This window comes from Hyperolius riggenbachi, chromosome 5 (assembly GCF_040937935.1).
Source record: "Hyperolius riggenbachi isolate aHypRig1 chromosome 5, aHypRig1.pri, whole genome shotgun sequence".
Lineage (NCBI taxonomy): Eukaryota > Metazoa > Chordata > Amphibia > Anura > Hyperoliidae > Hyperolius > Hyperolius riggenbachi.
Window position 1 is genome coordinate 254152854 of NC_090650.1, and position 72089 is coordinate 254224942.

General features: G+C 44.0%; 1 protein-coding gene across 1 annotated transcript; it reads right to left on the minus strand.

Annotated features, from left to right (window-relative positions):
• Positions 1 to 44917: 44917 nt before the first annotated feature.
• On the minus strand, positions 44918 to 47455 carry FOXC1 (forkhead box C1). The gene has a single exon (XM_068234600.1). The coding sequence runs from the start codon at positions 46924 to 46926 to the stop codon at positions 45418 to 45420; it is 1509 nt and encodes a 502-aa protein (XP_068090701.1). The 5' UTR covers positions 46927 to 47455; the 3' UTR covers positions 44918 to 45417.
• Between the last annotated feature and the right edge of the window lie 24634 nt (positions 47456 to 72089).

The following is a 72089-nucleotide window of genomic DNA, read 5'->3' on the forward strand; positions in this document are numbered from 1 at the left end:
CACAAATGACCCCATTTTAGAAAGAAGACACCCCAAGGTATTCCGTTAGGAGTATGGTGAGTTCATAGAAGATTTTATTTTTTGTCAAAAGTTAGCGGAAATTGATTTTAATTGTGTTTTTTCACAAAGTGTCATTTTCCGCTAACTTGTGACAAAAAATAAAATCTTCTATGAACTCGCCATACTACTAACGGAATACCTTGGGGTGTCTTCTTTCTAAAATGGGGTCATTTGTGGGGTTCCTATACTGCCCTGGCATTTTAGGGGCCCTAAACCGTGAGGAGTAGTCTTGAAACGAAATTTCTCAAAATGACCTGTGAAATCCTAAAGGTACTCATTGGACTTTGGGCCCTTTAGCGCAGTTAGGGTGCAAAAAAGTGCCACACATGTGGTATCGCCGTACTCAGGAGAAGTAGTATAATGTGTTTTGTGGTGTATTTTTACACATACCCATGCTGAGTGGGAGAAATATCTCTGTAAATGGACAATTGTGTGTAAAAAAAATTAACAAATTGTCATTTACAGAGATATTTCTCCCACCCAGCATGGGTATGTGTAAAAATACACCCCAAAACACATTATACTACTTCTCCTGAGTACGTCAATACCACATGTGTGGCACTTTTTTGCAGCCTAACTGCGCTAAGGGGTCCAAAGTCCAATGAGCACCTTTAGGCTTTACAGGGGTGCTTACAATTTAGCACCCCCCAAAATGTCAGGACAGTAAACACACCCCACAAATGATCCCATTTTGGAAAGTAGACCCTTCAAGGTATTCAGAGAGGGGCATGGTGAGTCCGTGGCAGATTTCATTTTTTTTTGTCGCAAGTTAGAAGAAATGGAAACTTTTTTTTTTTTTTTTTTTTTCCTCACAAAGTGTCATTTTCCGCTTACTTGTGACAAAAAATAATATCTTCTATGAACTCACTATGCCTCTCAGTGAATACTTTGGGATGTCTTCTTTCCAAAATGGGGTCATTTGGGGGGTATTTATACTATCCTGGAATTCTAGCCCCTCATGAAACATGACAGGGGGTCAGAAAAGTCAGAGATGCTTGAAAATGGGAAAATTCACTTTTGGCACCATAGTTTGTAAACGCTATAACTTTTACCCAAACCAATAAATATACACTGAATGTTTTTTTTTTTATCAAAAACATGTTTGTCCACATTTTTCGCGCTGCATGTATACAGAAATTTTACTTTATTTGAAAACTGTCAGCACAGAAAGTTAAAAAAATCATTTTTTTGCCAAAATTCATGTCTTTTTTGATGAATATAATAAAAAGTAAAAATCGCAGGAGCAATCAAATAGCATCAAAAGAAAGCTTTATTAGTGACAAGAAAAGGAGCCAAAATTCATTTAGGTGGTAGGTTGTATGAGCGAGCAATAAACCGTGAAAGCTGCAGTGGTCTGAATGGAAAAAAAGTGGCCGGTCCTTAAGGGGGGTAAAGCCCTAGGTCCTCAAGTGGTTAATGCTGAGCATACACGGCGCGATTATTCCTCATCAATGTAGCCGCTGATGGCTCGATTGATAATTTCCGACAGGTCCGATGACCCCGCTAGATCCCCGCCTGCTCGATCACCGCGGGCGGACAATAGCGGGGAATCGAGCAGAAGATAAGGAGCGCCCGCCGGGACCGGTCCGGCGGCTAATCAAGCCGCCGGGTCGACCAATGTATTCCCAGCATAACAGACAAGTTTGGTAGATAGTCGAACAGATAGTTGGTAGGTGTGTATGAACCCTATGAAGGAAAGTGCACTATCTAGTGATTTCTTAAGATGTCTGAGACAGTTCTGCATGGATTTTTAAAAACCTACCAATATTTTGTCTCAGACACTCTTGAGAAATGTCCCCCAGTGAGACTTAGGAGCCCATGACTCTGTTCCTGTTAGGGATGGCCAATGAGATGCAAATAATTCAGTTGATAATTCAGAGTTGATACAGAAATATGCAACTTGTGTATTCAAATCTATGTATCTTGGAAATGGGCCAATTGAATCCTGCTAGGGTAGAATGCAATGCCTCCATTTTCAAGCTGTAAAATGTGCATAATTCTGCATCTAAGGGCTGGTGCACACCAGAAGAGCTTTTCTGAGCGCATTGTGATTGTAAAAGCTCCTGCTAATGTTGTCCTATGTGTCCTCACTGGAGTGATGTGATGTTGTAAAAATCATCCTTAACATTGCATTAACAAGAGCTTTTAAAATATCCAGCTTTCAAAAGGGTCCTTGTTTAGCCAATTGTCCTTTTTTTTTTTTTTTTTTTTTTGGGGGGGGGGGGGGGGGGGGGGGGAGACTGCTCTTGCTAGCTGCTAGCAACTTGTCATTCACCCATGCTAGGAGCACACTGGACAGAACTTCTACAGTTGTTAAAAAAAAGAAAAAAATAACGAATTTGCCCATAATGAAAGTCTATGCGCTGCCTAAAACAACGCATATCTGCATTTTTACAATGTGTGGTGTTCAAAATGCACAACTTGCTGCATATTTCTCACACATGTAAAACATACATTTCAATGGAGGCGCAGAAGATGCTTTTTTATATTTAATAAGATACTGTATTTTACTCCATTGAAAAAGCAAAACTATTGAAAAAATGCAAATGCACAAAAACACACCCAAAAATAGTGTGCTCCTAGGCTTGGGGACTCTTAGGCCCTGCGTTAGAGGGCCCCCCCACAGACCCCGTGCGCAGCCTGGCCAATCAGTGCCAGGCAACGCTGAGGGGTGGATCAGGACTCCCTCTGACGTCGATGACGTCAGTAACGTCATCCCGATCGTCGCCATGGCGACGGGGGAAGCCAAACAGGAAAATCCTGTTCTGAACGGGATTTCCTGTTTGCTCTGATCGCCGGAGGCAATCCGGGGTGGGGGGATGGGGCTATCATGTAGCTAGCGCTAGGCTAGCTACATGATTTTTTAAAAAAAATTTAAAAAATTTAAAGTGCTGCGCTGCCCCTGGCGGTTTTAATAGATCGCCAGGGAGGTTAATCTGCAACCATGCTCTAGTAGACTGGTAGGTATGCTTGGGATCATTGTCCTGCTGAAAGGTCCGTCGTCTCCCAAGCCTCAGGTTTGTGATGGATTGCATCACATTTTCATCCAATATCTCCTGGTACTGAAGAGAATTCATGGTACCTTGCACACGCTGAAGCTTCCCTGTACCTGCAGAAGCAAAACAGCCCCAAAGCATGATTGACCCCCCGCCATGCTTCGCAGTAGGCAAGGTGTTCTTTTCTTCATAGGCCTTGTTCTTCCTACTCCAAACATAGCGTTGATCCATGGGCCCAAACAATTCTAATTTTATTTCATCAGTCCACAGAACACTTTCCCAAAACGTATGTGGTTGTGTTCTTTTTAAAAAAATTACATTTAAAAAAACATCATTGCCTTAGGGACTGAACTTTTTTTTTAAGATTTGTCAAAAGGGTATAGAACTGTCATTTTTTAATTTGTGGCCTTATAAATAGTGATTGACACAAAACTGAAAAAATGCACCTTTATTTCCAAATAAAATATTGGCGCCATACGTTGTACTAGGGAAAAATTGGAAACGTTGCAATAACCGGGACAAATGGGCAAATAAAATATGTGGGTTTTATCCACAGTAGAACGTTTTATTTTAACACTATATTATTATTCCAATTAAGATGTGTTTAGAATAAACTAATTCTTAGCTTAATGTACTTTGCAAAGAAAGCCTAATTGGTGGTGAAAAAAACAAGATATAGATCATGTCATTGTGATTAAAGGCTTTGTCATCAAAAACAATGTCCTCACATGGGCACCAGCTGGAGTTTAACTGCCATATTTAATAGCAAGCTTCGCATTCAAGAGACAACATAGTGCAGTAAATGTATCAGCAATACATCACCATTCCAACGGATCGTACCACCCACAGAGACCTGTCGGGTCGACAATTGTTTCGCTAAAGTAGCTTCCTCGTGGACCGCTGCTCTCCGCGGCGGGGATAAGGCTCAAACGCCGCAGACAAAGTGGGCGCTTCAAATACGCAATACTGCGCACGCCCACTTCCTCACCTCAGGCCAATGGTAAGCCCAAGTCCTCCAGAGCGGGCGCGCGTCATCGCTGAGCGCAGCCTCACGCTGGTGGCAATCATGGTCACGTCACCACGCTCCGCGGCGCTCTTCAAGCGTCGCAGTCATGGTAACGTTACTAGTTTACTAGTTGCGCTGCGTCCACCCGGAAGCAAGTCAGAGACTGCCCCCGTCGGACGCAGTCATTGTGTACCATGCACTGGGCTCAACACTGCCAAGGGAGTGTGCGTGAGTATCCAGGCCACATTGAGCAGGATGGTCAGGGGGAACCTTGAATGAACGACATTAATGCATCACTTAGAGGGAAAGTTCCCATAACCAAGGTAAGGAAAGTTACGCATATTTATTAGGGTTAATTGTATTTCTAAAGGACTAGAGAGAGAGAGATACACCAGAGAGTGGCACCCCATTGACAGGTGAAGGCAAGGAGAGAGCAAGCTACACAACTAAACACTCAATATTTTTGCAAGAAAACGCTAAATTCATTTCTATCATTGAACCCCAATGGGCCCATTGCTTCAGTCCTCGAGATCCAAGTCGATTCCTTCTGAGAAAGCAGTTTCTCTCTATCTCCCCCTCTTCTCGGGGTTACTACAGAGAACAGTCCCACCATCCTCAGATATGCGGGGTCACTTTGATGCACCTCTTTGAAATGTTCCACAAGTCTTGGAACTCCACCTTTGCCCTTTCTAATAAACCTAATGTGTTCTACCAACCGTTCCCTCATTGGGCGGGTAGTTTTACCTATATAGAAAAATAAACAGGGACATAGGAGGGCGTATACCACAAACTCGGTTCTACAGGTTATAAAATCCTTAATTTGAAAATTTATGTGACCCAATCTCACATTCTTTGTTTTATCAATGTGTTCACAAGTGGGACAATGTCCACATGGAAAACAACCCTGCATCTTTTTTGTGTCTAACCAGGTTTTTGGCTGTGGTTTTACAAACTCACTTCTGGTTACAAAGGACCCCAAAGTAGGGCCCCTCCTGTAGGCTAACATTGGAGGATTGTGGATTCTAGAACCGAATCCACTATCCTGCTGCAATATGTACCAATTTTTTTATGATTTCCTTCACCCTATCAGCCATGGGTGTGAAATCAAATGTCATCACAAACCTATCCTCTGGCTCTGCTATTTTTTCTTTTAAAAGACTATCTCTATCCAATCCTCTAGCCCTGTCTAGAGCTGACTCCAATTCTAGTGTATTGTAACCTCTCTCAACAAATCTGTTGGTCATCTCCACTGCCTGAGACTCGAAATCCCTATCCCTAGAGTTGTTCCTTCTCAATCTGAGATATTGGCTATACGGGATCGCCGCTTTAACATGGGAGGGATGGTAACTCTGGTGATGTAGAACCGAGTTTGTGGCTGTCGCCTTCCTATGTCCCCGAGAGATTAACTCACCCTCGTGTACCTCCAAGGTGAGGTCAAGAAAGTTGACCCTATCTTCACCCCACTCACCTGTAAATAACATATTTCTGTCATTTTTGTCCAAATATTCCATAAAGGAATTAAAACGGTCCCTGGTGGAACCCCAAATGACCAGCACATCGTCAACATACCTGGACCATGCTCTCAGATCACATCTATAGGGATTGCTGTCCCCATAGATGTATTTTTCCTCCCACTTAGCCAAAAAAATGTTGGCAAATGTGGGGGCCACCGCTGTCCCCATTGCCGTCCCCGATATTTGTCTGTACCAGACATCTCCAAATTTAAACGCATTGTGCCCCAGAACAAACTTAAGGCATTCCGCCAAAAATGCACTTTCCGATTGATCCACCAACTTGGTGGCCAATAACATCTCTTGGACCAACCGGACTCCCATTTCTTGTGGTATCCTGTTATACAGGTTAACCACATCAATGGTTGCAAGGCTGTCCCCTTTGCTCCATTTAACTTGTTCGACCATTCTGAGGACATGCGTTGTGTCCTTTAGATACGATGGAACAAAGGACAGCAGCGGTCTAAGGGCATGGTCCAGGTATTTTGAGAGGGGCTCAGTTACAGAGCCCCTCCCGGAGACAATTGGCCGGCCCGGGGGATCCACCAGGGACTTGTGGACCTTAGGAAGGAAGTAAATTACAGGCCTCCTAGGATATTCAGGGAACAAATCGTCCCCCAGTTTCTTATCCAGGAAGCCTGACATCACTCCTCCTCTTAACAAATTCCTTAATTTTTTCTGAAAGGTGGAGGTAGGGTCTGCAGATAGTTTGACATAGGTGGTGGAATCCTCTAACTGTCTCATGGCTTCCCTAATATAGTGTTGAGTTGACAGTACCACTATATTCCCTCCCTTGTCGGCCTTTTTTACTGTAAGGTCTGGACGGGATTTTAACCATTTTATGGCTTTCCATTCACTCGGTGAGAGGTTTCTCTCTACCTGGGGATAGATTAAAGCCCTAGATTCTTTAAGGACTTGTTTCTGGAATATATCTAAAGCAGAGCCTGACAAGGGAGGAAATGGGTTAACTGATCTACATGCTTTAAATTTGGCCCGTTTAAAATTGGCATCAGTGGAGTCATCCACAGGATTATCATTTTCAGCTAGCAGGGATTGTAAATCACTTATAGCAATACTATCTTGAAAGGAAAGACTTGGTAAAAAACCCAACGGTCCTATCATGGATTGAGTTGGTTCCATGGGATTCCCTCCAAACATTCTGTACAGGTTGATCTTCCTGACGTTTTTGTAGAGGTCTATTTCAAACTTTGTAAAATCAAAGGCTGTGGTAGTGGCAAAGTTCAGTCCTTTTTGTAAGACCTTTATACATGGGTCTGACAACTTTACTCCCGATAGATTCAACACCTGTAGTTGGTTTAACTCTGGGGTTTGCTCTAAGCAAATCCCTCCTGAGGCATTCCCTTCCAGGACACTTTCTTTGCACATGACTCCTCGTTTTCTTCTCCTCCCTCTCCTTGTTTTTTTCTTCCCAAAGGGGATACCTTAGGTTTCTTCCCTTTTCTCTCAACCTCGGACTCTGATCCAGGGTCGGAGGTCCAGTAGCCTTTTTTCTTTGGTCTACGTGGCTTTCTCCTTTTATAGGTACCTTTAGGTTTGGGCTCAGAGCGTGCCCAATCAAAAATGTGACCCGTTTTGAAATCTTCCTGGTCTCGAAGATATTTATTGAGTTTTCTCTCCTTGACCTCCCTCTGAATGGGTATCAATCTCCTCTCAATCTTACTCTCTACTTCCTTCACCTTATCCCCTGTAGCTACTGCAGACAACCGATTTTTTAAGTCGTCAATCTCTGTGACGACTTTCTCGTGTTCTTGTTCTGATCTCTCTAATGCCAATTCTGACAATACTTTAGCATGATTCAGATGGGCAATGTTCAATTTTTTCATGAACACGGGGTCGTCGCTGTACTCTGCAGGAGGTTGGTACAATCGGAACCCTCTCGATACGTAACCCTTATCCTTGTATCTTTTCAGGGATGCAACTGTCCAGAACACTCGTACCTCTTTTTCAGAGGCCCTGAACAACTTCTGCTCTATGCGTCTGGTATTCAGGTCTCTGTGGGTGGGGGTGGCTGTACTGTTATCTGAAAAGTACGTGTGATTAAAGGGACTCCGAACACCTCTCATGGGCATGCCTTTAGGCTACTTACACACCAAGACGTTGCGTTTTAGGGGACGTTATGGTCACATAACGTGCCCCTAACGCAACGCATGGTGGTGTTGAAGTTGGACGTCCGATTAAGCTGCGTTATGCAGCTCTCAAAGCAGCCGCTCCAGGTTAGTGATAGGAAGTCCGGATCTTTTTAAGGATTCGGATCATTTGAGTCGGATCATTGAAAAGATCTGGATCTTTGAACCGAATCATTTGAATTATTTTACTAGGGAAGCATGCACTGCACATTCTGTATGTTCCTGTTTCTTCCAGACAGACATCCACTGTGAACCAAATCTTTCATTGTGATGATCCGGATGATTCGACTCACAAATATCCGGATCAAATGAACGATTCGTTCACTACAGCCCTACCAGGAGTCTCTGCAGTGCAGTGAATATTAATTAGCCATGTGGCTGGCCGCGGAGGAGGAGGGGAGACCTCCTCTTCCAACATTACTGAGCATGTGCAAGCAGTCTAACGCTGCTTAGCCCAGTATAACGTACAGCATGCAGCACTTTGTTTAAATGTGCTGCGTTACTATGTAACGCAACGTGGGCACTGTGAACAGCACAATTGATTTTACAGTGCTGTGAGTTAGGCTGCGTTACTGGCTGCTGTAACGTGGGACTTTAACGTCCCACTGTGAAACCAGCCTTAAGGGCCCTTTTCCACTAGCAATCGCTAGCGTTCACTCTGAACGCTAGCGATTGCTGAATCGCAATTACCAGCGATTCCCCGACATTCGCGGCCGCGATTTTGCTATGCTATGCACTGCATAGCAAAATCGCGGCAATTATCGCTCCGCCGCGCGTTCGCGTTCCCCGCAAAAACAAATCGCGGTAGTGGAAATGACCTACCGCGATTCCCATGTTAAAAAGCAAACCGTAGCGATTGTAAAATCGCTAGCGGTTTGCGTTTTTGCGATTCAGCCAGCGCAAACGCGCTGGTGGAAAAGGGCCCTTAAGCAGATTTGAGATGAAAAACTAACGATAACAAGTAACTTGTCTATGTATTTTATCTAAAGTTTAGATAGTTTACACAGTAAATCTAGCTGCATACAGCTTCAATAGTTTATGATGATTTATTCCTGTGATAGAATGAGAGCGGCCATGTTCTGTTTGTCATCATTACACAGGTAATTTGCAACTGCATCTCCACCCCTTAGCCTGTGAAAAATTCACTCCCCCCTCCCCTCTGCCTCTGAAATCTCTGGCTAGTAACCTCCTCCTGCCCAGACTGAGCTCCCATAAGCCCTTGCTACATGGGTCTGAGTGCCTTGGCATTTTGGAGAAGCTGTGGGTGAGGCTTGTTTTGTTTATAGGGAATTAGAGTATTAAAAAAAAAAAAAAAAAAAGGATTTGGCTGGAGGAATGCCCTATAAACAATAGCAAAGGAACACAATTATGCAATGAGTAAAAGTTCATCTCGGATCCACTTTAAGCCAGATGACTTCCAACAAAGTCGTGCTATGACCTCTCTGGAAGAGCCTCTTGCAATGGCCATGCGTGTCACTTCCTCTTCCTGCTTCATTCAGTGATACACTTCTCTAAGGGGTCGTTCACACTACAAGAGCTTTTTAAACGCTAGAGATTTTAAAAGCTCTTGCTAATTCAATGCTATGGGGGATTTTTACAAAATCACATCGCTCTAGTGTGAACACTCTCATAGGATAACATTAGCAAGAGTTTTTAAAATCACAAACGCTCAGAAAAGCTCTTAGTGTGAACAAACCCCTCAGTGGTCAAGTGGTTAAAATCGTATAGCTAAAAAAATGTGCGAAAACCCATGTGTTTTTGCATTAAAATAAGCATACATACACATTCAAATTAATTTACGTGTTTTCCCGCAAAGGAATCGCAACGCATTAGAGGAAACGTAGCCTCACACGTATATAGTTAACTGGTTCGCATTCACAATTTTTAAAGCAGACCCAAACTCTTCCACAGCACACAATGAAAGTTCTTTATTCAACATATAGTTGCTGAAGAAATTAAAGGGACTCCGAGCACCTCTCATGGGTATGCCTTAAGAGACTCCGACCAGTACTGTGAAGTACTTAAAAATGCATACTGTAGCTTATGCTCTCCTCTTTACTTTGATGCGTTCTACACCAAATAGTTTTCGTTCAATTTAAAAATCACGGCTGCCATCTTGTCTGTTATAAATTCCGGGTCACCCATGTCTTCTCTGTTAGAGAAGTGCATCACTGAATGAAGAAAGAGGAAGTGACATGCATGGCCATTGCAAGAGGCTCCTCCAGAGGGGTCATAGCACAACTTTGTTAGAAGTCTGGCTTAAAGGGACTCCGAGCACCTCTCATGGGCAGGCCTTTAAGACAGACGACTTCCAACAAAGTCGTGCTGCTATGACCCCTCTGGAGGAGCCTCTTGCAATGGCCATGTATGTCACTTCCTCTTCCTGCTTCATTCAGTGATGCACTTCTCTAACAGAGAAGGCAGGGGTGACCCGGACGTTATAATGTAGCCGAGATGGTATAGAACGGCGATTCGGGCATCAAATGAAAGAGGAGAGCACAAACTACAGAAAGGTGTATGCATCTTTAAATACTTTGCAGTACTGGTCGGAGTCTTAAAGGCATGCTCATGAGAGGTGCTTGGAGTCCCTTAAACATCTTTTCTGTTTATTTATACAGATTAGTCTAATTGGTTCTTATCAGCAACTGTGAAAAGACTGCAGAGAGAGCTCTCCATATAGTAAACACTGAGGCTTGTATTATTATTTAGTATTTATATAGTGCCATCATCTTCTGCAGCGCTGTGTAGTGTATATCTTGTCACTTAACTGTCCCTCAGAAGGGCTCACAATCTAATCCCTACCATAGTCTAATGTCCATTTATGTCCATCGTATCGTGTAGTGTATATATCAGTCTAGGGCCAATTTAGGGGGAAGCCAATTCACTTATCTGTATGGGAGGAAACCCATGCAGACACAGGGAGAACATACAAACGCCTTGCACATGTTGACCTGGCTGTGATTTCGAACAGCAGTGACCAGTTATCCTTTAACCCTCTGGGCGATACAATTATATCGCCCAGGAGGTGGCGCAGCACTATTTTTTTTTTACATTTTTTATTTTTTAAATCATGTAGCGAGCCCAGGGCAGCGCAGCGGTGTCCCCCCACCCACTCCGATCGCCTTCGGCGATCAGAGTAAGCAGGAAATCCCGTTCAGAACGGGATTTCCTGCTGGGCTTCCCCGGTCGCCATGGCGACGGGGCGGGATGACGTCACCGACGTCGTGACGTCAGAGGGAGTTCCGATCCACCCCTCAGCGCTGCCTGGCTGCGCAAGGGGTCGGGGGGGGGGGGCTGCGGGGATCAGGGGCGAGCGGCGGCGATCGGAAGTTACACGCAGCTAGCAAAGTGCTAGCTGCATGTAACAAAAAAAAAATTATGCAAATCAGCCCACCAGGGCCTGAGAAATCCTCCTGCGCGATATACCCCGAGCTCAGCTCGGGATTATCGCTCAGGAGGTTAAGCCTGGGCAGCATGGTGGAATAGTGAAGTGAGGCATATGGAGGCTGCCATATTTATTTCCTTTTAAACTATACCAGTTGCCTGGATATCCTGTTGATCCTCTGCCTCTAATACTTTTAGCCATAGTCCCTGAACAAGCATATGCAGATCAGGTATTTGTGACATTATTGTCAGATCTAACCAGATTAGCTGAATGCTTGTTTCTTGTGCTGCTATTCAGACATAACTGCATCCAAAGAGATCAGCAGGGCTGCCAGGCCAACTGGTATTGTTTAAAAAGAAATAAATATGGCAGCCTCCATAGTCTTCTCACTTTAGTTGTCCTTTAACTTTTTTCAGTGCCTTCTACAAAAGTGAAAGCAAGTAAACCTTCAAGTTCAGCCTTGAAGATTTTTTTTTTCCATAAAGATCATGCTGTGGCTAATATTTTATTTTTATGTTAACCACTTGAGGACCGTGGGCTTTACTCCCCTTAAAGGGGAACTGAAGAGAGAGGTATATGGAGGCTGTCATGTTTATTTCCTTTTAATCAATACCAGTTGCCTGGCAGCCCTGGTGGTCTATTTCTCTGCAGTAGTATCTGATTAAAACCAGAAACAAGCATGCAGCTAGTCTTGTCAGATCAGACTTATAAGTCTGAACCACTGAAACACCTGATCTGCTGCATGCTTGTTCAGGGGCTATGGCTAATAGTATTAGAGGCAGAGGATCAGCAGGGCTGCCAGGCAACTGGTATTGTCTAAAAGGAAATAAACATGACAGCCTCCATATACCTCTCTCTTCAGTTCCCCTTTAAGGACCGGCCACTTTTTTTCCATTCAGACCACTGCAGCTTTCACGGTTTATTGCTCGGTCATACAACCTACCACCTAAATGAATTTTGGCTCCTTTTCTTGTCACTAATAAAGCTTTTTTTTGGTGCTATTTGATTGCTCCTGTGATTTTTACTTTTTATTATATTCATCAAAAAAGACATGAATTTTGGCAAAAAAATGATTTTTTTAACTTTCATTTTTCAATTAAAGTAAAATTTCTGTATACATGCAGCGCGAAAAATGTGGACAAACATGTTTTTGATTAAAAAAAAACATTCAGTGTATATTTATTGGTTTGGGTAAAAGTTATAGCATTTACAAACTATGGTGCAAAAAGTGAATTTTCCCATTTTCAAGCATCTATGACTTTTCTGACCACCTGACATGTTTCATGAGGGGCTAGAATTCCAGGATAGTATAAATACCCCCCAAATGACCCCATTTTGGAAAGAAGACATCCCAAAGTAATCACTGAGAGGCATAGTGAGTTCATAGAAGATATTAATTTTTGTCACAAGTAAGCGGAAAATGACACTTTGTGACAAAAAAAAAAAAGTTTCCATTTCTTCTAACTTGCGACAGAAAAAAATGAAATCTGCCACGGACTAACCATGCCCCTCTCTGAATACCTTGAAGTGTCTACTTTCCAAAATGGGGTCATTTGTGGGGTGTGTTTACTGTTCTCGCATTTTGGGGGGTGCTAATTTGTAAGCACCCCTGTAAAACCTAAAGGTGCTCATTGGACTTTGGGCCCCTTAGCGCAGTTAGGCTGCAAAAAAGTGCCACACATGTGGTATTGCCGTACTCAGGAGAAGTAGTATAATGTGTTTTGGGGTGTATTTTTACACATACCGATGCTGGGTGGGAGAAATATCTCTGTAAATGACAATTTTTTTATTTTTTTTTACACACAATTGTCCATTTACAGAGATATTTCTCCCACTCAGCATGGGTATGTGTAAAAATACACCCCAAAACACATTATACTACTTCTCCTGAGTACGGCGATGGCACTTTTTTGCACCCTAACTGCGCTAAGGGGCCCAAAGTCCAATGAGTACCTTTAGGATTTCACAGGTCATTTTGAGAAATTTTGTTTCAAGACTACTCCTCACGGTTTAGGGCCCCTAAAATGCCAGGACAGTATAGGAACCCCACAAATGACCCCATTTTAGAAAGAAGACACCCCAAGGTATTCCGTTAGTAGTACGGTGAGTTCATAGAAGATTTTATTTTTTGTCACAAGTTAGCGGAAAATGACACTTTGTGAAAAAAAACAATAAAAATCAATTTCCGCTAAGTGTCATTTTCCGCTAACTTGTGACAAAAAATAAAATCTTCTATGAACTCACCGTACTACTAACAGAATACCTTGGGGTGTCTTCTTTCTAAAATGGAGTCATTTGTGGGGTTCCTATACTGTCCTGGCATTTTAGGGGCCCTAAACCGTGAGGAATAGTCTTGAAACAAAATTTCTCAAAATGACCTGTGAAATCCTAAAGGTACTCATTGGACTTTGGGCCCCTTAGCGCAGTTAGGGTGCAAAAAAGTGCCACACATGTGGTATCGCCGTACTCGAGAGAAGTAGTACAATGTGTTTTGGGATGTATTTTTACACATACCCATGCTGGGTGGGAGAAATAACTCTGTAAATGGACAATTGTGTGTAAAAAAAATCAAAAGATTGTCATTTACAGAGGTATTTCTCCCACCCAGCATGGGTATGTGTAAAAATACACCCCAAAACACATTATACTACTTCTCCCGATTAGGCCAAACCCCATGATTGGCACTTTTTTGCAGCCTAACTGCGCTAAGGGGCCCAAAGTCCAATGAGTACCTTTAGGATTTCACAGGTCATTTTTGTTTCAAGACTACTCCTCACAGTTTAGGGCCCCTAAAATGCCAGGGCAGTATAGGAACCCCACTAATGACCCCATTTTAGAAAGAAGACACCCCAAGGTATTCCGTTAGGAGTATGGTGAGTTCATAGACGTTTTTATTTTTTTGTCACAAGTTAGCTGTAAATTGATTTTAATTGTTTTTTTTTCACGAAGTGTCATTTTCCGCTAACTTGTGACAAAAAATAAAATCTTCTATGAACTCACCATACTCCTAACGGAATATGTTTGGGTGTCTTCTTTCTAGAATGGGGTCATTTGTGGGGTTCCTATACTGCCCTGGCATTTTAGGGGCCCTAAACCGTGAGGAGTAGTCTTGAAACCAAATGTCGCAAAATGACCTGTGAAATCCTAAAGGTACTCATTGGACTTTGGGCCCCTTAGCGTACTTAGGGTGTAAAAAGTGCCACATATGTGGTACCGCCATACTCAGGAGAAGTAGTATAATGTGTTTTGGGGTGTATTTTTACACATACCCATGCTGGGTGGGAGAAATATCTCTGTAAATGACAATTGTTTGATTTTTTTTTTACACACAATTGTCCATTTACAGAGAGATTTCTCCCACCCAGCATGGGTATGTGTAAAAATACACCCCAAAACACATTATACTACTTCTCCTGAGTACGGCGATACCACATGTGTGACACTTTTTTGCAGCCTAGGTGCGCTAAGGGGCCCAACGTCCTAATCACCGGTCATTTTGAGGCATTTGTTTTCTAGACTACTCCTCACGGTTTAGGGCCCCTAAAATGCCAGGGCAGTATAGGAACCCCACAAGTGACCCCATTTTAGAAAGAAGACACCCCAAGGTATTCCGTTAGGTGTATGGCGAGTTCATAGAAGATTTTATTTTTTGTCACAAGTTAGTGAAAAATGACACTTTGTGAAAAAAAAACAAAAATCAATTTCCGCTAACTTTTGACAAAAAATAAAATCTTCTATGAACTCGTCATACACCTAACAGAATACATTGGGATGTCTTTTTTCTAAAATGGGGTCAGTTTGTGGGGTTCCTATACCGCCCTGGCTTTTTACGGGCCCAAAACCGTGAGTAGTCTGGAAACCAAATGTCTCAAAATGACTGTATAAGCATCTGAAAATTTTGATGACAGGTGGTCTATGAGGGGGCGAATTTTGTGGAACCGGTCATAAGCAGGGTGGCCTTTTAGATGACAGGTTGTATTGGGCCTGATCTGAGGGATAGGGGTGCTAGGGGGTGACAGGAGGTGATTGATGGGTGTCTCAGGGGGTGGTTAGAGGGGAAAATAGATGCAATCAATGCACTGGGGAGGTGATCGGAAGGGGGTCTGAGGGGGATCTGAGGGTTTGGCCGAGTGATCAGGAGCCCACACGGGGCAAATTAGGGCCTGATCTGATGGGTAGGTGTGCTAGGGGGTGACAGGAGGTGATTGATGGGTGCAGAGGCGGGACAAGGTCCTCCAGCACCCAAGGCTGAGACACCAAAGTGCACCCCTCCATCCCTCCCACCTCAGCCGTCACACACTCATTGCTATTACACTAAGAGGTGCCACAGGGCCCACAACCTCCCCAACACCTTAATATCTAGTTATCTGGCTTGCAGTCACTGCTATGTATCCCCTTTTCTTATTTCTCTCTGCTTTAAACACAATTAGGAATGACAGCTGAATGAATTGTGCGCCCCCTCCTACACTGCGCCCAGAGGCTGGAGCCTCTCCAGCCTATGCCTCGGCCCGGCCCTGGATGGGTGTCTCAAGGTGTGATTAGAGGGGGGAATAGATGCAAGCAATGCACTGGCGAGGTGATCAGGGCTGGGGTCTGAGGGCGTTCTGAGGGTATGGGCGGGTGATTGAGTGCCCTAGGGGCAGATAGGGGTCTAATCTGATGGGTAGCAGTGACAGGGGGTGATTGATGGGTAATTAGTGGGTGTTTGGAGGAGAGAACAGATGTAAACACTGCACTCGGGAGGTGATCTGATGTCGGATCTGCGGGCGATCTATTGGTGTGGGTGGGTGATCAGATTGCCCGCAAGGGGCAGGTTAGGGGCTGATTGATGGGTGGCAGTGACAGGCGGTGATTGATGGGTGGCAGTGACAGGGGGTGATTGATGGGTGATCAGTGGGTTATTACAGGGAAGGACAGATGTAAATAATGCCCTGGCGAATTGATAGGGGGGGTCTGAGGGCAATCTGAGCGTGTAGGCGGGTGATTGGGTGCCCGCAAGGGTCAGATTAGGGTCTGATCTGATGGGTAACAGTAACAGTGACAGGTGGTGATAGGGGGTGATTGATGGGTAATTAGTGGGTGTTTAGAGCAGACAATAGATGTAAACACTGCGCTTGGGTGGTAATCTGATGTCGGATATGCGGGCGATCTATTGGTGTGGGTGGGTAATCAGATTGCCCGCAAGGGGCAGGTTAGGGGCTGATTGATGGGTGGCAGTGACAGGGGGTGATTGATGGGTGGCAGTGACAGGCGGTGATTGATGGGTGATTGACAGGTGATCAGTGGGTTATTACAGGGAAGCACAGATGTAAATATTGCACTGGCGAATTGATAAGGGGGGGTCTGAGGGCAATCTGAGCGTGTAGGTGGGTGATTGGGTGCCCGCAAGGGGCAGATGGGTAATTAGTGGGTGTTTAGAGTAGACAATAGATGTAAACACTGCGCTTGGGTAGTGATCTGATGTCGGATCTGCGGGCGATCTATCGGTGTGGGTGGGTGATCAAATTGCCCGCAAGGGGCAGGTTAGGGGCTGATTGATGGGTGGCAGTGACAGGGGGTGATTGATGGGTGGAAGTGACAGGGGGTGATTGATGGGTGATTGACAGGTGATCAGTGGGTTATTACAGGGAGGGACAGATGTAAATAATGCCCTGGCGAATTGATAAGGAGGGGTCTGAGGGCAATCTGAGCGTGTAGGCGGGTGATTGGGTGCCCGCAAGGGGCAGATTAGGGTCTGATCTGATGGGTAACAGTGACAGGTGGTGATAGGGGGTGATTGATGGGTAATTAGTGGGTGTTTAGAGGAGAGAATAGATGTAAACACTGCGCTTGGGTGGTGATCTGATGTCGGATCTGCGGGCGATCTATTGGTGTGGGTGGGTGATCAGATTGCCCGCAAGGGGCAGGTTAGGGGCTGATTGATGGGTGGCAGTGACAGAGGGTGATTGATGGGTGATTGACAGGTGATTGAAAGGTGATCAGGGGGGATAGATGCATACAGTACACCGGGGGGGGGGGGGGGGTGTCTGGGGAGAATCTGAGGGGTGGGGGGGGTGATCAGGAGGGGGCAGGGGGGGGGGGTTAAAAAAAATAGCATTGACAGATAGTGACAGGGAGTGATTGATGGGTGATTAGGGGGGTGATTGGGTGCAAACAGGGGTCTGGGGGGTGGGCAGGGGGGGGGTCTGAGGGGTGCTGTGGGCGATCTGGGACACGGGGGGGAGAAATCAGTGTGCTTGGGTGCGACATAGAGTGGCTGCAGCCTGCCCTGGTGGTCCCTCGGACACTGGGACCACCAGGGCAGTAGGCAGCCTGTATAATACACTTTGTAAACATTACAAAGTGTATTATACACTTTGTATGCGGCTATCTTCGGGTTAACATCCCGCCGGCGCTTCCGTATGGCCGGCGGGATGTTGCGGCGGGTAAGCGGAGACAGGCGCCGGCGGAGGATCGCGTCACGGATGACGCGATCACTCCGCCCATGCCCCTACAAGGACCGCCGCCATTTGTCAATACGGCGGTCCTTGCGGGGTCCACTTCCCGGCCGCCAATTGTCAATACGGCGGTCGGGAAGTGGTTAATATTGTATCATTAGTAGGCACCTCAAGACTCAGACAACAATAAATACACATTTTATCAGCATGGTTGGGGATCTCCAGTGGTTGTTAGGTTTACTTCTGCCATCTGTACACCTGTTTCCTGTGGTGTAGCCCCCCAGTCAATTGCATGTTACATTATATTAAAGCAGGGATTTCAAACCAGTCCTTCGGGGGCCGAGGTCCTCGCACATTTTTGACAAAGCTCAAATTAACTGATGGGTCTAATTAAGGAAAGGTGTGGTCCATCAGGTAGAACACATTCCTCTCTTTGTCAGTCCATCCTAAACACTGGCATGGATCTGGCCCTCCAGGCCTGGAGTTCAACACCTGTGTATTAAAGCAAACATTGGGCTGGTGCACACCAAAAGCGGTTCTGAGTGTTTTTAACACGCTTGCAGGGGAAAAAACTCTTGGCTAATGAAAGTGAATGGGAAGGTGCACACCGGAGCGGTTTGTTTTTTCCCTAAACACAAACTCGGGTCCTGCAGCATTTTTGCGGTTTTTTGAGGCGATTCTGCCTCAATGTTAAGTATAGGAAGGTAGAAAACTGCTCTGAAAAATGCTAGATCAGAGCGGTTTTCCAAGCGTTTTTGTTACAGTAGCTGTTCAGTTACAGCTGTACTGTGACAAAAAGATAAAAAACCGCTGGGCATTTTTAGAAAATCGCTCTAAACATGCCTAGAATCGCTCAGAAAAAAACGCTTCAAAAACCACTAGCGTTTGCAGATCCGCTAGCGGTTTTTGGTGTGCACTAGCCCTTTCAGGGATATGTTAAGCATTTTAGGGCCAGACCAAGTTGAATTCAAAATCATAGCTTTCAGTGACATTTGCAGATAAATGTCCATGGGGGGAGGAGAGAGAGAGAGACATTTAGTTTTTACACTGCCCTTTGGACGTTGACATTATTTTGTGGGACATATCAGTGGTAATATTAACAGTTCAGGCGATTGAGAATTAGGATGCTACCATTATAAGCTTTTTAATTTTCTAACAGTTCACCTTCATCCTCCCATGCTGTGTACTAATATCTACTGTAATTCTTTTCACAACTATATTTACTGAAAACTAAGCATAAACAAACTATTAAACTATCGAACGAAAACGGCGCATGCGGCAAATTAAAAAAAAACGTACTGAGCATGTGCAAACATCCGAACGCAGCCAAATAGGAGTATAACACACAGCATGCTGCACTTTCATTGAACGTGCAGCGTTATACTCCAACGCAACATGGGCACTGTGAACAGCCCATTGATTTTTCATTGCTGTGAGTTGGGCTGCGTTACAGGCTGCTCTAACGTGCGCCTGTAACGTCCCACTGTGAAAGCAGCCTAAAAGTAGTTCAGCCAAAACAAAATGACCCAATATTTATTCAGCAACATGTGCACTTTTTCAAAGTTTCAAATATGTATCACAAGATTTTGTATCTTCAAAACACCTGTTATTGCACAGTTCCATCACAATATTTTTTATAAGCATTTAATTGAATATGATTTTAAATTTTAACCACTTAAGGACCGCAGTCTTTTCACCCCTTAAGGACCAGAGCCTTTTTTCCATTCAGACCACTGCAGCTTTAATGGTTTATTGCTCAGTCATACAAGCTACCATCTAAATGAATTTTACCTCCTTTTCTTGTCACTAATACAGCTTTCTTTTGGTGCTATTTGATTGCTGCAGCGATTTTTACTTTTTATTATATTCATCAAAAAAGACATGAATTTTGGCAAAAAAAAGATTTTTTAAACTTTCTGTGCTGACATTTTTCAAATAAAGTAAAATTTCTGTATACATGCAGCGCGAAAAATGTGGACAAACATGTTTTTGATTAAAAAAAACCCATTCAGTGTATATTTATTGGTTTGGGTAAAAGTTATAGCGTTTACAAACTATGGTGCAAAAATTGAATTTTCCCATTTTGAAGCATCTCTCTCATTTCTGAGCACCTGTCAGGTTTCATGAGGTGCTAGAATTCCAGGATAGTATAAATACCCCCCAAATGACCCCATTTTGGAAAGAAGACACCCCAAAGTATTCACTAAGAGGCATGGTGAGTTCATAGAAGATTTTATCTTTTGTCACAAGTTAGCGGAAAATGACACTTTGTGACAAAAAAAATAAATTAAAAAAAGTTTCCATTTCTGCTAACTGGTGACAAAAAAAAATGAAATCTGCCACGGACTCACCATGCCCCTCTCTGAATACCTTGAAGTGTCTAGTTTCCAAAATGGGGTCATTTGTGGGGTGTGTTTACTGTCCTGGCATTTTGGGGGGTGCTAAATTGTAAGCACCCCTGTAAAGCCTAAGGGTGCTCATAGGACTTTGGGCCCCTTAGCGCACCTAGGCTGCAAAAGAAATGTCACACATGTGGTATCGCCTTACTCAGGAGAAATAGTATAATGTGTTTTGGGGTGTATTTTTACACATACCCATGATGGGTGGGAGAAATATCTCTGTAAATGAGATTTCTTTTGATTTTTTTACACACAATTGTCCATTTACAGAGATATTTCTCCCACCCAGCATGGGTATGTGTAAAAATACACCCCAAAACACATTATACTACTTCTCCTGAGTACGGCGATACCACATGTGTGACACTTCTTTGCACCCTAACTGCGCTAAGGGGCCCAAAATCCTATGAGTACCTTTAGGATTTTCACAGGCCATTTTAAGGCATTTATTTTCTAGACTACTCCTCACGGTTTAGGGCCCCTAAAATGCCAGGACAGTATAGGAACCCTACAAATGACCCCATTTTAGAAAGAAGACACCCCAAGGTATTCCGTTAGTAGTATGGGGAGTTCATAGAAGATTTCATTTTTTTTCACAAGTTAGCGGAAATTGATTTTTATTGTTTTTTTCACAAAGTGTCATTTTCCACTAACTTGTGACAAAAAATAAAATCTTCTATGAATTCCCCATACACCTAATTGAATACCTTGGGGTGTCTTCTTTCTAAAATGGGGTCACTTGTGGGGTTCCTATACTGTCCTGGCATTTTAGGGGCCCTAAACCGTGAGGAATAGTCTTGAAACAAAATTTCTCAAAATGACCTGTGAAATCCTAAAGGTACTCATAGGACGTTGGGCCTCTTAGCGCACCTAGGTTGCAAAAAAGTGTCACACATGTGGTATCACCGTACTCAGGAGAAGTAGTATAATGTGTTTTGGGGTGTATTTTTACACATACACATGCTGGGTGGGAGAAATATCTCTGTAAATTAAAATGTTTTGATTTTTTTTACACACAATTGTCCCTTTACAGAGATATTTCTCCCACCCAGCATGGGTATGTGTAAAAATACACCCCAAAACACATTATACTACTTCGCCTGAGTACGGCGATATCACATGTGTGACACTTTTTTGCAGCCTAGGTGCGCTAAGGGGCCCAACGTCCTATTCACAGGTCATTTTGAGGCATTTAGTTTCTAGACTACTCCTTACGGTTTAGGGCCCCTAAAATGCCAGGGCAGTATAGAAACCCCACAAGTGACCCCATTTTAGAAAGAAGACACCCCAAGGTATTCCGTTAGGTGTATGGTGAGTTCATAGAAGATTTTATTTTTTGTCACAAGTTAGTGGAAAATGACACTTTGTGAAAAAAAAACAATACAAATCAATTTCCGCTAACTTTTGACAAAAAATAAAATCTTCTATGAACTCGTCATACACCTAACGGAATACCTTGGGGTGTCTTCTTTCTAAAATGGGGTCACTTGTGGGGTTCCTATACTGCCCTGGCATTTTAGGGGCCCAAAACCACGAGGAGTAGTCTGGAAACCTAATGCCTCAAAATGACTGTTCAGGGGTATAAGCATCTGCAAATTTTGATGACAGGTGGTCTATGAGGGGCCGAATTTTGTGGAACCGGTCATAAGCAGGGTGGCTTCTTAGATGACAGGTTGTATTGGCACTGAAGTGCAGGAATGTTCTCAAATCGTGACCTGGACATGGCAATTAAGTCGTACCAGCAGTGATCAGAAAAAAAATTTCTGTCACTGTGGTGGGGCGGGTGAGGGTTTGGCCGGGTGATCAGAAGCCCGCAGGGGGCATATTAGGGCCTGATCTGATGGGTAGCAGTGACAGGGGGTGACGGGGTGGTTGATAGGTGATCAGTAGGTGATTACAGAGGAGAATATATGCAAGCAATGCACTGGCGAGTTGATCAGAGGGGGTCTGGGGGGCTAATTGAGGGTGTGGGCGGGTGATTGGGTGCCCGCAAAGGGGCAGATTAGTGTCTGATCTGATGGGTAGCAGTGACAGTTGGTGACGGGGTGCTTGATGGGAGATCAGTGGATGATTAGAGGGGAGAACAGATGTAAACAATGCACTTTCGGAGGTGATCTGAGGGTGGGTCTGCACGCAATCTGAGGGTGTAGGTGGGTGATCAGGTGCCCACAAAAGGCAGGTTAGGGTCTGATCTGATGGGTGGCAGTGACAGGGGGTGATTGATGGGTGATTGACAGGTGATCAGTGGGTGATTATAGGGAAGAATAGATGTATACAGTACACAGGGGGGAGGGTCTAGGGAGGATCTGAGGGTGTGGGGGGGGGGGTGTTCAGGAGCCCCCAGGGGGCAGTTTAGGACCTAATCTAAAAAATAGTGTTGAGATAGTGACAGGGAGTGATTAATGGGTGATTAGGGGGGTGATTGGGTGCAAACAGGTGTCTGAGGGGTGGGCAGGGGGGGTCTGATGGGTGCAGTGGGCGATCAGGGGGCAGGATCAGTGTGCTTGGGTACTTACTAGGAGGGCTGCAACCTGCCCTGGTGGTCCCTCAATCACTGGGACCACCAGGGCAGGAGGCAGCCTGTATAATACGCTTTGTATACATTACAAAGCGTATTATCCGCTTTACATGCGGCAGATCGGGGGTTAAGATCCCGCTTGGCTGGAGGGTTGACGTCGCGGGTGGACACATCCAGCGTGCAATCCCCGGCCAGCTAGTCCGCAACGAGCCGCCGCCGATCGGCGTATTGCGGTCGTTGCGGGCTCCACTTTGCCGCCGCCCCTAGGTAGGGGCGGTCGGCAAGTGGTTAAAATCACAATCCAGTAAAATATATATAGATCTATATATATATATATATATATATAGATCTATATATATATATATATATATATATAGATCTATATATAGATCTATATATATATATATATATATATATATATATATATATATATATATATATAGATCTATATATCTATATATATATATATATATATATATATATATATATATATATATATATATAGATCTATATATATATATATAGATCTATATATATATAGATCTATATATATATAGATCTATATATAGATATAGATCTATATATAGATATATATATATCTATATATAGTTGGTTGGGAGGGGATCAAGGGATACATGGGAGGGAGATCTGGATTTTTTTACACTAAAATCGCACAGCCTGTCACGGCTGCAGGCTGTGCGTCTCTCCCTGTCACACAAGATCCACAGTGACAGGGAGAGGGAGGCGGAGAGGGAGGCGGAACGGCAACTATGTTGCCTTTCAGAGGGTGATCGCTGTGATTGGCTCACAGCGATCACACGGCAGGGAGCCAATCAGTGACGGCTCCTGCCGATACCCGGAAGCCTTAGCTGTCATAAGACAGCTAAGTGCAGCCGGTTCGGTGCGCGCGATCGCGGCGGGGAGCGGCGGCGCCGGTGATAGAGATCTACGCCCTGCCAGCCAGGAGCCCATCAAAACAGGGCGTAGATCTCTATCACCTTGGTCCTTAAGTGGTTAAATAAAAATATTTGATTAAAAAATTGTAAATTCAAAATGAAAAGGCCTGCCACACCAATTTTACAGATCTTGATGCCCTTCGCAACCTACAGCTGCCTACTTCACTTCCAGTCAGTGAGACCCAATCCCCTTTGGTCAGTTTGGTGGGAGAACAAATGGCTGTGTACAGGCGGCACTGCCAAGATGTGCGCACAGGTCAACATGGCCCGGTTTGATGGAAGTGTTTAGAACTGCCTATCTAAAGCTGTGTATACAAGTAAAATGGTTTTCAGCTGAGGCGGTCATTGGGGACCGCCTTTGATGAGCATCCAGTTTGTGTAAAGTGGCCACCAACCCCCTGCAATGCTTCGTCAGATAATCTGCCACAGAGGATCAACCTAGCTGAGGATATTGTTTGTTCTTTCTCCATAGTTTGCTGCTATATCATCCCTCCTCCCCCTCCATAGCAACAGAACGTGTTTCTGGCTTGTACAGGACTCTGACCGAACTGTTGCCTGAGGGATCGTAACACAATCCCCGTAGGCCGACATTCACTGTATACATTGTTTGCCCAGTCAGACTTCTGCATGCATTTTCTATGGCAGGTATTCCATTTTAGTTTATTTTTTTTGCAATAGCAAGCACAATGTTTTTACAAAACATTTTAAGCAAACTTAATTTAAAATCATGTTTTTTAAGGACTTTAAGCTAAGATAGGTGCTTAACAGCTGTAATACAAATGCGTGCACAAAAATATACTTGCTACCCAAACTGTAGTCCATATTCCATTTTACTTCCTGCCATTAGGCTTGAGCCTAATGAACATTTTTATTTTTTTTTCAGAAAAGCTGGGAGAAACTCCAGAGCAGACTTTGCAATTAAGGGGTTAATTTCCTTTCAGTTTATGCGGTTTTATTTTTCTGTGTAGGGATGGTCAGTAAGATGTAAATAATTGTGAGCTGATGCAGGATTGTACAAATTTATGCAGCTTAAAAATGGGCCAATCAAATCCCCCCAAAATTTGATCAGGCCATTTTCAAACTGCATATATTTGCATACAGTTTTGCATAATTGGAATTATTTGCATCTCATTGACCATCCCTATTCAGGAGCATTTGTGCTTGTGCAGGAAGTTATTTTATTGATTCCTTAAGGGGGCACTATTGCTAAATTCTGCATTTTACTGGATTTAATGTAAAATATGAGCAATGTTAGTAATATTTGACATATGTATAGTGGCTGATTATAACCTATTTTTACATTTACATTACTAATCTCCACAGAGGGAGTCACGTCAGAAGATACATTTACCTGATGCAACACAACGCAACGTGGGCACTGTGAACAGCGCATTGATTTTTAATTGCTGTGCAGTGGGCTGCGTTACAGGCTGCACTAACGTGCGCCTGTAACGTCTCACTGTGAAAGCAGCCTTAAAGAGACACTGGAACAAGAAAAACGGCCCCTGGGGGGTACTCACCTCGGGAGGGGGAAGCCTCCGGATCCTAATGAGGCTTCCCCCGTTGTCCTCTGTCCCAAGGGGGTCTCGCTGCAGCCCTTCAAAGTCGGCCCAACAAATCCGTCAGTTCAATATTTACCTTTCCAGGCTCCAGCGGGGGCACTGTTTTGGATTTTGGCTCCGAAGTAGACGGAAATACCCGATCTCAGTCGGGTCCGTTCTACTGCGCAGGCACCGGAGACTTGTGCCTGCGCAGTAGAACGGACCCGACTGAGATCGGGTATTTCCGCCTACTTCGGAGCGCAGCGCCACTACTGCTCCTGCGGTGGAGCCGGGAAGGTAAATATCTACGTCGCCGACATTCGGAGGGGCACAGCGGGACCCCCCATGGGACGCAGGAGGACGGGGGAAGCCTTGATAGGATCCAGAGGCTTCCCCCTCCCGAAGTGAGTAGCCCCCAAGGGCCGTTTTTCTCAGTACAGTTTTTCTTTAAGTGCCGGACTCTTCCATATTGCTGAACAAGTAAATGATATATAATACAAATGACACAAATCAATTTTGCACACCATTGTTTAAACACTGTAACACAAGGGCATTACTGTGTTATTGCTGTAATGTCTCCCCAATCTATTGTACAGTGTTGCGTAATATGTTAGCACTTTATAAAGTTTAATAATCCATAAAAGCAATATACACTTTTGAATAGTACGTCTTGTACAATATACAAATAGATGAAGGCAGAAATGTTCATATCCTATTGGATCTTGGACTCACTATGTGTGCACACAGTCTGACTGTGTGTGGAAGCTGGAGCTGGAGAGTGGCCATGCAGTCCTACCTACCTCCATGCATAGGGACAGATTCCTGGACAGGGAGGAGTCTGCACACCCAACTACACTACTGTGTGATGGTGAGATTAGCAGGACAGTGCTAAACTGCTCATCACTAACCTGGCTATGTGTAGGGTGTTTCATTATGCAGGTTTAAAAGGAAAAGCCGGCCGAATCGCTAGCGGTAGCGATTTGGCCGGCATTACCATTGCACCCTATGGCAGTTTCCCGCACTATTCGCCTGCGGGGAAACTGCAGATTCGCGGCGGTTTCCACTTAAGTGGAAACGCGCCCTTATTAGAGTTGTGATAAAGTATTTCCCATCTGAGACTAGATATCCGTAAAATCCCTGGAGGCTCAAACCTTTTTCCGTACTCCCCAAACCTAAAATGTTTTCCTGCAGTGAAGCTTAAATATTTACAGAGCTGGTAAGCCATGGACTCAGCACAGTATCAGGGGTATTGGGCACCTCAGTTTTGCACCCACGTCAGACTTTTTTTTTTTTTATATATAGAATCTATGTAGATATGATCATTGAGATGCAGATTGACATTTTATATGCAGCTTGGACCTGACTCCGCCCAACAGCAACTGCATACAACTGGGTCTGAAAAAACGAGTTCTATTTTAGCTTTATTAAAGGACATCTATCTGATTTGACATCTTAAGTTGATTGATTGTGATACATTGTTTGGGATTGTCATATTTTTTCCGCCCAAAATAAAGCAAATACAAAAATACATCTATAATTAAACATATCACTTCTAAGGGTACATTCACTCTGACATGTTGCGTAACCTGGTGGGATTTCAATTGTACGGACAGTTCACGACTCATCAGTTACGCTTTGATGCAATAAATTCCACTATCACAATACAAAGCAATGCAGTGTGTTGCTAGAATCACACACAATGTGCACAGTGTTGGTCAATGAAGGTGTACATTGGTCAGTTCTTGCTCTGTGGATGTTGCATTGCACACCACTGAAAATGTTATTTGGTGCATTCTATGTACCTTATAATACTACACAGTGCAGCACCCCAGTGTAAACCTAGCCTCAAACCTAAATGAAGCAGTCCAGATAAATCTCCCATGCACCGTGCTACTGAATTTCTACCTCAAATGCCCTTTATCCGTATAGTTCTGGTAGTATGTAGATGTAATATAAGCACAGATGTCTTAATAATCAATCAGCAGCCAGAGGTTTTCCAATCCACCATGGAACAGTATGTCAAAGATAAACAATATTCCTCAGTGCTCTCTGTTGCACTCCTGCACACCGTGAAGCCTACAGGTGCCCCCCTGCTCAATGTTAGAGGCCGTGACCCTCACCAAAATCATACAGTATATGTAAGAGTCAGGGCTTATTGATACACGGGGAGGGGAGTTACACTTTATTACAACAAATTAAAGTAATTAAAAGAAAACATAACTCACATCGCGTGGGTCCATGCACACTGGACCCTTTTGCATTAAAAGGCATCAATACACTATTGTTCAATAATCAGTAAAGTGCTAAGTAAGTCACCAGACTGTAGTTCAGAAAATGCCCATTCTCCTTTCTAACCAGGTTTCCACCTTCCGCTATAAATCAGGGAATTCCCTGATGACCGCGGTAGGCCAAAACCTGGTCAGAAAGGACGGGCATTCTCTGAACTACAGTCTGGTGACTTACTTAGCACTTACTTAGCACTTGGCACTTTACTGGTTATTGAGCAATAGTGTATTGATGTGTTTTAATGCCAAATGGACTCAGGATGTGATTTGTGGTTTCTTTTAATGACTTTTATACATGAGGGATAGGGTACAAAATGGTACACTGTTAGCAGTGGGGTACCAAAAGGGTCAGTACTTGAGGACTTTGATACATGGGAGAGGGGGTACAAAATGGTACTGTTAGCAGTGGGGTACCACAGGGGTCAGTACTTGGTTTAATTATTTTCAATGTATTTATTAATGATTTAGAAGATGGAATACAGAGTAATGTAGCTATCTTAACAGATGATACAAAATGATGCTGAATTATCAACCCTTAGATGGAAAGTGACATGTTACAACACGATCTTGATAACATGGCACTATGGGGCAGGCACATGGCCGATGAAATTTAATGTTGATCTTTGTAAAATCATGCACCTTGGAGGTACCAATGGTAAAGTACCATATAAAAGAAATGGCATACAGCTGGAAACACTAATATATTAGAGCAAAAGCAGTGTCATTAATTGCTTGGGACTTATTACTCCTTCTGATATGGAGATGAGGCCAACCTGAATCATGAACATATATAAAGCAATTGAAATGGTTGCACAGCCTCATAAAGTTTACCAAGTCACGTTTATTATAACAATATGTTAAAAGGACACCAATCCTCAGACATCATAGCCATAGGTCACTATATTCCCCAAAAAACAATCCCCATAAAAACAAATGCTGCGGATAACAAATATGACGCTAGCTGCGTTCCAATATTGATAGTATACTATATTGAGCATAAGAGCAAAATATGTCTGGCCAAAAGACATTAATCCCGCTGTACTCAATCATGTCCGCGCATTCATTCACCACACATACATGTGCCTAGATAATAGACATGGGGGCCCCCCTTTTTGTATCAACATGAATTCCTCCCAATAGTTCAGTTCATCATGATGTTTCCCAGAACTTGAATGCAGCCATTTGATCAATGTAAATAGGGGTAGATCTCACCCATGTCGGTTGTAGGTATTTCATCCCGGAGTTTTCCGCTGGTCCACTAGTCCTTTTTGTAACAGGGTTCTATCAATTGGCCTGGGAGCATGGGGCTGTTAGCTCCACCGTGCCGCAGTTCCCCTGCACGGAGGACGCCAGCTCGGACTTCCGTACTTCACGTGTGTGGATGATGCTGCGGTGCACGCAGCCGCGTCAGCTCCGCCCACCGACGCGTTTCACGTCCCAATTGGACGTTTCATCAGGGTGTGGTTTAGCTAGCGAATGTCACCTCCTATGTAGTGGTTCCAGGCTCCGCCCACCGCATCCCCGTTGTCATGCTCACCATTCCTTCTCACTATGTCAGGTGTGTGCGGTGCGGCCTGATATATACACATCGCACTGTAAGCCAGCTTCTTTTATACTGCCATATTACAAGCAAGCCATATCTGTACTTCATATTTTAAGTCCATATACCACAAAAGTTCTCCACTTATGTCAGTTACGTTTAGTGAACATGCCATATCTGCAAATTATATGTCCATAGCAGATGACAGCAGACCCAAGAAAAAGGAGACAAAATCAATGCATGCAATTTATGATATGGTTCATCACCGAAGACCACTCTGCCTTACCACGCAGGTCAATTCCTGTTATGTACTTGCATGTCAGACCTAATTGATCATCACTGAGGCACATATTATCCTTAAAGGCACAGTTGTCAATCACTGCGGATCCATCCGTACACATGCTTTACCCATTTCCTCACAGTGTTAACCAATATCTATGCAAAACAAAGACAGATACACCCCATGATGGATACTAATTTTGCTCAGGACAGTATTCTTAGTTCAGTGTCTCAATATCTATTCGCTCTAAGGAAGGGGGACAAATCTAATTCAGCATTTAGCCCTCTAGGTGTCACTGTACTAAGCTTAAAGATCCACATCGCTTCCTTACAGTAAAGTATGTCATCAAAGTCACCACGTCTATGTGATATTTTTAAATTGTAGATTCCCTTAGCTGTGGTACCCCTTAGGCTATTCTGATGGCACTCTCTATAATGGTCATAAATGACCCCTGTTGATTTCCCCTTAGTTATCTTTCCAAAGTGCTCCAAGACCCTTTCTTTAAGTGCCCTTTTGGTCTTACCAATATATTTTAGTCCGCAAGGACATTGTATCATATATACTACCTTTTTGGTATCACAATTTATAAAGGATCTAATGGCGAATTCTTTATTGCCACTACTATCACAAAACACACTGGTATGATCAACATAGGGACACATCTTACACTTGGAACATTTAAACATCCCTGTGGGCCTTCTACTGTCCAACCATGTCACTGGATTCTTTTGCAGTTCACTGTGTACCAACCGATCTTTTAAATTAGGTGCTCTTCTAGCAGTTAGAAGTGGCTGTGGACCAACTATTTTTTCAATTTCTTTGTCAGAGGTGAGTATTGGCCAAAATCTGCTCAATAATTCCCGCAAATTGTTCCAATGGGCCCCAAAGCCAGTCACAAGGCGAATATGTCCATCTTCCTCCGCACTACGCGGCATCCCCCTGGGGGCCAGCAATTCCTGCCGGTCCAAATCCCAGGCTCGCCGCAAAGCATTCCGCAATATCGAATGCGGATATCCACGCTCGCGAAACCGCCGGTACATATTGCGTGCTTCTTTCCTGAAGTCATCATCCCTGCAGCAGTTCCTCCTAAGGCGGAGGAACTGCCCATATGGGATTCCCTTCTTTAAGGAGGATGGATGATGGCTAGTTGCATGAAGTACCGTATTGCCGGCCGTCGGCTTACGGTATGATGTTGTTACAATCGCCTGACCCTCAACCTTAAGGAGGAGATCCAAAAATGGGATCTCTCTCCCAAAGGAGAAGGTCAGACGAATGTTCTTGGTGTTACCGTTTAGATTAACTATAAATTGTTCCAATTCCTCAATAGTACCTTTCCAGACCATCAACACGTCATCGATAAATCTAATCCAGAGGGCGACGTGTGCACCGCAGCATTTGTTTTTATGGGGATTGTTTTTTGGGGAATATAGTGACCTATGGCTATGATGTCTGAGGATTGGTGTCCTTTTAACATATTGTTATAATAAACGTGACTTGGTAAACTTTATGAGGCTGTGCAACCATTTCAATTGCTTTATATATACAGCTGGAAACATCAGACTTGGAGAAGGACTTGGGAATACAGGTGGATAACAATTTAAGTAATTGTATACAGTGCAAAACAGTGGTAGCTAAAGCAAATAAAATTCTGGAATGCATAAAACGTAAAATAAAGTCTTGACTTGCTAGTATACTACTCCCTCTGTATAAATCACTTTTGAGACCACATCTGGAGAATGGGATACAGTTTTGTGCACCAAACATAGAAAGGACATTGATCTTCTACGGGCAGTACAAAGACGGGCAACTAAATTAGGGATGTCACATGTCACTATCCTGCTTATTGTATGATACTGCATAATGTTGTGTATTGACTGTTTCTGCCACAAGGAGATTCAGGGTAGTAACAAACTAGGCAGTGCGGGAAAGGTAACATTTTGCTGCATATGCATTTCTGCACTTTTAGTATGTTTCCTGTTCGTTTTGCGTTTTTTTCCTGCACATATGTTTTTCTTGTGTTTTAATCTGTTTACGGTTCGTATATACATATATGCGTTTTGCATGTTTTTTTATGCAAATCACTAGGAAGTCAACAGGAACGCATACAAAACGCAATACCTCTGCGTCACCATTGACTTTTATTATGTGCGTTTTAGATGCGTTTTGGAAAAATATGCAGCAAGACCAGCGGTTTTTAAAATTCACATTGCAAAAAGCAAACATGCGTTTTTTCATGCGGCCCATTGACTTACATGATGAATATCCGTTAACCACTTGAGGACTGCAGTGTTAAACCTCCCTAAAGACCAGGCTAATTATTATTATTTATTGTATTTATAAAGCGCCAACATATTACGCAGCGCTGGACATTAATTTAGGTTACAGACAATATTTAGGGGTGACATACAGCAATATGACAATACAGGAATACAAGAAAACCAGATCACACAGCACAGTATGAGTACCAGGTAATGCTTAGTCAGTCACTGGATGAAGCATGGAGATTAGGCAAGTTAGGTTCACTCAGATGCATAGCATGGGATCACAGTAATGGAGGTGCATGATCAGGTAGGACACAAAATTATTGCTAAATTGGCCACTGCAGCTTTAAGGCCAACACACAAGTGACCCCCCCCCCCCTTTTCCCCCCACCAACAGAGCTCTCTATTGGTGGGGTCTGATCGCTCCACAGTTGTTTATTTATTTTTTTATAAATATTTATTTTATTTATTTTTTAATAAATTTTGCTTTTTTTTTATTTATTTTCCCCTGCTCCCTCCCTCCCCCCGCCAGCCAATCAGGTAGATCGGCTGTCATAGGCTTCAGCCTATGACAGCCGATCACTCCCCAGCATCAGAAGGGGGCAGCCGTGTCACACGGTTGTCCCCAATACAGCGCTGCTGCCGATCGCAGCGCTGTACATGTAAATAGACGGCGATAACGCCGTCTAACAGTCTCCCGAGCGGCGATTGCCGCTTAGAGACTGAAGACGGGGCGGAGCTCCGCCCCCCCTCCCCCCCGAGCAGGAGATGTGCACGCAGCCTGCGCGCAATCTCCTGCAAAGTGCAGCCCCAGGACTTGATGCCAATTGGCGTTAGGCGGTCCTGGGGCTGCCGCCACGGTCAAGCCCATTGGTGTGAGGCGGTCCTAAAGTAGTTAAACAAGGTGTGTATGAGATCTGCAGATATCATAGACTATGAATGCATTTTGCAAGAACTGATCTTTTGCATGTGTGCAGCATCTTGCAAACATTTTTATTTGATGGGGAGTTCCGCTCAATAGAATATACTGTGTAGGTATGGCTCTCATACTACATGGAAGGGGGTAAAATTGGTCTGTGATCTTTCATTTTCCAAACACTTTTATCTCAAGTGTGTACTTAGCTTTAGCCTAAAGCCATATACATTTATGGAAAACAGAGGCTCTTTAAAGCAGAAACTTCAGGCCTGGAAATTCGGAAAGGCCCCATAAAGTCTGTCCTAGGAATGGTGATCTCTGCAAACCAGCATGCAATCCATTTGCTGTTGCATTGAACATTGATTCAACTCCCTTTTTCTCCTACAAAATAATTTTACTTTCATCTTCTGTTTAAAATAACTTTTTAGCACTCTGCAATTGAAAAAAGTAATAAAAGATTGGTGAAAAAGTACTGTCAAAATTATTCAGGCTAGTTCACAGTGATCAGTTGCATAACTCATCCATTATAACAAGTGTGAACTGCAATAAAGACTGGCCATAGACTTTAAGGGCCCATTCACACTTAGAAACGCAAAACGCCGGCGATTTTTGCCGGCGTTTTGCAGGAGTGATTTTTACTGAAAAATCATTGGACAGTGCAGCGATATCTCCGCAATCGCGTTTATCGCTTCCATAGTACTGAAACGCGATCGCCGGGAAATCGCCTGAAAATGGTGCAGGCTGCACATTTACGTTTCGCGTTTTTAGGCGATTTGCGTCGATTAGTGCAAATCGCCCAAGTAAGAACGGCCCATAGGGTTTAATTACACTAGCGCTTTCAAAATCACTAGCGTTTAAGCGTTTTGCCAAAATCGTGTGAATGGGCCCTAATGCAAAGCCTGCATGCAGCAAGTTAGAATAACTTGATCTGTTACTGTGAACAGACCCACAGAATTGTATGGGCAGTGGTTGTCATTCAGAATTATTCTGCAATGGAACTGACCACTATGAACAGGGCCTCAGAATATTGCATGTGGGTGGCTTAAAAGGCATTATATTATTGAGGGCCCATATGCCATTCACTTTTTCTCCTGATTTCTCTCCTTGGTGAGATTTTCACACCTTGGGCCCGATCCAATTCCCTTTTTCTACTAAGTTTTCTCTTAGGTGATATTTTCACATTATAAATAAAATGCCTTTTATTTAAGCCACCAGCAAGCAAGAAAATACTCAGGTGAAAGTACTGTAAAAATTATTCTATTTTTTTTGATACTTCTTCAACTGCACAGTGCAAAAGTTATTTTAAACAGAAGATGAAAAATGATCTATGAGAAAACGTTGGAGAAAAAGGTGTATTGGATTGGGCCCCTTGTCATAAAATGCCTTTTAAACCACCAGCAAGCAAGAAAATACTCAAAATTATTTTCACAGTATTTTATCATGAACTTTTGAGTACGTTCTTAATTATAAAATGTAATATGCTGGAAAGTTATAAAGAGAAAATGAAAATTATCTCCTAGGATATAAGTCAGGAGAAAAACTTAATTGCACATGGGCCATTTTTTTTTTTTATTTGATCTTTTTTATTCTATTATATATAATTGTTGCATTTATTTTTATTTATTTATTTTTTTGTTTGCAATTTTTCTTGATAGTAGGTTAGCTTTATTGAAATTGAGTTATCTAAAAATTGTAAAGTGCCAAAATAATGTGACTGGTGGTAATCTGTATATTGGTGGCATTGCTGCATGTTCCAGAACTCTGTCACAGGCAACAGCCTCCACTGTCACTGACCAGCTACATGTCATCCTCTGTTGTGCCCAAGTGCAGACAGTGCTGAGAGCTGTAACTGTGCAGTCTTCATGCAACTAACTGGCTGCTCCTGTATAGTACTGAATGGGAGATGTTCCACTGCTGCTCACTGGACCATAATGAGTGTATTACAGCAATACGGAACAGGAATAAATTCCTGCTTCATCACAAGGAATTATACTACATTCAGCTGGAAGAACAAATATGGTGGAACTTTATATAGGCAATAATAAACCCCTATATATATATATATATATATATATATATATATATATATATATATATATATATATATATATATATATATATATATATATATTGTGCTCAGGTCAGCATTGCAACTTAATCGCTGAAAAGCCTCTTTTGAAAATGAACGTGTGCGTAATATGTGTATGAAAGGAGGTCTGGAGTTGGCTGGGAAGTGGTGGCTGAGTACAGTGTAGGAGTCAGTGACAAAAAGCTCCTGTATACCCGGGCCTGAGCTCCAGCAGAATAGTGCCATTCATGTGCCTTTCCTGTTTCTCCCTGCTATAATTAGGCACAGGATCCTGAGGCAGCTGAAAGCATGGCAGGCAGAGTAGAAAGTCTATACCTACAAAACTGTAAGGTTAGTAAATGTTGATGAAGATTCTTGCCAAGGCACCCGGGTTATGGGGAGGTCATTAAGCCCATACTTCATTCAGTCTGAGATCTTCCATCAAATGTTCCCTCATTTTCCTATTCGTTTTCACTTTGTGTTTTAAGGTCAAACATGAGTAGAAAATAAACAGTAAATGTGTGCTCCCGTTATACCTTCCCAAAGAGGTAGAACTCTAAAAGCTGCTCCTTAAAAATACAACAAGCGTTTGATGAGGCTGAGCACAAAAGTGGTGAGTGTTTTATTTGGCATCCCTCAGATAGGATTCCTTCCTCCCCAGTTCTCCAGGCCAGTACAGGATGGACTGGATACTTGCGAGGCTGCAGACACAATCGTCACATGATGAGTGATTAACTAAAGTGATTTATTCTCGACATAAAGTTTATGATAATTGCAGCCATTTTTAAACGTAATTGAAGTTACTGTTGTGAAGGAATCTGCCCACTGCAGGAGTATAGGTTACATTTCTGTGGATGCAGTGTGTGCCTGGAGTGAGGGGAATTATGTTGTATTTCTATGTGGTATTTCCATCTGTAGCGTTGATTTATTGGGAATAAGATGCGTGCAGGAATCAGTGATGGTCCCACACTAGTGACAGGCTGCCTCCCTCTGAACAAGGCCTGCTCTACACACTATGACTGTAGGAAAGAAAAATAAGCCACTCATATTACCACTGGGTGGGAGGAGGGCCGCCTTCCCACCGAGGTCCCGCTCTGGACATACTATTATTTAATTGGGGACACCCAAGCCTTTCAGTAATTTAGCTGACAAGGGAATAATTTTGCTTGCAGTGCTGGTGTGTGTGAAATGTGTTGCGTGCAGTGTGGGGGCTGAGGCACAGCAGAAGAGAGGGCTCTTTGTGTGATTGCAGAAGAAGGGAGCCTTCCAGAGGTGCACAGTGGAAAGTCTGGGTCCTGGCCTGAGATTCTGAACACCTGGCCCATGAAGAGTGTGTCCTTAGAGGACACCTTGCTGAAAGTGTTGCAGGACCCTGGGTCAGGAGTCTCTGGCAGTTAATGGGAAGCAGATGGGTGGGGGACCTGCAGCTCCTGATCGCACAGACAGCCCGTCCAGCTCTACAGGTGCACTCAGTCCTCCATGCTGTCACCCTTCCCTGCCTCCAACATCTCCTGTGTGCTGACGCCTGCCAGGTCTCATCTTCCATACAGTTGCTTTTATTATTTTTCCATTAACCATCCCGACTGTTCGTTATCCTAATATGCCTAGAGTTGTATTTATCTGCTATCAGGGCAACCGCCGGGGTAAAACCAAGAAACCCTGAAAATCGTTCCATTACTGACCACTAGGGAATTAAATCGCCCAGGATGGCTGCGTGTAGTTTTCCATATTGCGTGATTGAATTTGAATAGAAAGTTACATGTATTATTTGAGTCTCTTTGGTGTTTACAGTCCCAGTGTAGGTCTCCTTCCTGAGCAGATTTGCCATACTGCACATCCAGCTTAATCTGGGATCTTACAACTCATTGCTAAATATTTACTGCAACAACAAAGCCGTCCATACTATTGTCAGGAGGATGTTTTCCTTACAAAGCAAACTTGGAAAGGACTCGTTTATCACTTTGCCAGCCACACTGTACACGACACTACACAGCCTTTCCATAGTCTGTATGCCACCACACTGTACACACTACACAGCGCAGCCTAGCCTTCCCATAGTCTGTATGCCACAATATACACACTACACAGCCTAGCCTTCCCATAGTCTGTATTCCACCACACTGTACACACTACACAGCGCAGCCTAGCCTTCCCATAGTCTGTATGCCACAATATACACACTACACAGCCTAGCCTTCCCATAGTCTGTATGCCACCACACTGTACACACTACACAGCGCATCCTAGCCTTCCCATAGTCTGTATGCCACAATATACACACTACACAGCGCAGCCTAGCCTTCCCATAGTCTGTATGCCACAATATACACACAGCACAGCCTAGCCTTCCCATAGTCTGTATGCCACCACACTGTACATAGCGCAGCCTAGCCTTACCATAGTCTGTATACCATACTATACACACACTGCCTTCCTATGGTCTGTATGCCACCACACTGTACACACTACACAGCGCAGCCTAGCCATAGTCTGTATGCCACACTATACACACTACACAGCACAGCCTAGCCTAGCCTTCCCATGGTCTGTATGCCACACTGTACACACTACACAGCCATCCCACAGTCTACATATTACCACACTGTACGCACTACACAGCCATCCCACAGTCTACATATTACCACACTGTACGCACTACACAGCCATCCCAAAGTCTATATCAGTGATGGTTAACCTTGGCACTCAAGCTGACAAAACTACAAATCCCATCATGCCTCTGCCTCCCCAAGTTATGCTTAGAGCTGTCAGAGTATTGCAATGCCTCATGGTACATGTGGTTCCACCACAGTTGGAGAGCCAAGGTTAGCCATCACTGGTCTATATATTATGACACTGTACACACGACAAAGCCTTCCCATTAGTCTGTATCCCACACTGTACACGCTACACAGCCATCCCATAGTCTATATGCCACACTGTACACTACAAAGCACAGCCTAGCCTTCCCATAGTCTGTATGCCACACAGTACAAACTACACAGCCACACTATACACACTGCCTTCCCATAGTCTGTATACCACCACACTATACACAATACATAGCACAACCTGCCCACAGTCTGTATGCCACACAGTACACGCTACACAGCCTTCCTATAGTCTGTATGCCACACAGTACACAGCTTTCCCATCCCATAGACTGTATGCCACATTACACAGCCTGCCCATAGTCAGTATACCACCACACTGTACACACTACACAGCACAGCCTTCCCGTTGTCTATATGCGACACAGTACACACTACACACCCTTCCATAGTCTATGCCACACTGTACACAGAACTGTACAGCCTTCCCAAAATCTATTCAAGCTACAATCATTCTCTCCAGCCGCCTGGAGCTGTATAATATCCTCAATTCCCAATGCCACATCTATTATGAAGGCTGAGGGGCAGCAGTAGAAGTCAAGCTGTGTAAGTCTGAAGCAAGGCCACAAATATCCAAACTCCAATAAAATGAGGTTCCCTCTCTAGCCTCTGCACCTGATAAAGGAACACAGCGCAGGAATGACCACTGACTTGCTGCGGAATTACCACACAAGCATCACCAGTGAAAGATTTCAGCACCCTCCAGCGCAGATAAAGCCGACAACAGTGTATTTAATAAGCCAGGCAGAGAAACGCCACTGCTTCTACACTATAATGACAGGATGTGCTGTATACCATAATGATGGATAGATATGTAATGGATGCCTTGTTACATTATTAAGAGACTGGCGATGCGCTGAGCTGTACAGAGAGCAGGGATGACAGGAGGACTCCCTCCGACTGAGAGGTTACCTTGTGTGACATCCTTGTGTCGTGTACAGCGATCCGCATTCTACAAGCCGGCTATATAAGAAAACAAGTTATTAGTAGCTAATGTATCTGCAGGCGATGTCTCCTCCTCCACCTTCCCCAACTTGTCAGTGCAGGAGGCTGCGGAGAGGCACAATGTGTAGCCATAATTCACAGCATGCCTCTATCCCCATTACTACATCATACCTGCCTGCTGGATCCACATCACACTGTCTGCTCTGCCTTGTGTCTTCATTACTGGGAAGCACAGAGACGCCTTCCATGTGCTCAGGAGACACCAGCACACACTCACGGGACACCAATGGCAAGGAGAATATGATATCTATCTATCTATCTAACTATCTATCTATCTATATATATATATCTATCTATATATCTCTATCTATATACACAATAACAAATATCAGAAACAGTGCATACGGTAATGGATATATATATATATATATATATATATATATATATATATATATATATATATATATATATATATATATATATATATATATATATATATATATATATATATATATATTTGCATATACACAGAAAAGTAAAATAAACAACAGATAGGTAGTAGATAGAGGCTCACATATTTCCTTGCTGTGCCGCTTGCCTGTAGCTGTACATGAGGGGTTTGCAATGGGGGTGTGCAGCCTCTGGTCACTTTGTCCCCTGGGGTGCAGGAGGGTTCTGCTCCCTGGCTGCAGTGACACACAAGTGACTGATGTGACACACTCCCAGGCTGAAATGATTTTACAGTCAGCTGAAAGGAGGGGGCTGATCACTGATCCCCCCTAGAACATCTCATTGGAGAATCATCGCTGTAAAATAGTCAAAACAAAGCGAGTGAGTGAATGGGAGGCCATGCAGAGCTGTGTGCGGAGCAATCATTGAGCTGACTGACTCCAATGCCCCCCCCCCCCCCTTATAAAGCCCCCAGCCCCTGCTTGCACCCCGCTACACTGCTCAGCTCGGTCTCTTGTTAGTGGGACTTCGTTGGTTGGCAACATATGGCTTGTGTCTTTCTCAGAGCATTCACTACATTTGCGCATGGTGATTAAATCAGACATCATTTATTATAGCATTTCATCCAAAATTGTGTGTAAGGTAAAACAGAGCGGTCTAGTGAGTGTAATAATACAATTAGTGGAGGTGCTGTGTGACTGGTGGCACAGGAGGCAGGCTGTGTGCTCTGCACAGGAGGCTGGGACATACAATGGGGGCTCTGTGCTAGCAACCCCTCCACCCTGCACTCACAGCAGCTTTACAAGCAGAGAGAGTGCCCAGAACACCTCTACAGAGCTGCCCCCCCCCCCCGCCGCTCACAATTAGGGATGCTGCACACTATCTCATCACTCCCAACTTCCATTACAGCTTCCACTATCGCTAGGCCCTTGTGGGAAATGGCAAGCCTCTCTTTGTTGCCTCAAGCAAACTGTGAGCTGGTGACTCATTATGTCAAACTAACTAAAAAAATTAAAAATAACACACATACTGGAAAAATTATATATATATATATATATATATATATATATATATATATATATATATATATATATATATATATATATATATATCGGTATTTCACAAAAACAAAACATAACATGACTAGTTTCATATGTCGATTTCATTTTCCTCCAACTGTTTTCTATTCCCTGATAGTAATAATGAAGGTTACATGTAGCCGCTGTCTTTTCTCAAAATTAGAAAATTAGACCCCTTTTAGGAAACAGCTTAGTTTGTAATAAACTTATTATTTAGAGCTCCGCGTCTCCCGTGATAATTCTCGGTCTATAGCCTACGAGGGCTGGTTTGCACTGTTACAGCCTACATCGGGATATTTATTCCTCCTATATTTTGCAGCTACTGCCCTATATGCCTTGTAGAGCACATAGGCAGCGGATACTTCTCTCTGTATCCCCTCTCTCCCTTTTCTCTTCAATTTTCTCCTTAGTGATATTTACAAACTTCTCAGTACAATGCATTTTAAATCAACAGCAAGCAAGAAATTACTTGAAATAATTTGGACAGTGCCTTTCCACCTACTTTTTGGTACTTTTTTTAATGGCTAAATGCTGAAAATGAGTTTAAATCCAAGAATCAAAAAAATGATCTCCTATGAGAAAATTCAGGTGAAAAGTGAATTGCATATGGGCCCCTGTATCTCTCTGCAGCGGTGAGTGTCATCTTGTATTGGCTTTAGGTCCCTAACTGTACAGTGTGACACTCCCCCGAGACCCCTCGTCTCTCTCTTTCTCTTCTCTTACTTTGCAGTGAAAAATGATTCTCTGCCCGTGATTGGATTTTATCCCTTCCTGACTAGGCCTGCTTTTATTACATAGACTCCATCAATCTTGGACTAACGCGACATTTGTTTATAGCTCTGGAATGAAATGAATGACTTTATAAGCCTGATCATGATTAAAACGAGAGGCCTAGATTCACCCACGCCACATACCAAAGCAGCAGACTGCGCATCTAGCAGACACACAACACTGGCCTCAAGAGCTTGCACTCCTTTATTATCTGCATTTGTCAGGGATTCTCTCTGCCTATGTGCTTTATACTCACCCATCCATTTATTGGAAAATGAACTACATGCGATTAAGACTCAAAACAAACAAACCAAAAAAAACTATATTAAGCGAGTGAGTCACTGTAAAATGTAGCTATTAGTGTATAGATATTCTGGCTAGGATAATTCGATGTGACACGTGTGTGGGAAGGCTGGCATGCGTTATGCCAAGTCAGAAACAACTGCTGTGCCAGGATAATAAGATGTGGCTGGAAGCTGGATCATTATAGGGACACGGTGCCCGCCGCCCCAGACATGCCGGGTGATACACACACTGCGATCTATTGTGACCAGGGAGACAATCTGCTCACGTCATTACACGCTACAGAGCGCACAACACGTCTGGTGGATCTAAGGGAAAAATAGCTAATTTGGCAATAGCAATAAACATATATGGCCTCAATTCACGGAGCTCATCAAACACTTTATCAAACGTTTGATAATTTTCCTCATGGGTAAAATCTAAATTTTGAATTCACTAAGGTAGTGTAGATTTATCGAATGCTTTTCGATGAAATGATCAATAAATCTATAACACCTTAGTGAATTCAAAATTAGATTTTACCCATGAGGAAAATTATCAAACTTTTGATAAAGTGTTTGATAAAGCTCCGTGAATTGAGGCATAGGCTACTGTGATCCGAAGCCTTGTTGTGTGTGTATAGACAGGCCGGGGCGACAAACAATGTACATGGGCCAAATGCACTTCACTTTTCTCCAGAGGTTTTTCCTAGGTGATATTCTCACAAGTTAGCAATACAATTCTTTTTAAGCCACCAGCAAGCAAGAAAATACTAAAATACTTTTGAAAGTACTTGTTCGCCTACTTTTTGGTACTTTTTCAGTTGCAGAGTGCTAAAAGTTATTTTAAAGAGAAGATCAAAAATTATCTCCTAGGAGAAAATTCAGGAGAAAATGTGAATGGTGTGGCGATGTGCTGCATGTCCCTTGTGTGATCCATACATGTCACTGTGGAGAAGGGAGAAAGGCAGCCTTTCCAGCTTATTCCTGCTGTATATGGTTGAAGGTGTCTATAAATCAGCTTATGACTGAGCATTGTATGACCGCGTAGTCCTAGCAGGCAAATACATGACACGCATACATTAATAGCTACACTGCACAAGGGGGATCATGGCAGATCTCTGCTCTCCTGAAATGTCTACTCTATCTACTCCCAGCATTTCGGGCCGCCAGTGATGATCAGTAAGGGGGTGCGCAGGACTGCACAGAGGAGTAGAAAGTACATTCCAGTATGTGGTGTAAATCATGTACAATACAGAAGTGGACAGTGCTCAGCACATCCAGCTATTGTCAGCTCCTCTGTGCCGGGGGATCTCTCCCCCCTGCCTGCTAAAAGGATCATCCGCCCAGCGCTCTGTGTTATTTGGTTATAATTAGTCATGCTCCTCACATGTTTGTCTTGCCTATTTCACACTCACAACATCCCATACCGCTGAATGATGAGAGCTATCAGGAGACCCAGGGCAAAACCACAACCTGCCTGCACTGCCAGCCATACACAATGCACACAGCAAGACCCCGAACACACAGCAACAAGTCCCATACACAAGGGCTCTACACACGGAGTAATGTGTGTGACACCGCGTATTCAGGACAGGACGCAGTCCAGATCTATCTATCTATCTATCTATCTATCTATCTATCTATCTATCTATCTATCTATCTATCTATCTAATTTTATATTCATTTGCATCTGATATACAAGATAGATAGATAGATAGATAGATAGATAGATAGATAGATAGATAGATAGATAGATAGAGTTAAAATCTTACAAACCATCTATCAATCATGAATATTCACAGAAGATTTCGATTTATAAGCATATATCATAAAAGCTAAATCGATAGCTAGTGTTAAAAGTGTGCGCATAATCAGATACATAGATGATAGTTAGATAGATAGATAGATAGATAGATAGATAGATAGATAGATAGATGAATAGATAGATCTACCTGTCTGCCTATTATCAACCAACTAATTATTCTGTAATAGTGATGTGGATTTAATATTCACCTGATGGACAGATGTATCTATTTATCTAAACTTCTGTAATAATGCAGCAAGCATACACTTAATATACTACAAATAGATACATAAGTATCTATTGTATATGAAATGTATCAGACTGAATAATTGCATAAAAATAAAATATATATTAGACAGATAGATAGATATCTAGTTCTTATGTAATTTAATATTATCTATAATATTATCTATATTTAATATTATCTATCTATCTATCTATCTATCTTATGAAACTTGTTAGTACAGTACAAATAACAAATAAAATGTTTTACAAATCCATACCTATCTCGCTCTAACTTATCTTATATTCGAACCGCTGTTAGCCTTTACATTTCTTCTGTTAGTTCTCTACCTATCTATCTATATGATAGCGGTGTGCCCTGGTAAATATGATAGCACTGCACACTAGCCTGTGCCAGTACTGATTACGTTGATTGCTCATCTACAGATACTTCAGAGTTTTGGAAAGAATTTTGCTTAATTTACGGAGATGTTATAAGCCTAAGGGGCGAAAAACACGCTAATCAGTTTTTAGAATAAAAATCAAACAGCAATGAAACAGCGGAACATACGCAGAGAAGCTCAGTAATTCATGTTGTTATTATTATTAGTTCCAATTTTCTACTTCTAGTTAATATAACGTGTATTCGAAGCTAGACCCAGAGTAGGAATAAAATAATTACTGTGACGTTAATGTACATAAAGCATACATGAAGCAGATGCTGTGCCCATCCTGGCCGTGGTACCAATAAGCCACCCTCAGCATCCCACTGGTCACAAGACCCTTCACATATTTCCACCTGAGCACACACTGTACCAATCACAACACAGCAGATGTCTGGATAATGGGAAATAAAGAGCCACGTGTATAGCGCTAAACAAGTCATAGCTGAGAGTTCAGGCCTATTCTATATACCCCCAAATATTGTACAACCGTACCTTACGCTTGCTAATAAAGACCAACAACAGATTAAACAGACCAGAAGTCTAGCGATTCACTAAATATAAGTGTGGCGATATGGCAAGTAGACAGGTACTGTACAGTAAATATTATTATATTAATACTGATAATAATATTACTATGTTGTAATACTATTAGCGCCAGCAGCTTCTGCAGCGCATATATGGGCCTAAATACACCATATAATGGAGGGTTACAGAGAAGTGCAACTTGTAGTGAATTTATTCTGCCTTGGTATCCAGGTGAACACTAGTCGTTTTTTTTCTTTTTCCCCAAAATCAAGCAGTAATTTATTGGCAATAAACCATTACCAATCAGCTCTGACAAACAGCCACAATAATTACTCCTAAGTGCTCCATTCCAGATAAGGGAGCCTGATTACTGCTCAGCGCTTTATCTAAATAGTCAGCCGAGGCCCAGATATCTGCAATCAACTAACCATCTCTCAAATAGTGATTGACAGGGCGGATCACTGGAGCTAATGAATGCAATGCATTTCCTGGTCTATCAGCAGAAGAGGAGGTGGCTGCAAAGTGCCCCAGGTTCTTACCTTGTACATTAAGCTAAAGCCATGGCTAAATATCCGAGCTGACAAGAGCTAAACTACAGCTACAATTGTCTCATAAAAACAGAGTAATGTATCAACACGTAGACTCACTTCAAACACCATCCGAGCAGATTCTCACACAATAGCACAAGATAAGTGTATCTCCTCCATCGCATTCCGCCCACTACTAGTGTAACACATAAATAACCTCACTCCGGAGACACCGAGAGAGGGGAAATCTGCTGCAGATTTGTCAAAGTACATCTCTTCATGTCAATAGTGGTGTATAAAACTATATGACTCAATGACTCTTTATCCATTTACACTACACACACAGATACGTGATAATAAGAGGAAATTTCATCACACAGTCTCGCTACCTTTTGCATGATATTTGTAATATTTTAGCTAAATTCAAATAATTAATTTTCATAGAACTAGTGGCGGCAATTATTTTAATTGAGATTTAATTCTGAAGTATAGATTCAGTATAATTGTTTTTGTATAACGTTCTCTCGATATAATTATAGGTATGTCACAACCCTTCACCAATTAAATTTGCTCATAGAATAAATGTTGTATTATAATAACTCATGAAGTAGGCTGTATGTAAATAAATTAATCGTTAATTTTACAAATTATCAGACGTTGTTATCGTTCAAACCGAATGGTCATTTATTAGGAAACAAACAATACTACTATGCCTTCAAAATATTTTCAACAGAAACACGGTAAAATAAATGGGGTACAATTCCCTTTTTTTGTAATGAAAACTCAAATGTTCAAACAAGCTTCTGGACAACACTGGCTGGTTTGGTCCTCATTATCCATGTACAATATTAAAAAATAAATTACTATATTGCAATTTACATCTGAAGATAAGTTCATAAAAGGCTTGCATTATATAGGCTCTTTAACATAGGAAAATAGGATACCTTACAAAACGGGATCTTTCACAAACAGCAGGAACTTGTGTGTTATTTGTAAATCTCAAACACTGTTCCTGTATAAACTTAGACAATCTGAGTCTTTGTACACAACTATATTTTACTGGTTTAACTTTTGGATGGAAGGATGGAGATTTAATTCTTATTTTTTCTCACTTACAATCCTTTGTATAATAGACAGACGTTTTTCTAAGTAGGTGGTGAAAGTTTGGGGTCAGAATTTGCTGCAGTCATACACAAATGCCCCTGATGTGCGGTACAGAGACTGACTGGAAGGAAAGGACATTTGACAGCTGCTATTACCATTCACAGGGGAGTTGTTCAAGCCAATTCTCTGCGACTCAAACATCTCTCGCACCGAGTGGAAGTTCTGCTGTTGTCCTGGGTAGGTGGCCCCTGTCAAGTGCCCCAAGTCCCCAGACTGATTCAAGTACCATGATGGAAGCCTGCTTTGGTGTGGATGATCCTGTCCGGAGCTTAGACTGCCATGACTTAGAGCAGAGGTGGTGGTGGTGGTGATGGAGTAATCGGGTAATGTCTCTTCCACTGTAGTAGCTGCTGGGGTATTGGCTGGGGTCAAGTGACCAGACCTGTCCCCAGAATACAGACTCATGGCTTGCATATTACAGTGATATGTCCCTGTGGAGCCGGTACCACTGGTGCTCTGGCTGCATGGAGAGCTGTAGATAGAGCCCTGGCCGGGAGAGTAGCTTAGAGAGAGTGAAGGGGCCATTCCTGTCCTGGAAGAGGCGATCAGGCTGGTGGCCATTTCTCCAGAGGCTTGAGGAGATCCTCTAAGGGAAGTCATAATATTATCCACGCTGAAGCCCTGGCTGTGATGCTGCTGGTGGGAATGGTGGCTTTCTGCAGTCTCTAGGCTCATGGACCTACTGGACGGGAGGCTGTGAGGGCTGCCACTGGACATGCTGCTGCTATCCGGGCTCTCTATTTTGGGCACGGTGCTGAGGGCAGGTGACATAGCCTGAGGTGGAGAAGCGGTACCATTCTCTGTCTTTATATCCTGGATTCTGACAGGTTGGCTGCTGGCGTCTTGCTCTCCCTGAGATTGGTTCTGCTGAGGCTGCCTCTGGTGCTGTTGGGACTGCTGCTGTCCAGAGGTTGTCTGAGAATTGTGGTGCTCTTTCAGCAGTCGGTCCTTCTCATCTTTGGACCCATCTTTAACCACATCTTTTTTCTTAAACCTCCGCCTCCTCCTCAAGAAACTGCCATTCTCAAACATGTTGTAGGAATCGGGGTCCAAAGTCCAGTAACTGCCCTTCCCTGGTTTCTTGTCATCCCTGGGTACCTTGACAAAACATTCATTGAGGGACAGGTTGTGTCTGATGCTGTTCTGCCAGCCCTGTTTATTGTCTCTATAAAATGGAAACCTTTCCATAATGAACTGATAAATGCCATTCAGTGTGATCTTCTTGTCAGGAGCATTCTGGATAGCCATGGTTATAAGAGCGATGTAGCTGTAAGGAGGTTTTACCATGTCCTTAGGTTGAGGCTGGGGGGTGTAAGGCCCATAGGCTCTGGCCATGCCGGCCTGGTACTGTTCGTGGGCCGGGTGAGAGTACATGCTCATGGGGGCAGGCATGCCAGTATAGCCCCCGCCAGCTGCCGCTGCAGCAGCTGCCGCCCTGTAGTAGCTCTGCTCCCCTCCAAGATATGGCACAACACCCAGGGAGTTGGGGCTGGACACAGAGTAGCGCGCTTGCATGGTGCTGCAACCTCCTAGAGGAGGCCAAGCCAGGCAGCCAGCCTCCGGCCCAGGCACACACACACTGGTCTGGGGGGACTGAGCTGGGGGTCAGAGGGCAATGTGGATCATTCAGTATCCAGTCCTGGCAGTAATATCCAAAGCAGAATGGAGAAGTCACAGCTCCCTCCCTAGTGCTAGACTCAGGCCCACAGCCCAGCGGCAGGTCATCAGCTCATGCAGGACCCCGGAGAGAAGGACACAGTACCTCGGCAATGTAGTCTCTGCCAGCACAGGGAGCACTCGCTAAGCGTTCTCTTGTTGTCCCCGCTGATGAGCCTCTGTCACTCTCCGGCAAGCTGCAGCTGTTTCCCGGCACGACTAGAGAGGACGATCGGCAGCAGCACCAATACCAGCAGCGTTCCGGGAACTCGGTGTCCTGTCAGCGTCCTGGCGAGCCGTGATCAGGGTGGGGAGCCGCTCTCAGCCTCTCACTGGCTGGGGCAGCATTGGAAAAACTTCTGAACTTTGAGCATCCGTCAGCAGGCAGGGACTTTTTTACAGAGCAGTTCTAGGTTTCAGGCCCCGCCTCGTCGAGAGAAACCGGCCAATCAGGGGGCAGATCACGGGCTGTGAATGGAAAAAACACAGACATTTACACATACACCGGGGGCCAAGCGGCTACGGCAGCAGCAGCAAGAGCTGACCACACACTCTGCTCCTGATCCAGCCAGCACCCCACTGCCCTCACACTGAGGGTCCTCGGCACAGCCAGGGTGCCACCAAGGCAAGGATCTGTACATAGAATATTTCACCAGCCAGCACCCCACTGCCCTCACACTGATGCCCTCATCACAGCCAGAGTGCCACCAAGGCAAGCATCTGTATATAGAATAATAAGTCACCAGCCACTACCACACTGCCCTTACACGGATGCCCTCATCACAGCCAGGGTGCAACCAAGACAAGGATCTTTATATAGAATAAGTCACCAGCCAGCAGCCACTGCCCTCACACTGATGCCCTCATCACAGCCAGGGTGCCACCAAGGCAAGCATCTGTATATAGAATAATAAGTCACCAGCCACTACCACACTGCACTTACACTGATGCCCTCATCACAGCCAGGGTGCAACCAAGACAAGGATCTTTATATAGAATAAGTCACCAGCCAGCAGCCACTGCCCTCACACTGATGCCCTCATCACAGCCAGGGTGCCACCAAGGCAAGCATCTGTATATAGAATAATACGTCACCAGCCAGCACCCCACTGCCCTCACACTGATGCCTTCATCACAGTCAGGGTGCCACCAGAGCAAGGATCTGCGTATAGAATAATAATTCCCCAGCCATCAGCCACTGCCCTCACACTGATGCCCTCATCACAGCCAGGGTGCCACCAAGGCAAGCATCTGTATATAGAAACAAGTCACCCGCCAGCACCCCACTGCCCTCACACTGATGCCTTCATCACAGTCAGGGTGCCACCAAGGCAAGCATCTGTATATAGAACAAGTAACCAGTCAGCAGATCACTGTCCTAATTATTATTATTCACAACTAAGTGTTCTCATCATATGGGCCTCACCACACATACAGTGCCACAAAGACAATAATCTATGTATTTGGTGATAATAGTTTACCAAGTAGCCCCCACTATTCTCGCACATCCCACCAGCCAGCACCCCACTCTCCTGATATGAAGAACCCTCATCTCAGCCAAACGGCCTCCAAAATAATGATCAATATATGGTCATCAATCACTGTCTCATTACACCGAAGCTAAGGGTCCTGTCACAGCTAGAGTGCCACTGCCACCAAGATAAGGATCTGTGCACTTACAGTATATAGATAGTATATCGTGGTATCACCCCACTGCCCTTTTTATATCTCAAGTCTCTTATGATCATAGTCGAGTTGTAAAAAGACATGGGGCTGTATAGGTATGCAGGTATTTATTCACAAACCAACACCCTACTGTCCTCACAAAAAGGACCACATTAGTGTCAAAGGACTAGCAAAATATGCTTCTACACATATAGATACAGCAACAGGTCAACACTTTGCACTACATGTACCAGACATAGGTTGCGATGAAAAACCGCATATTCATGTATATTTTATAGTCGTACAATTATATAAGTCCATAAATCTATAAAAATCCAATAGCATGCCAGTCACCACACAGCAGCAGTGTTCACACAAAGATGTGTCTAGTCTATTTCATACATGTGTGTCACACACCTAACGTGGAATTCACAGAATTGGTTTACAAATCTCACGAGAATAATGTGCTGTCAGTGCTTAAAATCTGAACAAAACCGAGTCAGCTTTATTAGATATCAGCCAGGCAGCCACCTGCAGAGCTCAGAGGGCATAGTGGTGATGGTGACTACCTTTGTGCATGGACCACCGTAGTATCTCCATCCCTGCAGCTTGCTCTACACTGCCATGCCTCTATGTGACATCTACCAACATTTATTTACCTTCAATAGCGCAAGAAAACTAATCGCCATTTGCTTGTTGAATAAATCTACAGCACCAAGTCGTACCTATGTCTGTAGATCCCTATGCTTGATACATGGCGAAGTGCCCACTGGTCCCCAGCTGTGCCAGTAATCGGGAATGCATTATTAAGTAAGAAACTAATCATTTCCATTTCCAGCCGTGCACCGAGCATATGTGGGTACTGTATTTATAAAGGCATCGAGAAAATCCAATTAAAACCAATTATGGTTAACCAGGAAAAGTCGAGACACAGTGTGACCGTATGGATACTTGCTAAACTGTTTCGCATATCATGGGTTTCACACTTTTCCCTTTTAATCTAAGGCAAGCTCGCTTTGTAGAGAAGGTGTCAAAGGACTCATTTGAACCTATTAAGTCCATTCCGCTGTATTGTCACCTGCCTGTGACTCACTGCAAATCAAAGCCAGGAAAGTGTGTATATGCCACCCCCTGTGAGGTCAGGGGGGCACCATGCACATGTGTTAGGCTGGGCCCACAGCAGTGGGGTAACCATAGGGTTAAGGTCTGGCAGAATGTAAATGTTTGTTTGTCTTTAGACCTCTTCCCAATACATAAACTTATGTGACACCTGTTGAGACAGCGTTGCTAAATACTCTCCAAGTGAGCGGCATTCCTCTGCTTTCTTTGGAGCCATCGATGCAGTGAACTACGCGTTTATGCTGAGCACATGTAACAATAGTTACTTCCCTGTACATATTTATATAATCACCAGTTTCTAAATTCAGCATCATCCATTCATTCTGCTCATAAACAGAATCTGAAATGAGATGATATCTGCAGCTCTCTGCAATCTCCCACAAGTGACAAATCCACAGGGGCTGAGGGACAAACACAGAAAACTGCAGAAAACTGCAACAAAGCAAAAAGGGCCAACCAAACATCAGCTGCTATAGGACAGGATGTCAGATCAGATGCTTATTCCGCACAACCGACCCACCTTTGCTTTTCTTTACACTTGTCCTTAATTATACATCAGTCGCACAATAATATGTGACCTGCCGCTGCTTTATTACAGTAGTGATTGTAACTCTCTATAAGGGTCACTTATTAGCACTATTTGCTCCCTCCGATATAATGTTACCTAATTGTTATTGTTGTTATCACTTCACCTAGTGATATGCAGCACCCAGTAACTCCTGGAGTTTATGTAGCAGATTCATAAAAGCCCCCTTAGTACCAAAGTACAGTTCAGTTCAGGCTTCTCTACAAGGCAAAAGTAAGGCGATATACTAAACTCACCGAGACAGAGAAGCTATGGAAACTGCTTAGCTACTGCCATGCAAATCACTCATAAACAACAAGAATACTAATTATAACGAGGAGATAATAATAATAATAATTTGTTATATAAATGTGCCGATAATGATCAAAGTGTAAATTAATCAGTTTTAAGCCTTAGAGATATACAGACATTAGCATGAATATATGACAATTATCCTCTTAAGGGTCAGTTAAATTACAAAACAATATACTCTGTACAGCGCTGCGGAAGATGTTGGCGTTATATAAATACTAAATAATTCAAATAATATATAATTTATTCATTGTTTATTGTACTCCACCCCCCAATGAATAAATAAAAATAAATAAATAACCGTACAAATTAATTAAATCAGGGGAAGGATAAACGATTGAAATAAAAAAAAAATGGTATTACTGCATTACACACGCACATAAAGTGAGAGATGCAGGTGAAAGGACCGTTCTCTCTCTCCCTCCAGATTTCGCTTCCCAGAGACCTGCAGATGAACTTTTATTTGCCAGCCTGGGGCTGTTTATACTGAGCTAGATATCCACTTTTCACCCTCCTACCCCCTCTCCATAAACAGGCGACTCAGTGAGCCGCATTACCTCAGCCCCTGCTGCAAGTCCCAGCCAGAGTCACGGCACAGGGGAGACCTCACTGATTTATGCTGCAAATCCGGCTCCCTCCACACATTCCAATATGGGCACATAAACTAGCAAAACAATCACACAATGGGAAAATCTCCGCGAGCTCAGACACAGCCGGACAAATGTAAAGTGACACTAAAGTATACAAAATTCCTTTGTTTGTTTGTTATTATTTTCTTCAATATTACATTTACTAGCAGTGACATTTGACATACTGCACATACTGTTTTTTTTCTATTATTAAAACGTGTAATTATTATTAGCAATGGATAAACACACACACACCTAAAGCTTGATGTGCCTAATCAAATAATAATACTAATTTTGAATTAAAAGATGTTAAAATGTCTGATATGATTTGACCCAAAAAGATGAGCTTTGTTATTAATTCGGTTAAAAAAACAACAACCATGAATATAAACATGTACCTGATAGTGAACTATTTTAGGACACGATTTGCTGATTGTAACAAAACGCAAACTTTCTACTATTTGTCTTCATGATTAGTTTGTTTTCTCATCTTCATAATATGTTGCAAAAATAAATATTGTTGCGATTTACATTCTCATAGGATAGACTAGTAGATTTAGTACAGAGGTGTTCCTGGGTGGAATGAGGTTATTTGGGGTGACAATATTTTACTTAGCGACAGATAGTAAATTGCCATGAAAAGACCCTTGCTTTATTGCAGTATGTAGAGCACATGTGGCACACTGTACATATATGTGTGAGCTTCTCCTGTATGTAGAGCACATGTGGCACACTGTACATATATGTGAGCTGCTCCTGTGTAGAGCACATGTGGCACACTGTACATATATGTGTGAGATGCTCCTGTGTGTAGAGCACATGTGGCACACTATACATATATGTGTGGGCTGCTCCTGTATGTAGAGCACATGTGGCACACTGTACATATATGTGTGAGCTGCTCCTGTATGTAGAGCACATGTGGCACACTGTACATATATGTGTGAGATGCTCCTGTGTGTAGAGCACATGTGGCACACTGTACATATATGTGTGGGCTTCTCCTGTATGTAGAGCACATGTGGCACACTGTACATATATGTGAGCTGCTCCTGTATGTAGAGCACATGTGGCACACTGTACATATATGTGTGGGCTGCTCCTGTATGTAGAGCACATGTGGCACACTGTACATATATGTGTGAGCTGCTCCTGTATGTAGAGCACATGTGGCACACTGTACATATATGTGAGCTGCTCCTGTATGTAGAGCACATGTGGCACACTGTACATATATGTGTGGGCTGCTCCTGTATGTAGAGCACATGTGGCACACTGTACATATATGTGTGAGCTTCTCCTGTATGTAGAGCACATGTGGCACACTGTACATATATGTGAGCTGCTCCTGTATGTAGAGCACATGTGGCACACTGTACATATATGTGTGGGCTGCTCCTGTATGTAGAGCACATGTGGCACACTGTACATATATGTGTGAGCTGCTCCTGTATGTAGAGCACATGTGGCACACTGTACATATATGTGTGAGATGCTCCTGTGTGTAGAGCACATGTGGCACACTGTACATATATGTGAGCTGCTCCTGTATGTAGAGCACATGTGGCACACTGTACATATATGTGTGGGCTGCTCCTGTATGTAGAGCACATGTGGCACACTGTACATATATGTGTGAACTGCTCCTGTATGTAGAGCACATGTGGCACACTGTACATATATGTGTGAACTGCTCCTGTATGTAGAGCACATGTGGCACACTGTACATATATGTGTGGGCTGCTCCTGTATGTAGAGCACATGTGGCACACTGTACATATATGTGTGAGATGCTCCTGTATGTAGAGCACATGTGGCCCACTGTACATATATGTGTGAGATGCTCCTGTATGTAGAGCACATGTGGCCCACTGTACATATATGTGTGAACTGCTCCTGTATGTAGAGCACATGTGGCACACTGTACATATATGTGTGGGCTGCTCCTGTATGTAGAGCACATGTGGCACACTGTACATATATGTGTGAGCTGCTCCTGTATGTAGAGCACATGTGGCACACTGTACATATATGTGTGAGCTGCTCCTGTATGTAGAGCACATGTGGCACACTGTACATATATGTGTGAACTGCTCCTGTATGTAGAGCACATGTGGCACACTGTACATATATGTGTGAACTGCTCCTGTATGTAGAGCACATGTGGCACACTGTACATATATGTGTGGGCTGCTCCTGTATGTAGAGCACATGTAGCACACTGTACATATATGTGTGGGCTGCTCCTGTATGTAGAGCACATCATGTGACACACTGTACATATATGTGTGGGCTGCTCCTGTGTGTAGAGCACATGTAGCACACTGTACATATATGTGTGGGCTGCTCCTGTATGTAGAGCACATGTAGCACACTGTACATATATGTGTGGGCTGCTCCTGTATGTAGAGCACATCATGTGACACACTGTACATATATGTGTGGGCTGCTCCTGTGTGTAGAGCACATGTGGCACACTGTACATATATGTGTGGGCTGCTCCTGTATGTAGAGCACATGTGGCACACTGTACATATATGTGTGAACTGCTCCTGTATGTAGAGCACATGTGGCACACTGTACATATATGTGTGGGCTGCTCCTGTATGTAGAGCACATGTGGCCCACTGTACATATATGTGTGAGATGCTCCTGTATGTAGAGCACATGTGGCCCACTGTACATATATGTGTGAACTGCTCCTGTATGTAGAGCACATGTGGCACACTGTACATATATGTGTGAACTGCTCCTGTATGTAGAGCACATGTGGCACACTGTACATATATGTGTGGGCTGCTCCTGTATGTAGAGCACATGTGGCACACTGTACATATATGTGTGAACTGCTCCTGTATGTAGAGCACATGTGGCACACTGTACATATATGTGTGAACTGCTCCTGTATGTAGAGCACATGTGGCACACTGTACATATATGTGTGGGCTGCTCCTGTATGTAGAGCACATGTGGCACACTGTACATATATGTGTGAGATGCTCCTGTATGTAGAGCACATGTGACACACTGTATATATATGTGTGAACTGCTCCTGTATGTAGAGCACATGTGGCACACTGTACATATATGTGTGGGCTGCTCCTGTATGTAGAGCACATGTGGCACACTGTACATATATGTGTGGGCTGCTCCTGTATGTAGAGCACATGTGGCACACTGTACATATATGTGTAGGCTGCTCCTGTATGTAGAGCACATGTGGCACACTGTACATATATGTGTGAACTGCTCCTGTATGTAGAGCACATGTGGCCCACTGTACATATATGTGTGAACTGCTCCTGTATGTAGAGCACATGTGGCACACTGTACATATATGAGTGGGCTGCTCCTGTATGTAGAGCACATGTGTCACACTGTACATATATGTGTGGGCTGCTCCTGTATGTAGAGCACATGTGGCACACTGTACATATATGTGTGGGCTGCTCCTGTATGTAGAGCACATGTGTCACACTGTACATATATGTGTGGGATGCTCCTGTGTGTAGAGCACATGTGGCACACTGTACATATATGTGTGAGCTGCTCTTGTATGTAGAGCACATGTGGCACACTGTACATATATGTGTGGGCTGCTCCTGTATGTAGAGCACATGTGGCACACTGTACATATATGTGTGGGCTGCTCCTGTATGTAGAGCACATGTGGCCCACTGTACATATATGTGTGAGATGCTCCTGTATGTAGAGCACATGTGTCACACTGTACATATATGTGTGGGCTGCTCCTGTATGTAGAGCACATGTGGCACACTGTACATATATGTGTGAACTGCTCCTGTATGTAGAGCACATGTGGCACACTGTACATATATGAGTGGGCTGCTCCTGTATGTAGAGCACATGTGGCACACTGTACATATATGTGTGGGCTGCTCCTGTATGTAGAGCACATGTGGCACACTGTACATATATGTGAGCTGCTCCTGTATGTAGAGCACATGTGGCACACTGTACATATATGTGTGGGCTGCTCCTGTATGTAGAGCACATGTGGCACACTGTACATATATGTGAGCTGCTCCTGTATGTAGAGCACATGTGGCACACTGTACATATATGTGTGGGCTGCTCCTGTATGTAGAGCACATGTGGCACACTGTACATATATGTGTGGGCTGCTCCTGTATGTAGAGCACATGTGGCACACTGTACATATATGTGTGGGCTGCTCCTGTATGTAGAGCACATGCGGCCCACTGTACATATATGTGTGGGCTGCTCCTGTATGTAGAGCACATGTGGCACACTGTACATATATGTGTGGGCTGCTCCTGTATGTAGAGCACATGTGGCACACTGTACATATATGTGTGGGCTGCTCCTGTATGTAGAGCACATGTGGCACACTGTACATTTATGTGTGGGCTGCTCCTGTATCTAGAGCACATGTGGCACACTGTACATATATGTGCGAGTTGCTCCTGTATTTAGAGCGCATGTGGCACACTGTACATATATGTGCGAGTTGCTCCTGTATTTAGAGCGCATGTGGCACACTGTACATATATGTGTGAACTGCTCCTGTATGTAGAGCACATGTGGCACACTGTACATATATGTGTGGGCTGCTCCTGTATGTAGAGCACATGTGGCACACTGTACATATATGTGTGGGCTGCTCCTGTATCTAGAGCACATGTGGCACACTGTACATATATGTGTGGGATGCTCCTGTGTGTAGAGCACATGTGGCACACTGTACATATATGTGCGAGTTGCTCCTGTATTTAGAGCGCATGTGGCCCACTGTACATATATGTGTGGGCTGCTCCTGTATGTAGAGCACATGTGGCACACTGTACATATATGTGTGGGCTGCTCCTGTATGTAGAGCACATGTGGCCCACTGTACATATATGTGTGAGATGCTCCTGTATGTAGAGCACATGTGGCCCACTGTACATATATGTGTGAACTGCTCCTGTATGTAGAGCACATGTGGCACACTGTACATATATGTGTGAACTGCTCCTGTATGTAGAGCACATGTGGCACACTGTACATATATGTGTGGGCTGCTCCTGTATGTAGAGCACATGTGGCACACTGTACATATATGTGTGAACTGCTCCTGTATGTAGAGCACATGTGGCACACTGTACATATATGTGTGAACTGCTCCTGTATGTAGAGCACATGTGGCACACTGTACATATATGTGTGGGCTGCTCCTGTATGTAGAGCACATGTGGCACACTGTACATATATGTGTGAGATGCTCCTGTATGTAGAGCACATGTGACACACTGTATATATATGTGTGAACTGCTCCTGTATGTAGAGCACATGTGGCACACTGTACATATATGTGTGGGCTGCTCCTGTATGTAGAGCACATGTGGCACACTGTACATATATGTGTGGGCTGCTCCTGTATGTAGAGCACATGTGGCACACTGTACATATATGTGTAGGCTGCTCCTGTATGTAGAGCACATGTGGCACACTGTACATATATGTGTGAACTGCTCCTGTATGTAGAGCACATGTGGCCCACTGTACATATATGTGTGAACTGCTCCTGTATGTAGAGCACATGTGGCACACTGTACATATATGAGTGGGCTGCTCCTGTATGTAGAGCACATGTGTCACACTGTACATATATGTGTGGGCTGCTCCTGTATGTAGAGCACATGTGGCACACTGTACATATATGTGTGGGCTGCTCCTGTATGTAGAGCACATGTGTCACACTGTACATATATGTGTGGGATGCTCCTGTGTGTAGAGCACATGTGGCACACTGTACATATATGTGTGAGCTGCTCTTGTATGTAGAGCACATGTGGCACACTGTACATATATGTGTGGGCTGCTCCTGTATGTAGAGCACATGTGGCACACTGTACATATATGTGTGGGCTGCTCCTGTATGTAGAGCACATGTGGCCCACTGTACATATATGTGTGAGATGCTCCTGTATGTAGAGCACATGTGTCACACTGTACATATATGTGTGGGCTGCTCCTGTATGTAGAGCACATGTGGCACACTGTACATATATGTGTGAACTGCTCCTGTATGTAGAGCACATGTGGCACACTGTACATATATGAGTGGGCTGCTCCTGTATGTAGAGCACATGTGGCACACTGTACATATATGTGTGGGCTGCTCCTGTATGTAGAGCACATGTGGCACACTGTACATATATGTGAGCTGCTCCTGTATGTAGAGCACATGTGGCACACTGTACATATATGTGTGGGCTGCTCCTGTATGTAGAGCACATGTGGCACACTGTACATATATGTGAGCTGCTCCTGTATGTAGAGCACATGTGGCACACTGTACATATATGTGTGGGCTGCTCCTGTATGTAGAGCACATGTGGCACACTGTACATATATGTGTGGGCTGCTCCTGTATGTAGAGCACATGTGGCACACTGTACATATATGTGTGGGCTGCTCCTGTATGTAGAGCACATGCGGCCCACTGTACATATATGTGTGGGCTGCTCCTGTATGTAGAGCACATGTGGCACACTGTACATATATGTGTGGGCTGCTCCTGTATGTAGAGCACATGTGGCACACTGTACATATATGTGTGGGCTGCTCCTGTATGTAGAGCACATGTGGCACACTGTACATATATGTGCGAGTTGCTCCTGTATTTAGAGCGCATGTGGCACACTGTACATATATGTGCGAGTTGCTCCTGTATTTAGAGCGCATGTGGCACACTGTACATATATGTGTGAACTGCTCCTGTATGTAGAGCACATGTGGCACACTGTACATATATGTGTGGGCTGCTCCTGTATGTAGAGCACATGTGGCACACTGTACATATATGTGTGGGCTGCTCCTGTATGTAGAGCACATGTGGCACACTGTACATTTATGTGTGGGCTGTTTCTGTATCTAGAGCACATGTGGCACACTGTACATATATGTGCGAGTTGCTCCTGTATTTAGAGCGCATGTGGCACACTGTACATATATGTGCGAGTTGCTCCTGTATTTAGAGCGCATGTGGCACACTGTACATATATGTGTGAACTGCTCCTGTATGTAGAGCACATGTGGCACACTGTACATATATGTGTGGGCTGCTCCTGTATGTAGAGCACATGTGGCACACTGTACATATATGTGTGGGCTGCTCCTGTATGTAGAGCACATGTGGCACACTGTACATATATGTGTGGGCTGCTCCTGTATCTAGAGCACATGTGGCACACTGTACATATATGTGTGGGATGCTCCTGTGTGTAGAGCACATGTGGCACACTGTACATATATGTGCGAGTTGCTCCTGTATTTAGAGCGCATGTGGCCCACTGTAGACACAGACACAGAACATTTATATCGCGCTTTTCTCCTGGCGGACTCAAAGCGCAGCCACTAGGACACGCTCTATAGGCAGTAGCAGTGTTAGGTAGTCTTGCCCAAGGTCTCCTACTGAATAAGTACTGGCTTACTGAACAGAAGGAGCTGAGATTCGAACCCTGGTCTCCTGCATCAGAGGTAGAGCCCTTAACCATTACACTATCCAGCCACTATTTTACATATATGTGTGGGCTGCTTATGTATGTAGAGCACATGTGGCACACTGTACATATATGTGGGCTGCCTCCTGAATGTAGAGCACATGTGGCACACTGTTCATACATGTGTGGGCTGCTCCTTTATACAGAACACATGTGGCACACTGATCATATATATGTGGGCTGCTCCTGTGTGTAGAACCCATGTGGCAAACTGTACATATATGTGTGAGCTGCTCCTGTATTTAGAGCACATGTGGCACACTGTACACATATGTGTGAGCTGCTCCTGTATTTAGAGCACATGTGGCACACTGTACACATATGTGTGAGATGCTCCTGTGTGTAGAACCCATGTGGCAGACTAGACATATATGTGTGACCTGCTCCTGTATTTAGAGCACATGTGGCACACTGTACATATATGTGCTGATCAGAAGCAGAGTTTAATATATATATATATAGTTATAGTTATGTTCTGCACAACATGCATTATATGCCCCATGAAAGGCATGAAGGAATTTCCCAGCCCTGCACAGAAGCATCTCTCCCAGCTGATGTGCTGTATATGTAAATAGTTGTTTATGTCTGAAATATTTTCTTTCCAACAGACCCCCAAATAAATCAATCCATCATTTAACTGAAATAATACAAATCTTGTTTTCCTAAGCAAAGCTGTGTTTGGGCTGTGGGTGCCGAGGCGTTACCCAGAACAGGGGTAGACATTAACACTGTTTACAAGCGGGAATAGATTTGTGCAATTTGTTATTTTGATAGAGGTAGTACTTTCTTCTCTCTTTGGCCGGTTTGGTTAAGCGAATGTAACTCAATACCGCAATTATTCAGGTGGTCCCTTATGTGCCTTTCTAGCGATAATTCTAAGCGAATATGAGATTATTGCCAAATATTACCCCCCCCCCCCCCATTTCTGTATGTCACGCTGACATTAGATAGAATTGGATAGAACTCTGTGACCTCATAACGCGTCAGAACAGTGGAGTTCATTTAATGATGTCACTTTGCAGCCGGTAACATCACTGCTTTCACACAGAACGGGACAGTAATACGATACATATATATTTATATTGTCTTTTGTGAGTCATTTTGTTTTGGTGAATGCATGCTGTATCCTGAACCTCAACTATCAGTGACACGCTACACAATAAATACTCTATAAACAAGCTATCTTTCAAGAGTGATGCTTTGCAGACAGCTAATTATTTTAATCCCCTAAATCAGTGTAATTTCGATTTACTGCTGGAGAAAATGAAAGGCTTGCACTCAGCTGCGATGTGTCTAATTTGTTTGGTGGCTTATTGTGGAGCGCTGATGTCTTTCAGCTAGTCACTGGTACAAAGCTGTATATAATTGGCGAGCAGTGGCATTCACTGTGATCTCTGCATACATTGTACACACGGTACATTGTGCGATCACGGCATACACTAATCACACGACACGTGATCACTGCATACACACACACTTAACACACGTTGGGATCACTGGATACACTGAACACACATGCTGGGATCACTGCATATTCTGAACACCCGACAAATGCAGGCATTACTGCACACACGGCATATGTGTGACCATACATGCACTGCATACGCACAAAAAAACACATGCTGGGATCACTGGATACACTGAACACACATGCATACACGGTACATGCGATCACTGCATAGACACACACACACACATGCTGGGATAACTGGATACACTGAACACACATGCATACACGGTACATGTGATCACCGCATACACACACACATGCTGGGATAACTGGATACACTGAACACACATGCAGACATCACTGTACATGTGATCACTGCAACACACACACACACACACACACACACACACACACACACACACACACACACACACACACACACACACACACACACACACACACACACACACACACACACACACACACACACACACACACACACACACACACACACACACACACACACACACACACACACACACACAGGGATAACTGGATACACTGTGACTGGACACACATGCAGACATCACTGCATACACTGAACACACGGCACATGCTGTGAAAGATCCTCACACAGCTGATTGGTAATAAGACGCTGCTAGAAGTGTAGTCGCCGGGGCTGTGTATTGAATGGAAAATGCTGACGCCTGCTACATTTCTTGGGCTTACTCACACAAGAGCAGCGGCCACCTGTCAGCCAGTCTGGAAATCGCAGGGCTAGAGCGCCCTCTGATGGGCAGCTGTAGTTTCTGGAAAGTAATTCGGTTTGGCTTGTACTGTAGGTAACCCCAGAGCAGAAAATTCTCCCAACATGCACATTTCTACTGCAAATGTTCACATTGTTGCCCTTATTGCAGAAAGGCTTGGCAGTTGGAGTAAGTAAAATAGATTCCTATGCCCATCACTAGCCCCATTGGAACACAAGGATCTGTGAGATATTGAAAAGTGATTTTTTTATAGCCCCCCAACAGAGAGTGCAGTTAAAGGACCACTATCGCAGAAAAAAGTAGGCAGCTAAAATCTGACAGAACCCACAGGTTTTGGACCAGTCCATCTCCTCATGGGGTATTCTCAGAGTTTTCTTTGTTTTCAACAGCATTTCCTGAACAGCAGTTTAACTTCCAAAATAGTAAGATACCAACAAGCCTCCTTACTCACTTGCACACTATTTTGTCAGTTAGACTTAGCAACTACTGTTCAGGAAATGCTGTTGAAAACAAAGAAAACCCTGAGAATCCCCCATGAGGAGATGGACTGGACCAAAACCTGTCGGTTCTGTCAGATTTGAACTGCCTACTTTTTCATGATAGTGGTCAGCTGCCTGCCTCTCATTTATCTCATTCTAAATGCTTTTCAGCTAGTAAAGAGTTTGGCATCAGTTTTCCTTATAGTCTAAGCCCCTATGGTAATAAAGGTGGCCACTAACGGTCCAATTTCTAGCAAAAACAATCATTTGATCGGTTTGGTTGTAAATAAACTCTTGATGGGCACAATCAATTACGAACAATTATTAAAAATACTCCGCTCTCGCCTCCATAAGATTGTGACCTGCGGCTGGGTCAGGATCGTCTGCATATGCGCGGGCATGCAGTGTGCCTCTTGTTATCGGGCTACCATCACCTGGAGTGCTCTGCACTTGCACAATTCAGAGAGTATTGAACTGCGCAAGTGCAGAGCGCTCCTGGCTATGGGAGCACGATCAAGAGAGGCTTGCAGTGCGCCTGTGCATGCACAGAAGATCCCGACCCAGCCGAGGGTCACAATCTTATTTATGGAGGCAAGAGCAGACGCCTCGCTCAGAGTGTAGCTGCGCAATGGACCTAACAGACTTTTAGTGACTGGAAGAAGCCCCAGGTGAGTGAAACTTTGATTTTTTTTTTAGATTTTAGATTGCCTGATGTGTCCTTCAAGTCACTTAATGTTGATTTGTGCCATAAAAACATTTGGAATGTTACTTTTCGGATCTGTTCTGATTACCTTCTGTAGGTAGAGGGTAGTAGATACTGAAATATTCTAAGAAACTTTAAATACACCTTACATACACAGTATTTAATTCATAATTGATCTTCAATAATTTATTGTCATGCGGAATGGAAAATCCAAGAACATTTGGAAAGGGAAATACTCACAAAAGCTGATCATGTGAAGAAAACAATCAATATACATATCTTCTGAAGTTTTGAACACAAATATATTTCTCTCTTTCCCAATGTCTCTGACATAACAAAAGTAGCATCTGCAGATTTGGTGACTGATATTTCCGCCCTATGGTTCTTCAGCTCCTTTGTGAAGTTTATGATTATATCAGTAAAAACAGATCTTACTAAACTTGTTTTCCAAACCAGGAGATGGTGCTCCAAGTACATATCAGATTTCACTTTCAGGCCCCTTGCCTGCTGTATTGCCCCCCCACACACACACACTCGTCCATGCCACAAGGGTCATTTCACTTGCACAGTTCATGCAATGTAACGTATTGTGCTGGAAGGAACAAAAATGACTCAATCCCAACACAAAGTCTGCAGCGCGTTACCGCATGTTCCGTGCTTGTCGCATGGATTATGCAGCAATGCAAGTCAATGGGCGACACAGCAAGTGTGCACCACGGGGGCACAGTGCGACGCAGCATGCATGCGCAGACCGATAGGAATCTCAGCATAATTTCTGCTGTGTGATGCGGTGCTCGCACCGTATCGCTGTGCAAATCTCAGGTGTGCAACCAGCCTAATGCTGGGCATACACGGTGCGTTTATGCGCCGGAATCGAGCTGCTGGCTCGATGCCGGCACGTCCCCGCTCGTCCGCGCGGTCGCATGGATCGATTCCCGCTCGTCCCTGCAGGCACTTCCTTATCAGCCGCTCGTTTCTTCCATTGTCCGCCCGCGGGGATCAAGCGCAGAATCGATCCGCCGCGGTGATCGGACAGGTTGGATATTATCAATTGAGCCATCAGCGGCTTGATTGATAAGAACTATCTAGCCGTGTATGCCCAGCATAATGCTGGGTTTACACCATACAATTTTCCATTAGATTTTCTGTTAGAATGCATAATTAGACGATTTTCTGTAGAGATTGGTCATTATCTCTGGTGCATTGTCTTCTGTTTATCTCCTGCTGAGTAGAACACTGCCTAATTGCTCGGCAGATAGATCGTAAGATAGATAAATTTCCAACATGTTGAACTTTATCTGGCAGGTAAATCTAACAGAAAATTGTATGGTGTAAACCCAGCATTATGCTGGGCATACACGGTTAGATAGTTCTTATCAATCGAGCCGCTGATACCTCGATTGATAAGATCCAACCTGTCCGATCATCGCAGCGGATTGATACCGCGCTTAATGGTGGACAATAGAAAAAAACGAAGCGCTGATAAGAAGCGCCCGCGGGGAATAGTGGGAATCGATTTGCGCGCACGTGTGGACGAGCGGTGATGCACCGGCATTGAGCCGCTGGCTCGATACTGGCGCATAAACGAACCGTGTATGCCCAGCATAACAGATAATAAAACATTGTATGTTAGCATTAAACATTATAACTAAACTAAAAAATAAATATACACGGTGGTGCACAACAGACCGGCCCAACTGCCTGAGACGTGCGCGAGTATACAGACAATGGTTGGTTGGTCCCCATGTGTCTCTACTCTATTCCTGCTGTGTGTGGTGTCTGGACTTAATAGCGTTTGTTTGTTTCACTTTCATCTGCTGCTGTATGGGGAACGCTCTCATATGGCAGCAGATGCAAGCTAGATAGGTTTCATTAAATTGTAGACCACAGGTACCTAGGAAAAAGTAGAGGCTGCCGGTGTCTGTATACTCGTGCATGTGACAGGCAGCTGGGCCAGTCTTTCGTTTGCCACCCTGTACATACAGTGGGGTTTGAAAGCTTTTATTTTTTATTTAAAGAATGGGGCACTAGTAAAGCCCGATCACACAAACAACACATTTGCAAATATGTGTCTTGGCTCAAAAAAGGAGGTGTCTGAAGACATCAGGAAAAAAATTAGTTGATGCCCATAAAAGATTAAAAGACCATCTCTAAATAATTTGGATTCCACCAACCAAATTCCAGACAGACTGTGTACATATGGAGGCAGGGGCAGCCTTAGATTTAACAATGCTTTGAGCAAAACTAGATTTAAATTTAGAATGCAATGGATAATATATTGTGAAAGACACTACAATAATCAAAAATAATCAATGGGCTATACATAGGCTGCACTGAGGAGTCTTCCATTACCCTTTGATAAAGGTATAGACGAAACAGCACTGTCAGGGTATTTTGGAACCAGTACTATGTGGACACTCTGAACTTTATTTGTGCTCATTGATGGGCATATCTGAGCCTGCTTCTAACATGTCATGGCCATTATTTGGACTTGATCACTGTTGCCGCTATTAATATGCCCTTTATGAACATTGTCTTGCTAGAGTGACCCAGTGTATTTTTTGATGTTGTTTACTTTTGTAATCGCTCATTGTGTAGAACTGCACTTAAGTAACTTGGTTCACACTGAGTGCTCTTTTGTACTCAAGCATAATTGTACAGTCTATGCACCGCCCATTGATTATTATTGTAGTGTCTTTCACAATAAATTATCCATTGCATTCTACAACTTGGTGTGCTGGTCATCTTTTTTGTATGGTTTATTTAAGACCCTAGCAGGGCCTGTTTTGCAGACCAAGCACCCACACATGTTGCTACTTACTGTGCAAGTGAAACGATGCTGCTTACTGTGCATATTTTAGGTGTGCTGACCTTTTCTAATTTACTTTTTTTTGTTTAACACTTTCCCTGCCAAACACATACCAGGTACGTGTTGGCTGGGAAGGGTTTAAATGCCAACAACATATACCGTACGTTATTGACAAATTGTCCCACCCCCCTCCCCAGGAAGCAGCGAGGAGGGGGGGGGGGCAGCATCATTCCTCCCTCCCTCCACGTGGACCCCCCTCCTCTGCCTCCCTGTGTGGTTGGAGCAGTGGTCTGGTTGTAATTACTCACCGATCACTCGCTCCATGCCGCATTTCTCCTGCAGGCAGCCACGTCCTCTCTCCTTCCGGTTTCCTGTATGACACATGATTACATACGTGTCATACAGAATTGAGCAGCCAAGAGATGTGCCTGCAGCCGCCAGGGGAATGCCGCATGGAGCGAGCGATTGCTTGAGTAATTACAACCCAACCTCTGCTCCATCATTACAAGGGTCCACAGGAGGGGGGCCCATGTGGAGGGAAAATTATTTCGGCCCCCCTCCCCCAGTGGCATCCGTATCTGCTACCTATACTGGGGGCTCCTATAGCTACTACCTATGCTAGGGCAACTATACCTGCTACCAATAGCTACTACCTATAATGGGGGTACCTATACTTACTACCTATATTCGGGTACCTATATCTGCTACCTATACTGGGTCACCTATACCTGCTACCTATACTGGGGTACAGATTCCTGGCTATCTATACTAGCTGCACCTATACTTGGCTACTTATACTGGCTGCACCTATACCTGGCTACCTGCATTGGTGGCACCTATACATGGCTACCTATACTGGCTGCAACTATACCTCACTACCTGTACTGGGGGCATCTATTCCTGACTACTAGAGATGTCGCGAACTGGCGATTTTCGGTTCGCGAACCGGGTTCGCGAACTTCCGCGAAAGGTTCGGTTCGCGGAAAAGTTCGCGAACCGCAATAGACTTCAATGGGGAGGCGAACTTTGAAAACTAGAAACATTTCTGCTGGCCAGAAAAGTGATGGAAAAGATGTTTCAAGGTGTCTAACACCTGAGATCTTTCAGTGACTACAAGAGGGGGGGAAAAAAATTCAAAAATACCGTATAGTTTTTGAGAAAATCAATTTTAAAGTAACTCCTTCTGACCGTGGGAAAATTAAGCGCCTGCCGACTTTAGCAGTTAATAGCAAAGCCGCTTTAACAGCTAGAAACCCCAAACTTGCAGAAAATGTTAAGAACAGTGGGAATAAGAGGAAATTTTTTTTTTTCAAAAAGACCTTATAGTTTTTGAGAAAATCAATTTTAAAGTTTCAATGTAAATTCTCCTTCTGACCGTAGGAAAATATACCCCCGCCAACTTTAATGGTTAATTGCACAGCCCCTTTAAAAGCTAGCAACACCAAAATTACTGGGAATGTTAAGAAGAACAGTGGGAACAAGAGGAAATTTTTTTTTTCAAAAAGACCTTATAGTTTTTGAGAAAATCGATTTTAAAGGGAAGGTCCAAGCAAAAAAAAAAAAATGAGTTTCACTTACCTGGGGCTTCTACCAGCCCCATTTAGCCATCCTGTGCCCTCATAGTCACTCACTGCTGCTCCAGTCCCCCGCTGGCAGCTTTCTGACCTCGGAGGTCAGGGTCGCATTGCGTACATTTTTACGCATTCTCGCTAGTGCAGGAACATTAACATATACATTTTTACGCGTTAGTGGTGCAACGCATACATTTTTGTTCCTGCACTAGCTGGAATGCGTAAAAATGTATGCAATGCGGCCCTGACCTCCGAGGTCAGAAAACTGCCAGCGAGGGACTCGAGCAGCAGTGAGTGACTACGAGGGCACAGGATGGCTACATGGGGCTGGTAGAAGCCCCAGGTAAGTGAAACTCATTTTTTTTTTTTGCTTGGACCTTCCCTTTAAAGTAAAAAAAAAAGAGTCGATTCATAAAAAAGAACCGATTCATTAAAAAGATCCGGCTCATTCATGAGCCGTTAGTATAGCAGAGAATGCGTCCTCGGAAGGACGTGAAGCTGCTGGCTCCCGCTGCTGTCTCTCCCCACCTGCCTGCACCTGTCAACCCTCACCTAGGCTGGCACCCAGCGCACCCATGGGTGCACTGGGTGCCAGCCTAGGTGGGGGTTCACAGGTGCAGGCAGGCAGGTGGGGAGAGACAGCGGGAGCTAGCAGCTATGCGTCCAAAAGGACTTTTGGACGCATTCTCTGCTATGTGGGTGGGGGGCTTCGGAGATCTTCAATCAACTTAATAGAAGATCGCAACACAAGAGGATACAGTTCGTTGGATCATTTACCGAGGATATTGCCGTGGGAATTTTTTTTTAAAGGTACAGGTAAGTATTTCTGGTTAATTAAGAAAATTAAAGGACTTTTTTCGTGGTTGTGTTTTTATTTCATTTAACCCTTTGTGGAAATAGGTAGGGGTACTTTGTACCTCATATAGTAGCAAATATATCGGCGCCAAGGGACAATGGAACCGCCGCTGAGAAGAACAATGTCCAAAAGTTCAGAAGTCAGGCATACATCAAAGGTCAGCGCAGGTTTAGAAAGTCATTGTATGTAGGGAATGGTAAATTCTTCACCACAAAATATCAAATGCTCAGAGGTAGGTATCCGCCAAACATCAAAACTAGAAAAGGCTTACCAGCTCCCAACAACCCACATTATAAGGTTGTGAAATGGCTCATGTCACAGATAACGTCCAGGGAACATCAGACGTCGTGAAGATCCAGTGGACATCCGTATGGAGGTAAAGTTTCAGGAATTTATATAGGAAAACAAAAACGGCAATATCTAAGCGTAACCCGTTTATTTAGATAAAATTTCTTTAAAAGGCAGTAGACATAAAAACGATAACTCACATACGGGGCCCATAAACAGGGAACCCCAGAAGATTAGCGCGCATGTAATGGTCAATCGAAGATCAATAGACAATGGTGCCGCCTGTTACAGGCGGCACCATTGTCTATTGTCACACCATTGTCTATTGACACATATATATACACATATATATATATATATACACACATATATATTTCCTGTAGAATCCATGGCAGCATACTACGGGTTAGCCCCGCCCACTAACCCTGCCAGGACCAGTCACTATAAATTTTTGCTCCACCCCACCTGCACTGCTTTTTTTTCCCGTCCTAGCCGGGACTAGTCGAGGTTTTTCCTTTTCGTTTTTCTTTTCTGCCTACCTGCTGTTTTCTTGACAGCCTTCGCATGGTCCCCTCCGCTATGCGAAGCTCTGATCAGGGCCACTAAAGGTGGCAGTAGGTCAGAGGAAGTCGCCCCCTTTTCTGCTGATCTTTTCGGGGGTGCAGAAAGACTATATGCTGTAAATCAGCATGTCCGGGCAGCACTGGGAAGGACCTCCCCCCGAGGCTGGAGCCTGTGTTGCTGGGATGCGCTCCAGGATGGTTGCTGCTCGGGGAGGACTTCCCCTGTGTGTTCCAGCCTTCACTTCCGGGTTAACAGGAAGTGACCTAAGATGCCGTCCTCACAGCTCCATTTAGCTCAGCGTGGACTGGTAGCTAACGCTGTAGCAAGGAGGACAGACGGACTGACCACACGTGGATCTGGTGAGAGGGGCTATGCAGCCCTGCGCTTTTGATACATTTCAAATCAGGCTAGTGTAAAGTGCTGGACTAATGGGGTAATGTCTGTATATTTCAGGACAAGTGTATTGCATCCCTTCCTCTCCCCAAACACAGCTACAGCAACGTTGCAGGTATGGTGCACTGTTAATATATCCCTGCAAACTCTGTTTACATTTCAGGGTAATGGATTTCTAATGTGTATATCATCTGTTTTCAGTGATCTGTGTAAATCATGGATCAGACTTCCCAGCAAACAGATCAGCCTCAAGACTCTAGGTAGGCAGCGTTTTTAAGTTTGCACTAGATATATAGATATATTTTTATTTATTTATTTATTTTTTTTTTTAAGGAGGTTCAGTTGCACACTGAGAATATAATATATTCTTATGTGTCTTTCAGCAATGAACCCCAGCCTGGAGCCTCCTCCTCATCCACTCAGTATTCCAAGTCTTCTCAGAAGACACAGAGTAGAAGAGGACCCTGTAAACAACCTGACGCCGATCAGTGTTGGGCATGTGGACACAAGACAATGCCGGGAAAACTTGTTTGCTCGGACTGTTTTTTTGCATTTCCAGTAGAGGAAATACCTCAGGAGCAGGATCTCCCCTCACTTATTAAAGATATAGTTCAGCAGACACTTAAGGAACAAGCTAATACCTCTACGGATGCTAGCCCAAAGCCTAGAGATCAAGACGATAATTCCCCAATAGACGACACTGAGGACACAGAGGAGATTGCAGTAGGGTTTGACTTTGCACTTGTGCCCCCGTTTGTAAGATCTGTCCGTGAAGCGATAGAATGGGAGGAACCAGAGGAACCCCCTAGCAAATCTAAGACGTATTACCCGCATCTCAAGAAGAGGGTACTATCTTTCCCCATTATGGAGTAGGTGAAGGACATATTTCAAGAAGAATGGTCTAAAGTGGACAGAAAACCGCCATTGGCGAATAGATTAGGAAAATTATATCCCATAGAGGGTGAACTAATTAATAAGCTAGAAGGGGCACCAGTAGTAGACGCGGCAGTAACCAGACTCGCACGACATGTTACCCTCCCTGCCGAAGACTCGGTAGCCTTTAAAGACCCGTTGGATAGGAGGATGGATCAGGACATTAGGCGAGCTTACGTTGCAATGGGAAATGCCTGCAGACCGGCAATAGCGCTCACATCGGTGGCAAGGACCATAAGAACCTGGGCGGATAATCTTGAGGGGGCAGTCCAGGCAGGAGTAGATAATAAGACTATCTGTTCAGCTCTCGATGAGTTTAAACTCGCTTCCGACTTCATAGGCGAGGCCGCATTCGACGTGTTAAGATGCTCCGGTCGCGCAATGCTCCATACGGTCACTATGAAGCGCGCTATGTGGTTAAAGCCATGGTCAGCCGACCCCAATTCACGTATTACGTGGTGTAAAATTCCCTATGACGGTCAAAATCTATTTGGAAGCAAGTTGGAATCCGCTATATCGAGAGTAACGGGAGGCAAGTCTGGGCTGCTCCCTCAGGATAGGCGCCTAAGGAGACAGAGGCCCGGGGATAAAAGACCCTTCCAATCCAGACAAAGAGACTTCAGATTTAACAGATCATCTCAGAATTTTCGTCGGAAGTGGCCAGGCACACAATCAACCCTCTCAAAATACAATAAACAACGCGCTAACACCAGCACTCAGGATCAGAAATCCTTCTGAATATACGACCGCTCACAGAGAAGCAGTAGGGGGCAGATTAGCGAACTATGCCCATCTGTGGGCGGAGAAGTTCAAAAACTGGTGGGTAACAAAGACATTACAGGAGGGACACTCGTGGACTTTCAGAACCCAACCACCAGAGAATTTGTTTGTGGCCACAAGAATACCTACAGTGCAGGACAGACTGCAGGTACTTCAGACATACGTAGAGGAATTGCTGGAGAAACAAGCAATCATTCACGTTCCGTACGAAGAAAGGAACAAGGGAGTTTACTCCCCTTTATTTTTCGTTACAAAAAAGTCAGGGGAGCTACGACCTGTGCTAGATTTAAGAATACTGAACAGTTATATCCTACAAGAAAGATTCAAGATGGAATCGTTACAAACCATAATTCCCTCAATTCACCTAGAAGATTGGTTATTGGCGGTCGACTTAGAGGATGCGTATTTACACATACCTGTTCACCAAGAATTCCAGAGGTTCCTCAGGTTCGCCATAGGAGAGCTCTATTTTCAGTTCAGGGTGCTGCCCTTTGGTATATGCACGGCACCGAGAACATTTACGAAGATTCTGGTAAATGTAATCGCAGCCCTCAGGGAGGAGGGCCTGCGAACGCATCACTACTTAGACGACATCTTGCTTATAGAATCCTCAGAGGAAAAGCTGATCCTGAGCAGGAAGATCTTACTCGACACCCTACAAGCTCTGGGATGGCTAATAAATTGGAAGAAGAGCAAACTAGTGCCAACACAGACTCTAATCTTCCTGGGAGCAGAGATAAGCACGGTAGACAACGCAATAAAGATGCCTCAGGAGAAGATCTATTCAACCATTCAGAGAATGTCAGAAGCACACACAGCAACGCTATTGACAGCGAGACAGTGTATGAGAATAATCGGAACGATGGTGGCGGCTATACCTATGGTCAAATGGGCCAGATGGAACATGAGAAGATCACAAAGACTCTTTCTGAATCAGTGGACAGGACAAGATTACGAACAAAAAATAAGAATCCTACAGTGTATGAAGGACGAGTTGAAATGGTGGAAACAAGCGAGCAACCTGCAGGTTCATCACAGGATTCGGGAGCAAACCCCGTTATACATCACGACCGACGCAAGCCTATGGGGATGGGGAGCTCATCTGGGGCACTCATATGTTCAGAACAAATGGAGAACACCCACGAGGGGGACACCTGCCAATATATTGGAGATCCGGGCAGCTTGGAACGCAGTCAGATACTTTGCGGAGGAAATAAAGGGACAATCTGTCACCCTCAGAATGGACAATACAACGGCTGTGGCCTACGTCAGGAATCAGGGGGGCACTCGCAGTGGAACACTGCTGAGGGAGGTAGCTCCACTTATGAACTGGGCGCAGGAGAACCTGACATTACTATCAGCTATACACATACCAGGTACTCAGAACCTGACAGCAGATACCCTGAGTCGAGGTTGGGTAGATCACAACGAGTGGTCACTCAACCCTCGCATCTTCGAACTGATCTGCCACAAATGGGGAAAACCGCAGATAGACCTAATGGCAACGCCACAGAACACGAAATGCGCATTATTCATAACAAGATTTCGTTGCAAGCAGGCACAAGCTTGGGACGCAATAACAGCACAATGGAATTGCACTCTCGCATATG

What these genes read in the sequence shown, in the direction of transcription:
- FOXC1 (XM_068234600.1), bottom strand. Translation starts at nt 46,926, where the DNA reads ATGCAAGCGCGCTACTCTGTGTCCAGCCCCAACTCCCTGGGTGTTGTG.